The sequence below is a fragment of the Mus musculus genome, chromosome 16 (genome assembly GCF_000001635.26).
Source record: "Mus musculus strain C57BL/6J chromosome 16, GRCm38.p6 C57BL/6J".
NCBI classification, from domain to species: domain Eukaryota; kingdom Metazoa; phylum Chordata; class Mammalia; order Rodentia; family Muridae; genus Mus; species Mus musculus.
The window spans coordinates 57,014,691-57,081,574 of record NC_000082.6 but is presented as its reverse complement, the minus strand read 5'-3'; the positions used below and the strand labels follow the sequence as shown (position 1 = coordinate 57,081,574).

The following is a 66,884-nucleotide window of genomic DNA, read 5'->3' as shown; positions in this document are numbered from 1 at the left end:
TTGTTAGAGGTAGAATTATATTTGTGTGGCTATCTTCTTTTGGGTTTGTTGAAAGAAGACTATTTTCTTGCTTTTTCTAGGGTTTAGTTTCCCTCCTTGTGTAGGCGTTTTCCATCTATTATCCTTTGTAGGGCTGGATTTGTGGAAAGATACTATGTAAATTTGTTTTTGTCATGGAATATCTTGTTTTCTCCATCTATGGTAATTGAGAGTTTATAGTATAGTAGCCTGGGCTGGCATTTGTGTTCTCTTAGCGTCTGTATGAGATCTGTCCAGGATCTTCTAGCTTTCATAGTCTCTGGTGAGAAGTCTGGTGTAATTCTGATAGGTCTGCCTTTATATGTTACTTGACCTTTTCCCCTTACTGAGTTTCTTTCTTTGTTTAGTGCATTTGATGTTTTGATTATTATGTGATGAGAGGAATTTCTTTTCTGGTCCTGTCTATTTGGAGTTCTGTGGGCTTCTTGTATATTCACGGGCATCTCTTCCTTTAGGTTAGGGAAGTTTTCTTTTATAATTTTGTTGAAGATATTAAATGGCACTTTAAGTTTGGAATCTTCACTCTCTTCTATACCTATTATCCTTAGGTTGGTCTTCTCATTGTGTCCTGGCTTTCCTGGATGTTTTGGGTTTGGAGCTTTTTGTCTTTTGGTTTTTGTTGTTGTTGTTGTTTTTTTTTAATTTACTTTTGTGTCAATGTTTTCTATGGTATCTTCTGCACCTGAGATTCTCACTTCTATCTCTTGTATCCTGTTGGTGATGCTTGCATCTATGACTCCTGATCTCTTTCTTAGTTTTTCTAATCCCAGGTTTGTCTCCCTTTGTAATTTCTTTTCTTTTTTTAAAGATTTATTTTATTATATCTAAGTACACACTGTTGCTGTCTTCAGACACACCAGAACAGGGTATCAGATCTCATTATGGGTGGTTGTGAGCCACCATGTGGTTGCTGGGATTTGAACTTAGGACCTTTGGAAGAGCAGTCATTGCTCTTAACCACTGAGCCATCTCTCCAGCCCCCTCTGTGATTTCTTTATTATTTCTATTCCCAATTTTAGATCCTGAATGGTTTTGTTCATTTCCTTCACCTCTTTGATTGTGTTTTCCTGTAATTCTTTAAGGGAATTTTGTGTTTCTTCTTTAAAAGGGCTTCTAGCTGTTTTACCTGTGTTATCCTATATTTCTTGAAGGGAGTTATTTATGTCCTTCTTAAAGTCCTCTACATCATCGTGAGAAGTGATTTTAGATTTGAATCTTGCTTTTCCTGTGTGATGGTGTATCAAGAACTTGCTATGTTGGGAGAACTGGGTTCTGGTGATGCCAAGTAACCTTGGTTTCTGTTGCTTGCCTCCTGCCTGTGGTTCTCGCTAGTGGTACCTGTCCTCACTATATCGGCTGGAGCTAGTCCTTCCTGTGATCCTGGTTGTGTTAGAACTCCTCAGAGTCCAGCTGTCTCTGTGATCTTGGGACTCTGTTATCCTGAGATCCTGGGTGTGTCAGAGCTCCTGGGAGTAAAGCTGCCTCTGGGACTCTGAGATTCAGGTGTGAGCAAGACCCTGGGATCCTGGAATCCTGGGTCTGTTCGAGTGCCTGGGAGTGGAGCCTCCTCTGGGTGTTGTGGGATTGGCTGTAGAGTTCAGGCCCAAGGTCTGCTCAGGGCTCATGCTCAGACGGGAAGGAACTGGTGCCACTGGTTGTGCAGGATTCCTGTGTCCCTGGATCCCTCTGGTCCCAGATACTCCTGTTGGGGTTGTGACAGGTGTTGTGTCCTCCTCACCTCTGATCCTATGATCCTCGGAGTGTTAGAGTGCCTGGGATTGGAGTTTCCTCTGGGTGTTGTTGGACTGGGTTCAGAGTTCGGGTCCAAGGTCTGCTCAGGGCTTTGGCCCAGACTGGAAGGTGAAAGTGTGTTCTTACATCCACAAACACATATTTTTGATAATGTCATGTGTGTGTGTGTGTGTGTACGTACAGTGTATTATTTACCCTCCATTTCCTTCTCTAATTTCCTTCAAGTACAGTTAGCACTACTTATATACTGTTGGGTGTGTAGCCATCCACTGGAGCACGTTAGACCTACGAATAGATAGTTAGGCCTACTACTAGTGCTACCAGGTAGTAGTACTTATATTATATCTGTAGAGAAGACATTTCTTCTTTTTCTAGAAGCTATTAATTACCAGTATCCTCTCAGCTAGAGATGAGACATTTATGCTCAATCCCCTCACATTCCCTTTGAAACCCCTCTTTCCCCACAACTGATTCTCATTTTGTTTAGTTACAACTGTTTGTATGAACATAGGTACAGAATTATATTATTGGGACATACTCACATTACCAGTGGTCACAACACTGAAGACAATGACACAATCTCTGGCAACCATTAATTGCCAAAAGCTCCTCTACTAGGAGTGGGACCTCAAAAGCACATTTCATAATCTATGATGAACTACTAAAGGTCCCAACCTTGTACAGGTCTTGTGTAGGAAACTATAGCAGCTGTGTGCAAGATGATTGCAATGACCATGACATATCAGGAAGTTTTCCAAAGCTGTTATTCTTTCTCAAGCTCTGACAAGTCTTTCATCCCTCTCTTCTGTGGTTTCCTATGGGAATTAGCAGGACTGATATGTGTCTTATCAAGGAGATCACCAAATAGTTATTTCTTCTTAGGACTTTAATCAGTTAAAAATCTTTTCATTATTGTTGCCCCACAGAAGAAAGTGTCTCTGTTGAAAGCTGAGAGTACCAGTAGTTTAATGAATGTGAATATGAATCTGAAAGCCTGTCTATTTAGCAAAGGAGCAGGATAGACTTGTGCTTCATCTTCCTGTGGAGTTCCTATCCCCTTTGGGGACCTCGATCCTTCCTCCTATTCTTTCATAAGAGTCCCCCAGCTCCATCCATTGTTTGGCTGTGGGTGTCTGTATCTATCTGAGTCAGTTCCTAGGTGGAGTCTTTCAGAGGACATGATCCTTTCTATAAGTGTAACAATATCATTAATAGTGTTAAGAATTGGTGTTGCCCATGGGATGGGTCTCAAGTTGGGCTGGTTTTTTGTTGGCCATTCTTTCAGTCTCTGTTCTATCCCCTGTGCCTGTATTTTTTTGTAGACAGGATAAATTTTGGCTTGAAAGTTTTGTGGGTGTGTTGGTGTCTCTCTTGTTTTACTGGGGATCCTGCCTTGGCTACAGGAGGTGGCCTCTTCAGGTTCTATATCCCTAATGTAGTGAGTCACAGCTAAAATCACCCCCATTAATTCTTGGGTGCCTCCCTTTTCCCAGGGCTCAGTCTCATCCTGAAGAAGCTTCCACCTTAACACCCTCATCAGTTTCAGATTTCCATTCATTTTCATGGCCATCTAGCCATCTCTAATGTCCCTCCCCAAACCTAATCCTGACTCTCCCATCCCCTCTCCCTCCCAATTTCTTCCCTTCATCTGTTTCTTACAACTATTTTATTCCCTCTTCTAGGTAAGAGTCAAGCATCCTAGCTTGTGACTTCCTTCCTTTTTAGCTTCTTTGGGTCTGTGGAGTATATATCATGGCTATCCTGTACTTTATGGCTAATATCCACTTATAACTGAGTACATATTGTGCATGTCCTCTTGGGACTGGGTTACCTTTCTCAGGATGATATCCTCAAGTTCAACCCATTTGCCTACAAAATTCATGATGCCTTTGTTTTTAATAGCTGAAGTACTCCTTCATTGCTGGTGGAAGTGCAAACTTGTACAACCATTTTGGAAATCAATTTGGCAGTTTCTAAGAAAACTGGGAATAGTTCTACCTCAAGACTTAGCTATACCATTCCTGGGCATATATCCAAAAGTTGTTCCACCATCCCACAAAGACATTTGTTCAACTCTGTTCATAGCAGCTTTATTCATAATAGAAACTGGAAACAACTCAGATGTTCCTCAACTAAGAATAGATAAAAAAATGTGGTACATCTACACAATGAAATTACTAGACAACTCTTATAAGGGACAACAGTTAATTGGGACTGGCTTATAATTTCAGAAGTTCAGCCCATTAGCCTTATGGCATGAAGCATGGCAACATGCAGGTAGATGAGGTGCTGTAGAAGGAGCTGAGTGTTCTGCATTTTCATCTGACTTCAGTCAGGAAATGTCTGTTTCCCAGAAGGGTCTCAAAATCCACCTCCAAAGTGACACACTTCCTCCAACAAGGCCACACTTCTTCCATCAAGGCCACACCTACTCCAACAAGGCCACGTTTCCTAATAGTGCCACTTCTAGTGTCAAGTATATTCAAACCACCAGACTTGGGAAGCCGATGCATCAGGGTCATGAGTTCAATGCCAGCTATAGCTACATAGCAAGACTTCTTCCCCCCTAAAATTGAAAATGAGTGTTCTACATGTATGTATACATATACATTTATATATACTCACACACTTGTAGTAATATACAAAACCCAGTACTATAGCCAAACAAATCCACAATGCCTGGATTCTCAAAAGAGTAAAGCAGTTGTATTTAATATGCTGGTAAATGCACACATGGTTAAACTGACTCCTAGTGACTTGTCACTGGATCAGAAATTGATGTATCTTTTAGCCCCCATCTGAGAAGCTTCTGTTTACAGTGAATGATGATTTATGCAGAGACCCACAACTTGTCAAGGTACAGAGAATAAGAGACTGAAGAATTCTCAGCCCTAAAGTGAATATATATCTCTTATCTCCACTACTTCCAAGGTTTAGGGGTCACTCAGAAGAGGGGCTTGGAAAGAATATAAAGTTGAAAGGCAGTAGATAGCTACAAGTAAATGGTGTCTTTTGGACAGAACACAAGAACTGCACATATGAACTCATGGTGGTTCTGACACTATGCCTGAGACTAAGTCTAAATCACACAGCATGGAGAAAGGCATTTGTTGTGGATGGGCCTGGTGCTGTTTGTATTTTGATGCGAATTCTGCTTTCCTACGAGGGGCTGCAGACAAGGAGTGAGTCATGTACTCAGGTGAATTCTTGTGAACCAATCCCCTAATGAATAAAGGAGCCAATCACTGAGCAAGGAGGAGGGACTTCTGGGTTGGACAGAGGAAGAGAGGAAGCAGGCGAGAGTTAGAGCCTTTTTGGATAGGGCTAGTGTGAGGGCAAGATTGAGTGTCTCCTGGTTTCAATGGCAGCTCTGTCAGGATTCGCTCCTGGAGGATTTAGATTCAATTAGTCTTACAAGATTAGGATTTTAGTTGTGCCTTCTGAACTAAGTTTATGTGGTGTTTTTCTTCTCGAGGTGACTCGGCTGGGTGCCAGAGAGAAAGGTTTGGCGGCAAAGCATGGGTTTGCCTGATGTGCACCACCAAGGCCATGGGGGTACTAAAGCACGGGGCCAGCTGGGTGGAGAGGTTTTGCAGCTCTGACTCAGAGTCTCCATGAGATAACAACAGATCAACCATTCCTGCCAGTGCATGGCGGGTCAGCCCCACTGGGCAGAGTTGCTGGTGCCGGGCAGTAGTGTGGGAAGCTTGCCAGTCATGTTTTAAATGTTTCTTGCAACAGGCATTGGGTATACAATTCTAACCCTAACCATGGAGCTATTTGGCAGTCGTTAGCTGCTGTGAGAAGAAAAGACAGGCTTTTTTTTTTTTTTTTGAGTATACTGACCATACTCCAGTGGAAGATCACATATCCTAGAATATCTGGGCACCACATGTTGGCCTTGAATGATATAAACAGAAAACAAAACAAAACAAAACAAAACAGGACACAAAGTTAGGTCAGTAAGTAGAGAGTTTGGGCCTGGGAAGAGTTGTGGGAGAGCAATGAATATGATCAAAATACTTTGTACTAACTAGTAAAAAGTGAATGAAAACTAGTAAAAGTTGAAGTATACCACCCCAAATTGTTCTGGAGAAATACTTCCACATGGATTTTTAATCATTTCTTCAGTGCTTTCAGTATAATACTTTGTATATAACAAGCCAGAAATTTCCAAACCATTACCTGTGTTGATACTCCTTTAGTTTCTTAGGTGGTCATACTTTGATACTCATTACTATTTAAAAATATTTTTCATTATGTTTGGTCCCTCCATATTGAATTATAAGCTTCTTATAAGAAGATGAGCCAAGCTAAAATATTATCCAGTGATATGATGTGTTCTGATGGAATTCAGAAGATGGGACTATGAAGAGTGGATATATGAGGTGGTGCTATCTTTCAGAGGTTAATGAATGATGCCAAATTAAAATGCATGAAGGGCCACACCAGAGAGAAAAAAAAATCTCAGACAGGTTTACAAACTGGATAAGCCACAGTCCATAGTCAGAAGTTTCTGAATGCATGTGAGGTACATGAGGCATATGCTAGGAGTGGAGAGAACCAAGCTTATTGTAGGGGCTGAAGATCCCAGTCATGTTTATCCCCAGAGGCTGGAGGTGAGGTCAGAGGTTATGCAGAGCTCCACTACTGAGCTCTGCACTTTAGGCCAGCATGTCTCTGCTGGGAGTTTGACAGTTTTAATGTGCTCCATAGGTATGTTTATCTGGTCTGCCTCACCACCTCCACAACTCTCAGGGCCATCTGATACTCTAGTTCTGCATATCTTACCCACTTGTTGCCAGAGTGTTGCTGATTGATTCCCATCAGTCAGCTGGTACTAAGCATCCAGACGTCTGTTCCCACTCTGCCTATGTAGCAGCATGGGATTTCTTCATGCAATTTATCAAGCTTTTGAGTATGGGAAAAGAATTCGTTTCTTTAAAAATTTTGTCTGTATCAGTTTATGTTACAGATCTTATGTAAAATCATAACAGAATATCATTACCATTATTTTAACAAGTATTTACTTTCTTTGGGAGATATGGCTGGAAAAGTGTTTGGAGACATTTTCATTTGATTTTTCATGTGAAGAGAGGCTGATTCAAATCACTTTTTTTTTTTAAATCTAGGAAGAAGGTTGTCCCTCAATGGTCCTGGAATACTTTACCCTATTTTCAGGTGTGAGTATTAGAGGTTGGGTGACTGGATGTAGGAATATAAGGTAGATATCAGTCAGTATTATCCTGGACATCATTTTGGCTTCCAGGATCAGAGTAGCTTACAATATTTCATGACAACAACAAACACCAAAAGCCACATAGAAGATAAAATAAGTGAATTCATTTACTTTTTTGGTGTCAACACAAACTAAAGAGGATTCTGTTCTGTGTTTTCCAATGAGAAAGACACAGAGGAGTTCCAAAAAGGCAGGTGAGTTATTGGCATTTAAAGGTTGTGGAACAGGATAAAGTCAGTTTTCTTTAAGGACATGATCCCTGCCCTAGTAGATCAAACATACTCTGGGGCAGGACCCACACCCAGGAGATTTGGGCAACAGACACTGGGCTTAATAAACTAAAGTAGAAAAGAAGAAGAAGAAAGAATGTACAGGAGAAGGAGAAGAAGAAGGAGGAGAAGGAGGAGGAAGGGGAGGAGGAGGAGGAGGAGGAGGAGGAGGAAGAGGTTGTTGACTATATTGACTTCATATTTGTAGCTGTTTTCATTTGTGGTGGTGATGTGTGACAGGATGGCATGAGGAGATTGTGGAACTGCTTCTGGGAGATGATGATGGGAATGTTTTATACTGATTTGTATCTGAGATACGTTTTACCAACTAGAAGAACATTACCTCAACAACTTTCAACCATTGCAGCCCCGCTGAGTGCATTCTATTCTGTCTCAGTTGTATTTTTCACTTTTCCATGATCTTCTGTTTCCTATAATCTGTGTTTTAATATCTTTCAGGGTCCTTCTGTCAGCAATCCCTGAAGGTCCTTATTGGTACAGACATTTCACATAATTCTGAAGAAGCTCTGATGAGCAACTTTAGCTCTTTGTATCAGTGGATCTTATATTTAGCATAGAAATACAATTTATGTAATAATGTAAGAATTCTTCAGTTTTCCAAAAATCAAGAGAGCCTTTCCCCTGCCCCCATACTGCCTTTTTAAAGGGGTAGGTTTTGAAAAGTGTGTGATGGAATGAGGTCAACAGAGGGAATATTTTGAGGCATTATAAACGTGGCATTAATTTAATTCTTAAGAGAACAGAAGGTTGTGCCCACTCCTATGCTGTGTGAACTTGGACTCCTGTTTTACAGAAAATAGGATTGACTCTCATAGGAGGAATGAGCCTCATTAAGCCACTAGATGTTCCTTTCAGGGTTCCATCAGTCACTGATGATGTTGATTGATCTGGCATATTTCCATATTTGGGGCTAGAGTAGTCCAATATTCCTAATGATTTTTTTTTTTTTTAGCAAAACCTACAGGCTTGGAGCATACTATGTTTCTTTCGCCAAGATCTACCAGATTATCTCCTGGGTTGGCAAATGGTGTTTATAAGTATTCTCTTCTTCACCACCCTCAAAAGCTAAGACTTTTGTATTTTTCCTCCCCTGTGGTCCTAGGAATAGTTGAGCAGAATAAGCTGGCATTCTTTATTGTTGCAGTGTATATTATTTTAGAAGCAATCTGTAGAGGCCACTTCTGTGGATGTTAGAGAGAAATTAAGATGAGTTGAGTGTGCCATTGTCCTGGTGTTCTAAGCACAACTGAAGAGGCAGTGAGCTCCTGAACTAGAGATCCACACAAAAAGAACGGTTTACATCTTCACAGCGTGGGTTGGCACTGCTCTTTTGAAAAGAAGACATTTCTTGCCTTTCCTCTCCCCTCTGAGCATCGTACCCAGGCATCATGATGCTGGTGACCATAGGAAGCAGGTCTTTTGTGGCATCATTTTAAGAAAGACTCTGGTTTAGAGGAACATCTTTTTGTCCTTCCCATTGGGCTTGCCTTCCCTTTGAATCCATTATTAACTACACCTTAAAAGTTTATTTTGCACTGGATGCTGAGACGAAAAGATGGACCATCTAGAGACTGCCACACCCGGGGATCCATCCCATAATCAGCCTCGAAATGCTGACACCATTGCATACGCCAGCAAGATTTTGCTGAAAGAACCCTGATATAGCTGTCTCTTGTGAGGCTATGCCAGTGCCTGGCAAATACAGAAGTGGATGCTCACAGTCATCTATTGGATGGAACACAGGGCCCCCAATGGAGGAGCTAGAGAAAGCACCCAAGGAGCTAAAGGGGTCTGCAACCCTATAGGAGGATCAACAATATGAACTAACCAGTACCCCCGGAGCTGGTGTCTCTAGCTGCATATGTAGCAGAAAATGCCTAGTCGGCCATCATTGGGAAGAGAGGCCCCTTGGTCTTGCAAACTTAATCTGCCTCAGTACAGGAGAACACCAGGGCCAAGAAGTGGGAGTGGGTGGTTAGGGGAGTGGGTGGGGGGAGGGTATGGGGGACTTTTGAGATAGCATTTGAAATGTAAATGAAGAAAATACCTAATTAAAAAAAGTTTATTTTCTAATGCACTTCCTTCTCCCAGTGCTGGAGAGTGAAGCCAAGGCCCTGGACATGCTCGTTCACTGAGCTACAGCCAAAGCCCGGAACAGAAAGCATGGAACAGAAAGCATTTTCTAATATCTTGCTCTGTTTTTTGGTAATAAGACAAACATCCTTACATTTCATGAACGTATTTACTCTATTATTTACTCTATTAGGGCTTTTCTGTGTTTTGTTTTTGTTTTGCTTTGTTTTGTTGAGGTAGAGTCTCACTATGTAACCTGGGCTAAGATGGAATTCACTATATAAGCCAGTCTGGCTTCAACTGAACTCAGAAAGATCCTCCTGCCTCTGCCTCTGCCTCTGCCTCCCAGGTGCTGGGATTAAAGATCTGTGCCATAAAGCCTTTCTCCAGTAGAGCTCATTTCTAAGCAAAGGACAAACAGGTATTTTCACTGGCTGTTCAGCCCAAATGCTGAAGCCAGCATCCACAACTGTGGCTATTTCTTCCTAAGTTTGAGCTTTACAGGAAACTCAGGTGAGAGAGGTTTCTTCAGTATTTTTCTGCTCTGTTGTTTGATTTTGAAATGAGTGTGGATGCTTAGGCAACAGGTTGGCTCAAGTGACAGAAGTAAGGTTTTGGGAAGGCCAACTCTGCAACAGAGTCTTACACTCTAGACAGCAGAGTTGGCAGGTTAAACAATTGAGGTTATCTGAGCCCTGGATTAATGAGAATTTTTTTATGATTAATGGCATTAATTTGTGGGCCTGGACTTTTTGTAGCTTGGGCGGAGTTAAAACCTCCAGGGGAAAAGGCAAGAGTAAGAGAACAGCATAGCGCTCCTCTGGGCTGTTGCAAGGCTGATGCCTGCTAAGCTGACTTCTCTTTCCATGAGCAGTATCCGCAATTGCTTAAGTGTGGTAAGTAATATTTGGCAAAGGTGAAATGTGATAAGTTTTAGTATTGCATGCTAGTTGCCTTTGGCATACGCAAACAGGTGTATGGCTGTGTAAAGCTGTCTGTAAGACATCGAGTTTCAGCTTATTGTTTTCTTCTTCTTCATTCTAGGAAATTTCAGCTTTAAGTGAGGAACAAAACCAAAATTGTAGCTGCTTTTTTTTCTTCTCCCTGTTGTGTCAGTTCTAAAGCGTGTGATTTATTGGTACCAAGCAAGATGAATGGCTCGGGAGCAAGAGTCGGCCCATATCACCCAAAGGTTAGTTTTCTACTTATGGAATAACTTTGGTTTGATAATATAGGAAGAACAACCAAAAAATGCTTCCTGTAGCCTATCCCCCATCCCCCTTGAGATGAGTCTCATATAACTGAGCTAGCCTCAAGCTCACTATCTTGTGAGGCAAGCCTTGTACTCTTGCTTCTTCTGCCTTTTCCTTCCAAGCACTTAGATTATAGATCTGACTTGATTCTAGGCTGTGTATTTGAGACATAGTACAAGCCATCATTTCTGCTTTGTAAAATGGGTGGACTAACATCATTTTCTTAGGCTTTTATGAGATAAAGTTAGGTAAAGCTGCGTGTCATGCTGGGGATATATAGCTCAGTTGGTAGAACGCTCACCTAATATACACAAAGCTCTTTGGTGTACTCTCCAGCACTGAAAAAAAAATCCTAAGACAATTTGGCTCAAAGAGCAAAACTATATGTCCTCTCCCATGTGCAGAACCTATATGTGTCCTGTCCATCGATAAGTGGTTATAAATGTGGCTAAAGCCTAAAAATGTATAAAAGAGTCACAGAGAGTACCCAAAGAGGTTCTAGCAGAGGGGAGAGGACAAATGGACACATGTCACATGAAAGCAGAGAGTCCAAGATGCAAATGAGAGCAGGGATGGGAAAGCGAAGGGAGACACACTTAGCTGAAAACATCATCATCATATACAGTACTCCACACGGTAGCAAACATACAATGGCCGACACATGGTAGAACACAATAAAACTTGTTGAGTGGCACAGCCACATCCCCTGGAGACGGCGAGAGTCCTGAAGCCAGCACAGCTGCTGGACACCGTTCAGCAAAGCTGAGCTGCGGGCTGCAGTCCCGTCCTTCTCTCTCTCACTTTGGGGTTTTGGTCTCTGTGTGTTGTGTTACTGGGTACTTTCTTCACTATGGTTTATTTTGTGTCCTTTTCCTGAGAAAAATTATGTCTGAGTCCTTTTAGGAAAATCCTAAAATTATCTGGCCACTATTTGGAAGTCTTCTTTATGCGCTGGAGGTCATTAAGCTCAGGAAAGCTAGCTGGGAACATACTCTAGGACTCTTCCTGGGGTGTCTGCCCCTGAGCAAACTCAAACAGCATAATTGATGCAGAGTAAACAGAGACAATTGACAAAATCTGACTAGGTAGGGGAATAGGGTACAGATTCCAGGTCTCTTTTTATTATAGACTTAGGCCTCTCTAAAAATGTAGTATAGATAGGGAGTCATACAGGGTACACTGCAGTAAGTAAGGTAGATTGACTAAAACAAACTTTTCCTGCTTTATAGTGTAGATGATGAAACATAGAGTAAAAGAAGGTAGGAATGGGTACCTGCTGCTCATAAAAGCACTGGTTCAGATATTTTCTGTCTGGAATACTTTCAAACAGCAAATATTGCCAGCCTAAAAGTAGGCTGTCGTGTAATAAATGTGTTTGCTTTGGAGGAGACATTTTTTTAGATTCTTTAAATTGGAGTTAAAGGGCTGATAATAATAAGACTAATCTGTTCTGTTGTATTTTCTAATTGTGACTGAACTTGTAACCCTGGATATGTGATGAAAAAATCAAACCCATTTCTGTACCAGTTGGGTAATCGCCAGTCTCTCTTTGTTCTGTGGTTCTTGTAGAAACAGAGAAGCACCTGGTTGCTAGTCAGCCAGAGCAGCAGGAGTTGCCTGATTGCTAGCAAGTCAGAGATTTCCCTGACCTTTGTGCCTGGCTCCCTCCCCTAACTGACTCCTTATGGCCTCTGCAGGCCACTCTGTCAGCAAAAGCCCCCCAGACTTTCCTCTCTGTGCTGGGGAAGACCCTCTGGAAGGACCCCAGCAAGTTACCTTAAGTTTGCCAACTCTAAAAGCTGGGGTTTTCTGTTTTTATTCCTAAATTTATACTCCTCTTTAGTTGCCTGGGACTTTGGGATATTATCTTCTCAGACTGAAACACTAATTGTGAAAATTAACTGCTATTCTATGTCTCAATACAATGTCCTGGCAATGTCAATATGTTCTTTCTTCAAACCATTTTTTAAAAAGAAAATCTTTATTCTCTTTTTAATTATTTTAATTACTTGTTTTGAACAAATGCGTCTGATTCTTGTGTGTAATTGTGTTTTCAACCAATAAAGATGCAGAATTTCTGTTCATATTCAAACTGAAAGAAAACTGTATCCAAGTGATGACACTTCTGATTTTAAAGTTAAATTAATTTTAGGTAACTCATTATTTATATGTATCATAAAAGTGTCTAAGCTTGTAACCACATGTGCTGATGTGATAACAATTTGGCACCAGAGGCATGGTTGCACTCCTGATTTTTAGAACCCCAGACGCCTTCCTAGACTGCTTATTATGGGTTGTATCTGACTAAACCAAAGGAGAAACCAGCATAATTCTGTTTTTCTGGCACATACTCTATCTGCCATCATTTATCATCTATCCAACAGTTATGCAGCACTTAACTATATGCTAGACATACTTCCAAAACCCAGAGATTAATCAGTGAAGAAAAGTAGAATCTTGCTTCAAGGTTCAAGATTCCCAGTGGAGAATAAACACAACAACATGTATGTTCTATAACATGTTAAAAGGCAATGTCTCATATAAACAAGAAATCAGGAAAAAGATATTGTCTATCTAGGCATGTCCACAGAAATCACTGCAAGAATTTCATATTTAGAAAGCAGTGTCCAGATAGCCTTGGGAGAGAAAAGAAAGCAAGTGTTGCCAGCCAGAGGAGCTGCAAGCGCTAATGTGCAAAGTAGGAAGGAAGTTGGGCATCTTAAGAAAGAAGCAGGAAGGCTAGTGTCGATGTTGGAGAAGAGACTTTGAGCAAGGCATGTTGGAGAAGTACGTGTTGGGCTAACTTTCGAGGGGTCATGGGATCCCCTTTGAAGCCTTGGCAATGACTTACATGTCAACAGAGCAGCACCAGCTCCTGCGTTGAGAATATTCTGACAGAGGCAAAGATGAAATAGAGTCCACATGGGAGATCATTAAAAGAATCAAGGCTTTCCTAGGAGTGACATCAGTGGAGATAGTGAGAAGTCACCAAATCCTGGGCAGAGTTGGAGGTGAGCAGTTTTCAGATGGCTGGATGGGGGAAGGGAAGCAGATGAGGAGTCAAGGATGAGTGATGTTGGGAACTGTGCTCTAGACAGTTCTGAGCTTGAGAGCCACACTAGACAACAGAGTGAAGAAACCAGATGGCAAAGTCGAGGTGGGAGCCTAGCTAAGTTAGGTATTTGGGAGAAGTGGGCATGGGGGCGTGGCATTTCCAGCGTGAAGCATGGTGAGAACCCCATCTTTCACATTCATTTATTTTTGATGGTCTAAGGACTTTAGGCTCTCCTTCACCATAGAGCCCATTGAAACACGTATACAAACAGGCTGGCCCTGGCCTGCACTTATATATAAGGGCCTTTAATCTTGCCAGGTTTCTAGATCTGTGCCTGGCTTCTGTCATGTCCACTCTATCTTGGGCTTGGCAAAATGAAGTCTTTCTTGAAACTCCTAATTCCTTGGTGCTGTTCAGTCAGCTTCTAAAATACAATTCAATGCCTTACACCCTTTCCACACCAAAGAACACTTCTATGTATGTATTATTGATTTTGAGTACAGGGATTGTATGCGTTCTTTATTTTGATTATAGGGTTGTACTACCCAGGAAGCACTGGTCCTCCTTCCTTTCAAATTTTGCCGATTGTTTCTAGGGCTTAGAAGGATCTGCAGTTCCTATTGGCACATCATTATCCACTGTGGAGAGTCAAAGCCCTTGCCAAGACACTCTAGCCCAAGATATTGCACAGAGCATAATATTAATTAACTAACTTTACATTTCATCACAGTCTTCTCTCCTCCTCCCAGTCCTCCCCACCCCACTTCTTCACTCCATCTTCTCTTCTTCCCCTTCTCTTCAGAGAAAAGGAGCCTTGCATGGATATCAATCTGTCCTAAGACTAGGCACATTTTCTCTTATTGAGGCTACATGAGGCAGCTCAGTTGGAGCAAAGGGTTGTAAATGAAAGCAACAGAGTCACAAACAGTCCCTTCTTCTGCTGTTAGGAGACCCACACGAGGACTAAGCTAGACAACTGTAACATATGCAGAGGGCCTAGATCTGTCTTATGCAGGATCCCTGTTTGGCAATGCAGTCTCTGTGTGTCCCCACTGGCCCAGGTTAGTTAATTCTGTAGTTTTCTTGTGTTGACAAACCATACTCTTGAGACACAATCCAGAGTCCCTTTTATAACCCTCTTTCCTGATGATTGCCCAGGGTAAATATTCTCACCTAAGATGTGAATTAGGGTGAACTAATACTGTGGTCATGGTCATTGCTGGGTATAATCTACCTGTCCTTTGGCAGGGTGTATGTGCGTGCAGGCTTGTCATGCACAGGCTTGTAAGATCAGGCTTCTTGGCTGTGTGACCATTGCTGTAAGGCAGTGGTTCTCAATCTGTGGGACCATGATACCCTTGAAGGTCGAGTAACCCTTTCACAGGGGTTTTATGTCAAATATCATATGTATCAGATATTTACATCACAATAACAGTAGCAAAACTACACTTATGATATAGCAATGAAATAATTTTGTAATTTGGGGTCACTACAACATGAGGAACTGTATTAGTCTCAGTATTAGGAAGGCTGAAAACCATTGCTGTAAGCCTTTGTATTGTTTCTGACATGTTTCTAGTAACTTTCCTGTGTTCCCGACCACTGACGTATCTTCTGCATAGCCTATGATATTTCTTCCTATGAAATAGTTGAATGTGTTGTGGAGGTGCTAAGTTGATGCTTTTTGCTCATAAACCATGAACCACGCCATAAACCATAAGTGAGTCAGAGGTAGATATTGCAAGGGATTTTGGATTATGGATTATGCAGTACCAACTACTTTTTAGTAACTTTAAATTGTTCTATGAGCCAGGTATCATTCTCTCCATCTATTCATTTACTTATCAGGTATTCCAGTTCAGGAAATGCTGAACCATGTATGGTGGATACCCATCGGCTAGAAAGCTAAGATAGGAGGCTCACAAGTTTGATGTTAGTGTGGGCTACATAGTGAGACCAATCTCAGAAACAAATAAAATAACCAAAAAACACCCCAAAACAAACAAACAAACAAAAACCATATATAACAGTTGGGTCCCAGGCTCTAAAAGCAAAGGAGCCTCATATAGCTGTCCCTTGAGAGGCTCCATTCTAGGAGGCCATACTCTATTCAAAGAGAATAACAAGTAATGATGGATGCACAAGAAATAACACGGGAGTATCTTGGGATCATGAACAATCAGTTAACCTCACAGCTGGAGGGTGAAACAGAGGACGTGACCTGTCTTCTTTTCTTCTTCTATTTTCTCTTCCCTTCCAATATAGGATGTGTATTAAGTAGGTGAAATTAGAAAGGGCCATAGCACCCCATAGTGCATTCAACTATTTCATGGAAAAAATGCTTATCAGCTATACAGAAGATACAGAAGAGTCAGTGGTCAGGAACACAGGGAAGGGCTCTACGCAGTGGGAAACTGTGTAAAGCCAGAGAGATACACTAAGGAGCATATCATATTTGGGGAATGACACATGGATTACTTTGTTTTGTCCTATCAAGTGGAGAACAGAGAATGAGGCAGGGATCAGAACAGGAGCAGGAGGAGACCCCCACACTACCCTGCAATGGTCAAGCATTAGAAGGAGAGCCTCTATAAGGTTAAAGCAACTTCTTATTTATGAGGCCAGACTGTGTCACCACAAGACAGAGTGTGATCTGTAGTTGTTTTGAGTTAACTTGTGAACGGCTGCTGTGGTTGTGGAAGATGTGGAAGGTAGACGGCATTCTGACTCCTTCTTTCACTCCAAGGATAAGTTGTCTGTCAGTTTCAGGGCACAGATAAAGGTGTTCCTCATACCTATGGCACCAGGGTTGTTGTGAGAATGAGAAGGTGTAACTCTCTGAAAGAGCAGTAGTGTATCCTCTCTGCTCCCTACTCCTCTTTCTACTCCTCTTTCAAGTCTTTATTAAACAGGTAAAGGAAACCCATAAGATCTTCAAGTAGCCATTAACCCCATGTGGCTACCAAGTGAGTAGAAACTGAAGGAAAGGCCATCCACAGACTGCCCACCTGGGGATCCAGACACCAAACCCAGACACTATTGCTGCTGCCAAGAAGCACTTGTTGACAGGCACCTCATATAGCTGTCCCCTGAGAGACTCTGTCAGAGCCTGACCAACACCAAGTTTGAAGTGTGATAGCTCATCTGAGATGTGTTTTCAGTGTGAAATACACACACAAGTTTGTAACTAACATGGTTGCATCCCCAAACATTATTCTCATAGAATTCCTTCCTACAATCAGAATAGCCAAGCACTGTGTATCTGTGGAGGGTTTTTCTATAGAAAGTCAGAGTTAGATGTGCTTTTCGGTCTCTGGCAGGTGAGCATTTGTTTTTGTTTTGTTTTGTGTGTGTGTGTGTGTGTGTTTGGCTTTCATTCCCTACTCTGTGGTCGTGTTTTTCATAGTAGTTTGGAAATGTTAAATAAGTGGAAAAGAAAAAAAGAAAGAAAAATTGTTTTATGATAATATTTGGTTACAAAAATATTAAGCTTAATTCCGCAACTTATAGAAGTGATCTTCTTACATTTGATGACTGGTGAATTTAATTTTTATTCATTTCTTTATTGTGTGTGTGTGTTGTGTGTTTATGCCCACATTCATGCACATGGTGCATGTGTTTAGGGGTTAGAGGACAGCCTTTGGGAGTCTAAACTCTCCTTCTACCATGTCAGTTCCTAGGCCAGTCAGGTGACCATACTTGAATGCAAGAGGCATCTTGGTAACTGGGTTATGAAAATTTTAGTTTACGTTTTGTTTCTGCTGGGTACCGTGTTTCTGACTGCTGGGAATTCTGCGGTGAGAAGCAAAACTAACATAGCTGAGCTTGGCAGTCTTGCAAAGGAAGGTAAAAAACAGAAGGTAAAGAAAATCCGAAAGATTCCGTATTATAAAATATACCATAAAGATGAGTCTCTGTGGACATTAAATAGAATGATGTAATTTAAACTATCTTGAGAAGAATGTCTCCTGAGGACAGCTGGTGCTGAGCCTTGAGAGAGCCCTTCTATACAGAGTATCCAGGAAAGTTGAAACAGACTCACCCAACAGCCACTTGTCCTCAGCATTGGGAAAACCCATGGTGCTGACAGGTCCACGCAGGCTTCCTCACTCTTTGGAACTTGTGCTCTTGTGCAGAGGAGGGTGGATAAGGCCAGTGCCTTGGGGAGTAGGCAGGATCACTGACTATCAGTGAGTTTGCTCCCTTCTTCTCCCATCTCAGGCCATCAAAGATGACAATATCTTGAATTGCATATGTTCCTAGGGCTGGTCTGTTCTTCCTTTGAGCTTAATGTTAAGCTATCATTCTTTTTTTTTTTTTAACTTTTTTTTTTTGAAAAAATTTTAAATTTTTTAAAACATTTTTATAATTAGATATTTTCTTCATTTACAATGCAAATGCTATCCCAAAAGTCCCTTATATCCCCCCCCCCTCCGCCCCTGACCCTGCTCTCCGACCCACCCACTCCCACTTCTTGGCCCTGGCATTCCCCTGTACTGGGGCATATAATCTTTGCAAGATCAAGGGCTTCTCCTCTCAATGATGGCTGATTAGGCCAATCATCTTCTGCTACATATGCAACTAGAGACACGAGCTCTGGGGGGGGGGGGGTACTGGTTAGTTCATATTGTTGTCCCACCTATAGGGTTGCAGACCCCTTCAGCTCCTTGGGTACTTTCTCTAGCTCCTCCATTGGGGGCCCTGTGTTCCATCCTATAGCTGACTGTGAGCATCCACTTCTGTATTTGCCAGGCACTGGCAAAGCCTCACAGGAGACAGCTATATCAGGGTCTGGCAAAATCTTTCTGGTATATGCAGTTGTGTCTGCGTTTGGTGGTTGATTATGGTATGGATCCCCGATGGGGCAGTCTCTGCATAGTCCTTCTTTCCATCTCAGCTCCAAACTTTGTCTCTGTAACTCCTTACTTGGGTATTTTGTTCCTCATTCTAAGAAGGAATGAAGTATCCACACTTTGGTATTCCTTCTTCTTGAGTTTCATGTGTTTTGCAAATTGTATCTTGGGTATTCTAAGTTTCTGGGCTGATAATCCATTTATCAGTGAGTGCATATCATGTGAGTTCTTTTGTGATTGTGTTACCTCACTCAGGATGATATCTTCCAGATATATCCATTTGCTTAAGAATTTCATAAATTCATTGTTTTTAATAGCTGAGTGTTAAGCTATCATTCACGTGTGGCACTATGATGTTCTCAATATCCTGTTTTGACTCATACTTCTCATCTGAGAAATTAGCATCAAAAATAGCCTTCTAATTGTATCTTTGCCTTTAGGCCTTTTTCCCTTTCATATATTCTGGGCATGGCTGACAAGTTAGTACTGATGAAGTGCCATTTGGAACATGCAACTTCTCTGCTCATAAGCCTTTCTTAATACCTTCCTGACTGAGGAGCAGTTTGAGGGAATACAATGTGCTTCTCATTCTTTTGACTTTCCCTCCCCAGGTTATAGAGAAACACACCCTGCAACCAAGATTGTTAGCAGACATTCAGAAGACTTAAATCCCAACTTTAAATCTAGCCACCGTGGCAAATTTATGTTTTTATCCTGCATTGCTCAGACTTGTAGAAATGTCCTTTTCCCTCAAACCTGCCACTCTGTCTCTGGAATGTGTGAGAACATACTGACAAGAGCCTAGGCTGTGGAGTCATCAGACCAGATTCAAGTATGAGCTCTGCTATTAAATCCGCCCGAGGAACATGCCCAGGAATATATTGTTTCATCATCTCTGAATAGCAGGAGGCAAATAGAAATTTGTATTCCTTAAAGTTGGGCAGAGAAGACACTGCACATAAAACATTTTAAGTTTTTTTTTTTTTTTTTAGGTTAGAGAGTTTTATTATGATCCAATTTGTCAACCACTCATAAACATGTATTGCTTTCAGATCCCTTGGGAGTTGCCATGCCAATGCAGTCAAACAGAGTTCAAACCAAAAGTAAACCAGACAGACACAGAATGAAGGCAGAGAGTGCAGGGCTTTGAGCTTATCTTTCCCTCAAATTACTACAATAACTTTCTTTTTTTCCATTTTTTATTAGGTATTTAGCTCATTTACATTTCCAATGCTATACCAAAAGTCTCCCATACCCTCCCCCCCACTTCCCTACCCACCCACTCCCCCTTTTTGGCCCTGGCATTCCCCTGTACTGGGGCATATAAAGTTTGCAAGTCCAATGGGCCTCTCTTTGCAGTGATGGCCGACTAGGCCATCTTTTGATACATATGCAGCTAGAGACAAGAGCTCCGGGGTACTGCTTAGTTCATATTGTTGTTCCACCTATAGGGTTGCAGTTCCATTTAGTTCCTTGGGTGCTTTTTCTAGTTCCTCCATTGGGGGCCCTGTGGTCCATTCAATAGCTGACTGTGAGCATCCACTTCTGTGTTTGCTAGGCCCTGGCATAGTCTCACAAGAGACAGCTATATCTGGGTCCTTTCAGCAAAATCTTTCTAGTGTATGCAATGGTGTCAGCGTTTGGAAGCTGATCATGGGATGGATCTCTGGATATGGCAATAACTAGATGGTCCATCCTTTCGTCACACTTCCAAATTTTGTCTCTGTAACTCCTTCCATGGGTGTTTTGTTTCCTATTCTAAGAAGGGGCAAAGTGTCCACACTTTGATCTTCGTTCTCTTGAGTTTAATGTTTTTAGCAAATTATATCTTATATCTTGGGTATCCTAAGTTTCTGGGCTAATATCCACTTATCAGTGAGTACATATTGTGAGAGTTCCTTTGTGATTGGGTTACCTCACTCAGGATGATGCCCTCCACGTCCATCCATTTGCCTAGGAATTTCATAAATTCATTCTTTTTAATAGCTGAGTAGTACTCCATTGTGTAGATGTACCACATTTTCTGTATCCATTCCTCTGTTGAGGGGCATCTGGGTTCTTTCCAGCTTCTGGCTATTATACATAAGGCTGCTATGAACATAGTGGAGCATGTGTCCTTCTTATCAGATGGGGCATCTTCTGGATATATGCCCAGAAGAGGTATTGCTGGATCTTCCGGTAGTACTATGTCCAATTTTCTGAGGAACCGCCAGACTGATATCCAGAGTGGTTGTACAAGCTTGCAATCCCACCAACAATGGAGGAGTGTTCCCCTTTCTCCACATCCACGCCAGCATCTGCTGTCACCTGAATTTTTGATCTTAGCCATTCTGACTGGTGTGAGGTGGAATCTTAGGGTTGTTTTGATTTGCATTTCCCTGATGATTAAAGATGTTGAACATTTTTTCGGGTGCTTCTCTGCCATTTGGTATTCCTTGGGTGAGAAATCTTTGTTCAGTTCTGAGCCCCATTTTTTAATGGGGTTATTTGATTTTATGGAGTCTACCTTCTTGAGTTCTTTATATATATATTGGATATTAGTCCCCTGTTCGATTTGGGATAGGTAAAGATCCTTTCCCAATCTGTTGGTGGTCTTTTTGTCTTATTGACGGTGTCTTTTGCCTTGCAGAAGCTTTGCAATTTTATGAGGTCCCATTTATCGATTCTCGATCTTACAGCACAAGCCATTGCTGTTCTATTCAGGAATTTTTCCCCTGTACCCATATCTTCGAGGCTTTTCCCTACTTTCTCCTCTATAAGTTTCAGTGTCTCTGGTTTTATGTGGAGATCCTTAATCCACTTTCACTTGAGCTTTGTACAAGGAGATAAGAATGGATCAATTCACATTCTTCTACATGATAACAGCCAGTTGTGCCAGCACCATTTGTTGAAAAATGCTGTCTTTTTCCACTGGATGGTTTTAGCTCCCTTGTCAAAGATCAAGTGATCATAGGTGTGTGGGTTCATCTCTGGGTCTTCAATTCTGTTCCATTGGTCTACTTGTCTGTCATTATACCAGTACCATGCAGTTTTTATCACAAATGCTCTGTAGTACATCTGTAGGTCGGGCATGGTGATTCCACCAGAGGTTCTTTTATCCTTGAGAAGAGTTTTTGCTATCCTAGGTTTTTTGTTATTCCAGATGAATCTGCCTATTGCCCTTTCTAATTCGTTGAAGAATTGAGTTGGAATTTTGATGGGGATTGCATTGAATCTGTAGATTGCTTTTGGCAAGATAGCCATTTTTACTATATTGATCCTGCCGATCCATGAGCATGGGAGATCTTTCCATCGTCTGAGATCTTCTTTAATTTCTTTCTTCAGAGAGTTGAAGTTCTTGTCATAGAGATCTTTCACTTCCTTAGTTAGAGTCATGCCTAGGTATTTTATATTATTTGTGGCTATTGAGAAGGATGTTGTTTCCCTAATTTCTTTCTCAGCCTGTCTGTCCTTTGTGTAGAGAAAGGCCATTGACTTGTTTGAGTTAATTTTATATCCAGCTACTTCACTGAAGCTGTTTATCAGGCTTAGGAGTTCTCTGGTGGAATTTTTAGGGTCACTTATATATACTATCATATCATCTACAAAAAGTGATAATTTGACTTCTTCCTTTCCAATTTGTATCCCCTTGATCTCCTTTTGTTGTCTAATTGCTCTGGCTAGGACTTCAAGTACAATGTTGAAGAGGTAGGGCGAGAGTGGACAGCCTTGTCTGGTCCCTGATTTTAGTGGGATTGCTTCCAGCTTCTCACCATTTACTTTGATGCTGGCTACTGGTTTGCTGTAGATTCTCATCCACTCCTATTATCCGTAGGTTTGGTCTTCTCATTGTGTCCTGGATTTCCTGGATATTTTGAGTTAGGATCTTTTTGCATTTTCCATTTTCTTTGATTGTTGTGCCAATGTTCTCTATGGAATCTTCTGCACCTGAGATTCTCTCTTTCATCTCCTGTATTCTGTTGCTGATGCTCAAATCTATGGTTCCAGATTTCTTTCCTAGGGTTTCTATCTCCAGTGTTGCCTCACTTTGAGTTTTCTTTATTGTGTCTACTTCCCTTTTTAGGTCTAGTATGGTTTTGTTCATTTCCATCACCTGTTTGTATGTTTTTTCCTCTTTTTCTATAAGGACTTCTACCTGTTTGATTGTGTTTTTTTTGTTTTTCTTTAAGGACTTGTAACTCTTTAGCAGTTTTCTCCTGTATTTCTTTATGTGAGTTATTAAAGTCCTTTTTGATGTCCTCTACCATCATCATGAGATATGCTTTTAAATCTAGGTCTAGGTTTTCAGGTGTGTTGGGTTGCCCTGGACTGGGTGTCGTGGGAGTGCTGGGTTCTGATGATGGTGAGTGGTCTTGGTTCCTGGTTAGTAAGATTCCTACGTTTACCTTTCGCCATCTGGTGATCTCTGGAGTTAGTAGTTATAGTTGACTCTGTTTAGAGATTGTTCTTCTGGTGATTCTGTTACCGTCTATCAGCAGACCTGGGAGACAGATTCTCTCCTCTGAGTTTCAGTGCTCAGAGCACTCTCTGCTGGCAAGCTCTCTTACAGGGAAGGTGTGCAGATATCTTGTGTTTGGACCTCCTCCTGGCCGAAGAAGAAGGCCCAAAACAGGACCTTTCTCAGAAGCTGTGTTGCTTTGGCAGGTCCCAGAAGCTGTCAGCTTCTGTGGTGCAGACTCTCACCTGTGCAGACTAAATTCCTAAGTTCTGCAGAGTCCCGGCACCAAGATGGCGACCGCTGCTGCTGAGGCTGAGGCCGCCTCCCGAGCCAGGCGGACACCTGTCCTCTGGTCCGGACCACATTTTAAGTTTTAAGTGCTGAGTTCGAAGTGAATTCTTAGTCCTTAAGCTCTCTTTACACAAGAGTCAAACTGCACATTGATTAATAGATGTGTGCCTGGAATCTTCTGGCTTTTTTTTTTTCTGCACCCCTGGGCTTAGTTATTTCCTTAATTTTAAAAAACCTTTTGTTATTCTCATACAGTATATCTCAACCACAGTTTTTCCTCCTTCCACTCCTCCCAAGCCCACCCCCCACCTCTTCCAGATCAGGTTCTCCTCTGTCTCCCTTCAAAATAGGAGAAGAGGAAGAAAAATGAGCAGACCTCCCAGGGATGGCCACTGAACATGACCTAATAAGATAAAATAAGACTGGGCACAAATTCTCATGTCATGCCTACATATGACAAGCCAGTAGGAAGAAAGGGCCCCAAGCACAGGCAAAATATCCAGAGATACCCGCTTTCCCATTGTTGGAAGTTCCCACAGGAGCACCAAGTTACACAGCTATAAGGCATATGCAGAGGACCTAGCTTTGACCCATACAGGATCCAGGCTTGTCAAGTCAGTCTCTGTGAGGCCCTGTGAGACCTCCTTAGTTGATTATGTGGATCACATTCTTGTGCTGTCCTTGGTCGTTGGCCCCTCTGCCTTCTAAAAATCTTCCTCCTCCTCTTCTGCAGGGTTCTTCTGGCTATTCCTAGTGTTTGGTTGTGGATCTGTATTTTTGTTCCTATTGGTTGCTGAATGAAGCTTCTCTAATGACAATTGGGCTAGGCACTAGTTTATGAGTATAGCAGAATATAATTAAGAATTTTATTAAGATTTTTTTAAATGCCAATTGTTTTTAGTTCTGTTTTGGGTCTCAGAGCTGTCCTGCCTTTAGTTCCTAATCATCCAGGCGGTGTCAGACAGGGCTCCATCTCCAGGCATGGGCCAAAGTTGGACCAATCTTGGGAAGGCCACTCCCAAAAGTTCTGAACCACAATTGCCCCAGTATGTCTTGCAATCAGGACAGATTGGCGATAGAAGGTTTTATGGGTGGGTCAAAGTCCCAGACCCACTGATATGCACCTTGCCTGGTTATAGAAGATGGCCGGTTCAGGTTCCATATCCTCCATTACTTGGAGACTTTGCTAGCGTCACTTTCACAGATTCCAGGGAGTTTCCACTGCAGTAAATTTAAAAAAAATTTTTTAAAATTTTTTATTTTTCATTTTTATTAGATATTTTCTTCATTTACATTTCAAATGCTATCCTGAAAGTCCCCTATACCCTCTCCCTGCCCTGCTCCCCAACCCACCCACTCTTGCTTCCTGGCCCTGGCACTCCCCTGCACTGGGATATATAATCTTCATAAGACCAAGATCTTCTCTCCTCCCATTGATGGCCAACTAGGCCATTCTCTGCTACATATGCAACTAGAGACACAGTTCTGGGGGGTACTGGTTAGTTCATATTGTTGATCCTCTATAAGGGTTGTCAACCTCTTTAGCTCCTTGGGTACTTTCTCTAGCTCCTTCTTTAGGGGCCCTATGTTCCATCCACTAGATGACTATGAGCATCCACTTCTATATTTGCCAGGCACTGGCATAGCCTCACAAGAGATAGCTATATCAGGTTCCTGTCAGCAAATTCTTTCTGGCATATGCAATAGTGTCTGGATTTGTTGGTTGTATATGGGATGGATCCCTGGGTGGGGCAGTCTCTGCATGGTCCTTCCTTCTGTCTCAGCTCTGAACTTTGTCTCTGTAACTCCTTCTATGGGTATTTTGTTCTCTATTCTAAGAAAGAACAAAGTATCCACACTTTGGTCTTTCTTCTTCTTGAGTTTCCTGTGTTTTGCAAATTGTATCTTGGGTAGCCTAAGTTTCTGGGTTAATATCCAATTATCAGTGAGTGCATATCAAGTGACTTCTTTTGTGACTGGGTTACCTCACTCAAGATGATACTCTCTAGATCCATACATTTGCCTAAGAATTTCATAAATTCATTGTTTTTATTGCTGAGTAGTACTCCATTGTGTCAATGTACCACATTTTCTGTATCCATTCCTCTGTCGAGGGACATCTGGGTTCTTTCCAGCTTCTGGAAATAAGTAAGACTGCTATGAACATAGTAGAGCATGTGTACCTAAGACATGTTGGAACATCTTCTGGGTATATGCCCAGGAAAGGTATTGCTGGATCTTCCAGTAGTACTATGTCCAATTTTCTGAGGAACTGCCAGACTGATTTCCAGAGTGGTTGTACCAGCTTGCAATCTCACCAACAATAGAGGAGTTGTCTTTCTCCACATCCTTGCTAGCATGTGCTGCCATCTGAAGTTTTGATCTTAGCCATTCTGATTGGTGTAGAATCTCAGGATTGTTTTGATTTGCATTTCCCTGATGATTATGGATGCTGAACATTTTTTCAGGTGCTTCTCAGCCATTCAATATTTCTCAGTTGAGAATTCTTTGTTTAGCTCTGTACCCCATTTTTAATAGGGTTATTTGATTTTCTGGAGTCCATCTTCTTGAGTTCTCTCTATATATTGGCTGTTAGTCCCCTATCTGATTTAGGATTGGTAAAGATCCTTTCTCAACCTGTTGGTGGCCTTTTTGTCTTATAGACTGTGTCTTTTGCCTTACAGAAGCTTTGCAATTTTACGAGGTTCCATTTGTCAATTCTCGATCTTACAGCACAAGCCATTGCTGTTCTATTCAGGAATTTTTCCCCTGTGCCCATATCTTCGAGGCTTTTCCCCACTTTCTCCTCTATAAGTTTCAGTGTCTCTGGTTTTATGTGGAGTTCCTTGATCCACTTTCACTTGAGCTTTGTACAAGGAGATAAGAATGGATCAATTCGCATTCTTCTACATGATAACTGCCAGTTGTGCCAGCACCATTTGTTGAAAATGCTGACTTTTTTCCACTGGATGGTTTTAGCTTTCTTGTCCAAGATTGAGTGACCATAGGTGTGTAGGTTCATTTCTGGGTCTTCATTTCTATCCCATCAATCTACCTGTCTGTCACTGTACCAGTACCTTGAAGTTTTTAATCACAATTGCTCTGTAGTACAGCTTGAGGTCATGCATGGTGATTCCCCCAGAGGTTCTTTTATCAATGAGAATATTTTTGCTATCCTAGGACTTTTGTTATTCCAGATGAATTTGCCGATTGCCCTTTTTAACTCTGTGAATAATTGAGTTGGAATGTTGATGGGGATTGCATTGTATCTGTAGATTGCTTTTGGCAAGATAGCCATTTTGACTATCTTAATCCTGCCAATCCATGAGCATAGAAGATCTTTCAATCTTCTGAGAGCTTCTTCAATTTCTTTCTTCAGAGAGTTGAAGTTCTTATCATACAGATCTTTCACTTCCTTAGTTAGAGTCAAACCAAGGTATTTTATATTATTTGTGACTATTGTGAAGGGTGTTGTTTCCCTAATTTCTTTCTCAGCCTGTTTATCCTTTGTGTAGAGAAAGGCCACTGATTTGTTAGAGTTAATTTTATATCCAGCTACTTCACTGAAGCTGTTTATCAGGTTTAGGAGTTCCCTGGTGGAATTTTTAGGGTCACTTATATATATTATCATATCATTAGCAAATAGTGATATTTTGACTTCTTCCTTTTCAATTTGTATCGCCTTGATCTCCTTTTGTTGTGTAATTGTTGTGGCTAGGACTTCAAGTACTATATTGAATAGGTAGATAGAAAATGGGTAGCTTTGTCTAGTCCCTGATGTTAGTGGCATTGCTTCGAGTTTCTCTCCATTTAGTTTGATATTGGCTACTGGTTTGCAGTATATTGCTTTTACTATGTTAAGGTATGGGCCTTGAATTCCTGATCTTTCCAAGACTTTTTCATGAATGATGGTTGGATTTTGTCAAATGCTTTCGCAGCATCTAACTAGATGATCGTGTAGTTTTTGTCTTTGAGTTTGTTTATATAGTGGATTAGGTTGAGGGATTTCCGTATATTAAACCATCCCTGCATCCCTGAGATGAAGCCTACTTGATCATGATGGATTATCATTTTGATGTGTTCTTAGATTCGGTTAGGGAGAATTTTATTGAGTATTTTTGCATCAATATTCATGAGGGAGGTTGGTCTGAAGTTCCCTTTGTTTTGTCTTTGTGTGGTTTAGGTGTAAGTGTAATTGTGGCTTCATAGAATGAATTGGATAGTGTACCTTCTGTTTCTATTTTGTGGAATAATTTGAAGAGTTTTGGAATTAGGTCTTCTTTAAAGGTTTAATAGAATTTTCCACTAAACCCACCTGGTCCTGGGCTTTTTCTGGTTGGGAGACTCTGAATGACTGCTTCTATTTCTTTAGGGGATATGGGACTGTTTAGGTCATTAATCTGATCCTGATTTAACTTTGGTACCTGGTATCTGTCTAGGAAGTTGTCCATTTCATCCAGGTTTTCCAGTTTTGTTGAGTATAGCCCTTTGTAGTACTATCTGATGATGCTTTGGGTTTCCTCATGTTCTGTTGTTATGTCTCCCATTTCATTTCTAATTTTGTTTATTAGGATACTGTCCCTGTGCCCTCTAGTTAGTCTAGTTAGTCTAGTTAGTCTGGTTCATCTATCTTTTTGATTTTCTCAAAGAACCAGCTCCTGGTTTGGTTGATTCTTTGAATAGTTCTTTTTGTTTCCACTTGGTTGATTTCAGCCCTGAGTTTGATTATTTCCTGCCTTCTACTTCTCTTGGGTGAATTTGCTTCCTTTTGTTCTAGAGCTTTTAGGTGTGCTGTCAAGCTGCTAGTTTATGCTCTCTCTAGTTTCTTTTGGGGGACACTCAGAACTATGTGTTTTCCTCTTAGAACTGCTTTCATTGTGTCCCATAAGTTTGGGTATGTTGTGGCTTTAGTTTCATTAAACTCTAAACAGTCTTTAATTTCTTTCTTAATTTCTTCCTTGACCAAGGTATCATTGAGTAGAGTGTTGTCAGCTTCCACGTGAATGTTGGCTTTCTATTATTTATTTTGTTATTGAAGATCAGCCTTTCCCCGTGGTGATCTGATAGGATGCATGGGATATTTTCAATATTTTTATATCTGTTGAGGCCTGTTTTGTGACCAATTATATGGTCAATTTTGGACATGGTACCATGAGGTACTGGGAAGAAGGTGTATCCTTTTGTTTTAGGATAAAATGTTCTGTAGATATCTGTTAAGTCCATTTGTTCCATAACTTCTGTTAGTTTCTATGTGTCTCTCTTTAGTTTCTGTTTCCAGGATCTGTCCAGTGATGAGAGTGGAGTGTTGATGTTTCCCACTATTATTGTGTGAGTTGCAATGTGTGCTTTGAGCTTTACTAAACTTTCTTTAATGAATGTGGCTGCCCTTGCATTTGGAGCATAGATATTCAGGATTGAGAGTTCATCTTTGAACAGTTTACCCCTGATGAGTATGAAGTGTCCGTCCTTGTCTTTTTTGATAACTTTGGGTTGGAAGTCAATTTTATTCAGTATTAGAATGGCTACTCCAGCTTGTTTCTTTGGACCATTTTCTTGGAAAAATTTTTTCCAGCCTTTTATTCTGAGGTAGTGTCTGTCTTTTTCCCTGAGGTAGATTTCCTGTAAGCAGCAAAATGTTGGGTCCTGTTTGTGTAGCCAGTCTGTAAGTCTATGTCTTTTTATTGGGGAATTGAGTCCATTGATTTTAAAAGATATTAAGGAAAAGTAATTGTTGCTTCCTGTTATTTTTGTTGTTAAAGTTGGGATTCTGTTCTTGTGGCTGTCTTCTTTTAGGTTTTTTTGAGGGATTACTTTCTTGCTTTTTCTAGGGCATAATTTCTGTCTTTGTGTTGGTGTTTTCTCTTTATTATCCTTTGAAGGGCTATGAGTTTTCCTCTTAGCACTTCTTTCTTTCTTTCTCTCTCTTTCTTTCTTTCTTTCTTTCTTTCTTTCTTTCTTTCTTTCTTTCTTTCTGTCTGTCTGTCTGTCTGTCTGTCTGTCTGTCTTTCATTTTATGTTTTTTTTAAATTTGATATTTTCTTTATTTACATTTCAAATGTTATCCCCTTCCCTACTTTCCCCTCCAAAATCCACTCACTCCAGCTTCCTGGCCCTGGTATTACCCTATACTGGGGCATAGAACCATCACAGGACCAAGGGCCTCTCCTCCCAGTGATGACCGACTAGGCCATCTTCTGCTACATATGCAGCTAGACCCATGAATCCCACCATGTGTTTTCTTTGGTTGGTGGTTTAGTCCCAGGGAGCTCAGGGTATACTGGTTAGTTCATATTGTTGTTCCTTCTATGGGGCTGCAAACCCCTTCAGCTTCTTGGATCCTTTCTTTAGCTCCTTTACTGGGGACTCTGTGCTCTGTCCAATGGATGACTGTGAGCATCCACTTCTGTATTTTTCAGGCACTGGCAGAGCCTCTTAGGAGACAGCTTTGTGTCCCATTGTGTCCCATAAGTTTGGATATGTTATATCTTCATTTTCATTAAATTCTAAATAGTCTTTAATTTCTTTCTTTATTTCCTCCTTGACCAAGTTATCATTGAGTAGAGTGTTGTTCAGCTTCCATGTGTATGTGTGCGTTTTGTTGTTTTATTCAGCTTCCATGTGTATGTGTGCGTTTTGTTGCTTTAGCTCTTACAGCTTTTTTTTTTAAACAGTGCTCCATGAGACTTAGGTGCAGGGATTGTGTTGTGGATGCATCAGTTAGGGGTGGGCACCCCACGAACACCCAGTCGTTCTTTGCATTTTGATAAATTGCCAATTTCTGTTGTCTCCATCTGCTGCCAAAAAAATCCCTTTTATTTTGGTGAGGGGTGAGTGCTACACTTATCTGGTGATATAAAGATAGTTGTTTAGAATGAAGGTGGTGGATGGCCCAGGCATTTAAGGATTTCAGTAACTGCACTCAATGAGCTATTTTAAAACAGGAACATGCGATTACCAAGTGGATATAAGAGTGGCTGGAAGGAGTTTAAGGGGGTTTAGGAATGAATATAATGAAATGAATTTATACATAAATAATAAATAAATTAAAATGATATTAAAATATAAAACCCTTAACATTAAGAATCAATACATATTGCTAAATATACTTATTTATTCAAATAAATTAAGACAGTTTTAGTCATACCAGGGCTTGAACATGAGTGTTAACAGCAGTTTTTATTCATAACTGCCAAACTTGGAAGGGATCATTCATTTATCTATAAAACATATTATCTATACTTATATTATATATGTGTATGATATAACATATTACTTATTGATTCATCTATTGGTGAATATTAATATTACTTGTGTTTCATTTCCCACTCTTGATGTAGCAATGCAATTCTTCACGTATACATAAGAGAGTAAGACATGTATAACAAATTTCTAGCGCGTGTATTACAAACAGAATTGTTGTGCTGTGAGGTATATGAACTCTAAACTATCCCACTACTTGTCAGATTACTTTTGAAAGAAGTTGTGCCAATTTATATTTAATATTAACAGGGAATAACTTCTCCATTTATTAAGAACTACCGATCAGAGAAGCCAAAAGACAGATCTCAAGCCATTCCTCAGAGTTTGGACAAGAACCTACAGTCAGTTCTGTGAGATATACTAGGTCTGACTGTTAGATGGTTTGTATCATTTAAGGGTACATTAAAAGGAAAATCTGGGGTCTTAAATGGAGGAATTATACTGGAGTATTTAGGTCAGCTTCCTGGTTTCTCCCAGTGCTTCCCTTAGCACCACAGAGGAGTAACCCACAGGGGCTGCCCGGAACTGGGGGAATCCTCCTTTTCTGATCACAGGATATTCTGAAATCCTCTTTCCTCATTGTGTTTAGCTCTTACCTAGTATTAGGTTCATAGAATGATTTTAGAATGTGTCATCATTGTTCTGTTGATGTCCCAATAGATTTGAACAAAGGGCTGCACACAAAATAGATAATCATGCTGTTCAAGACCAATTCTTTGACCAACGAAAGGTTATTTCTTTGGAAATCTGAAGCAGTATGTTTCCAATCTTCTGTGTTGCGGTCAGGCCATGCGAAAGTTGCCAATGCAGAAGAGAGGGCTGAGGAAGAGAGAGCTGAGGGAAACACATAGACTTCAGTGACTCAACCTTCAGTGATGTGCTAATTGCTTAGTCAGCTAGCTAGAACTGAAACCACAGCCCCAGTCCACCTACATGAAGGGCTTAAAAAGTGTGTGGAAGAATAGACAAATGTTAGATGGATGCAAATAGCCCCTCTCACACACTTGGTCCTTGATACTTTGAAATCATGTACATGAAAAAAAAAAGCATAGACAACTTTGTATCATTTCAAATTCTAAACAAACAGATCAAGTTTCATATGACTTTCCTTTATACTTAAAAATCAAGTGGTTGACGAACTGCATACCGTCTTTTAAAGAAATCTTTGTTGAGTTTTATATTAAAACTGACAAAATTTTGCCTAATACTTGTGAGATCTGGGGAGATCATTTAACTCCTGAAAACTCATACCTCAATTGAAAATGCAATAGTAATCCCTTTGGCTAGAGATGGCATTTAAAACATCCCCCACAATGTGCATGATCAAGTGTGAGAGCGAATTTTAACTTTCTATGGGCATAGCTGATACTATAATATGATCTACTATGTGCTAATAACCATCAGGAGCCACTCTGCTGTTTGGGGGATGAGAAATGATTTGGTGATGTTCCACAAGTGAAATGTCTTATCATCTGTATATTCTTCTCTTTGTAGGTCCCAGGGGATGCTGGAGGTCACATTCTTCCTGGAGTCTTTTTAGTTACCATAGGTCTCTGGTGGAGTACAAAAAGTATTTTGAAGTATATTTGTAAACAGCAAAAAAGGTCTTCCTCCCTTATTACCCCCCAATTTTTATCTCGAGCAGAAATTTTGGAGGGAATTGTGATTATTGTCATGGTATTAGTAGGTAAGCTGACTTACTGGGTTGTATTTTCTCAATTTTGTTGTTTTCATATGCATAAAAAGATTTTGTTACAAAAATTAAGGAACTCCAAAGCTGACTGTCTTATTCAAAAATATTTATTAAATATTCTAATTACAATTTCCATGTAATATAATTTGGTAGAAAGATGGCATTTTATGTTTATACAAAGGTTTATTCTTTTAGTTAAATTATTATTATTATTTTACTTATTCACTTTACATGCCACCCACTGTACCCCGCCCTGCCCGGTCACCCCTTCTCATAATCCTTTCCCCATCCTCTCTCCCCTTCTCCTCTGAGCAGGTGTCCCCCACTGGGTATTCCCCCACCCTGGCACTTAAAGTCTCTGTGAGGCTAGGTGCTTCCTCTCCCACTGAGGCCAGACAAGGCTAACCAACTTTGGGATACAGGCAGCAGCTCTTGGGATAGCCCTGTTCTACTTGTTTGGGATATACATGTAGACCAAACTGCACATCTACTACATATGTGCAAAGAGTATGTTTCATGTATGTTCTTTCATTGGTGGTTCAGACTCTGAGAGCTCCAAGGGTCTAGGTTGGTTGATTCTGTTTTCCTATAGACCTCCTATCCCCACTGGGGCCCACAATCCTTTTTCCAATTCTTCCATAAGAGTCCCCAAGCTCCATCCACTGTTTGACTGTGGGTATCTGTATCTGTCTGAGTCAGCTACAGGGTGGTGCCTCTCAGAGGATATCATGTTTCTGTCTGCAAGCATAACAGAGTATCACTAATAGTATTAGGGAATTAGTGCTTGCCAGTGGGATGGGTCTCAAGTTGGACTGGTTTTTGGTTGGCCATTCCTTCAGTCTCTGTTCCATCCTTCATGCTTGAATTTCTTGTAGACAGGGTAATTTTTTTCTTGAAATTTTTTGGGTGGGTTGGTGTCTCTATAAGTTTACTGGAGTTCCTGCCCAGATACAAGTTAGCCTCTTCAAGTTCCATAGCCCAGTAGTGTAGTGAGTCACAGCTAAAGTCATACCCATTGATTCTTGGGTGCCTCCCTTATCCCAGGGCTCTGTTTCTTCCTGGAGATGCCCCCCACCTCCTCACCCCTGTCAGTTGCAGATTTCCACTCCTTTTCATGGCCTTTTAGCCATCTCTCCTGTTCTTCCCCACACCTGATCCTGAACCCCCCGTCCCCCTTCCCATTCCCATCCCTCCCAGATGCCTTCCTCTATCTGCCTCTTATGACTATTTTATTCCCCTTTCTAAGTGAGATTCAAGTGTCCTTGATATAAGGCCTATTTCTTAATAAATCAATTGTAGTATTTATTTTACCTAATTTAATCATGGTGAATTTTCTTTGTAAAATTGTTTGGATCCTCTGAAATTATTTTATAGCAATTTTTCTGGTCTCTGAAAGAATATGCCCTATTAGAAACTATTTTGCAAGTGATAAAAAGATAATCAAGTGGTTGTTTAAAAGCTTCAGTAAATCGTTGCTGAGAGATTATGGAGGGGAGTCAAGGCTGAGGAAGGCCTTGTTTTATGATCTCACCCTTTTATTTTTTTCTAATTTCTTGAATTAGAGAAAATAATTGGGCCACATAATTTATGAGGTCTTCTCATTGCTTTGGGAATTCCCTAAAAAATGGTCTGTTTTTAGTTTCATTGTAACCTGTCTGTTGTAAAAGAGAAAACCTTCTATTTTCCATTACATTTTAAAATATGATTCACACTGTCTCCAAAGAGAATAACTTATCTGCAAACTTATATATGTTAGTAAGCAAGCCATCTCTGAGAAAGTTCAAGTGCTTGTATAGCTGATTATACCATATGCTATATTGGTTGGGGCTTCTTGCTTATCTTCAGCTGGAGGAAGCTAAATCTTAATTTTGGATTTGAACTCAGGAACCAGGGCCAGTCTTTTACCTAATGGCTATCCAAAGGTCTAGTAGCTAAGTAATGAACAGTCACCTTCTATAGGACAGTATCATAAACCTTGGACATTAGGTTAGAATAGACACCCGAAGCAAAGTCATGAGCATTGATTTAGACTAAAATGTGTTATCTTAGTGAGCATTTGATCCTCTAAGGAAGTCTAAGGTGTCTCTACACAGCTGTTAGTGAACCACCAAGAGGGGAAGTATTGTTTTAAGAGGGCACAGCAGAACTCAGCAATGCTCATATCTTCCTGCCTGTGCATGCCAGGTAAAAAATCATGTAGAATGTTGCCAAAACTGTGACATGATTTTTTTTTTCAGCAATGGTTGGCCAATTTTATTGGATTGTAAATATAAAACCATCACCGCATAAAGAAATGCAGGAGGCCCAACTGCGGAACTGGCAACACATCATCATGTACGTGGTCCTTGCAATGCTGGGTGTGACCAAGATCTTATGTTTCACCATTAGATCACTGCCAGTCTCTTTGATCACATTAATGTTGTCAAATATCTTCTTTGTGGAAGGTTAGTATGTGGGAGGAGGTTTGTTTGCCTCCCCCCTTTCTTTCTGTACTTGTCTCTAATAGTAAGTACATGGGCAATAATACGTCTTATATAATAAAATATTTTTCTTTTCTTAGTATTGGTTGACAGGGCAAAGTATCCCAGCCTTATTAAGATATTTGGGTATGCTCTGTAGGATGCCAGGGGCTTTTCTTGTCTCCTGACTCATCCTGCAATATTGGGCATATACAACCATTTAATGTCATTCACTAGTGTTTCACATTTGCCCTGAAGAATCACTAATATCTTTGTTATTCCTTTGCTTTCTTAGCAATTATCTTTTTAAAAAATATTTTCAACAATGAAAGAAGATTAAACCCAGAGTAATGAAGGCATGAATCCTCAAATGGGGTAGCCAGCTGTTAACATATTCTGCCGCCAAACCACTAGCTTTTAAATCGCTGATATAGTAAAACTTTGCTAGTATGTGCAAAGTAGATTCTGTAAAATTCAATCATTTAGAATTGGAAGTCCTAATTTTGAGAGATTAATGCAAGAGAAATCATATGTTTTGTTCATTTCCTTTCTAAAACTACTGTGGTGGGCAAGGAAGAGGTCTTCAATGAAGACGTGAGAATGTAGATTGATTGTGAATCTCTGAAAGCTACAAATGGCTAGGAGGCAGCTGCCCCTTTCCTTTCAGCTGAAGAAAATAGTTCTTGCCTGCTGCCTTTTGAGGACAAGGACCAGAAAAAAAAATAAATTGCAACAACTAATAGCTTGGTTCTCATATCTTTAACGAACACCCTTTTCTTCTAGCTTAATAAGAAACACTAAGTTGAAAGTGGAATATGTTTATGGAATGAAATATCACAGATGCTACTTGCTGCTAATATTGTCACACTTCTCAAGATGTGATATATGGGGGTGTTTACTTTCTCTCAGGGGATTGAATTTAAGGCAAGTCTGGCTTCAGCTTAATCATCTGCGTATTCACTGAATTGTAGCTCTCTGCTCTGTTGTATTTATTATCCATCAGCCTGCATAATAATGCTTTTAAAATCAGTTAGTTGAAAATGTCATGTTAAATGAGAAAAGAAAGGTTAGAGAAGGAAACAGAGGATTGAGTTTCAATAATTCCATCCTAAAGAGGCAGTGGTAACTGAAAAAGAAAAAGCCAAGATGCATTGCCGTGAGATAGATTGCCGTGAGATAGATTGCCGTGAGATTGCCGATTGCCGTGAGATAGATTGCCGTGAGATAGATTGCCGTGAGATAGATTGCCGTGAGATAGATTGCCGTGAGATTGCCGATTGCCGTGAGATAGATTGCCGTGAGATAGATTGCCGTGAGATAGATTGCCGTGAGATTGCTGTGAGATTGCCGTGAGATTGCCGTGAGAGAGACTTACCACTGTATAGGTGTGTAAAATTCTGTGGCTAGGGAGGGAAGGAGGGCATGAGAAAGAAGTGGTGAGTTGATTCTCTTTTGTTTTTATTCAAAAAAAAAAAAACTCAAATTTCCCCCTACCCTTCTAGCTTTCCTCATTCACAACCACCCTAAAAGCCTGATAGTGGTGGACAGCTATGTGCATCAACTGCTGAAGTTCAGTGCGTTATTGGCTGGTCTGGCTGCCTTTATAGAATTCCTCCTCACAAAGAACAATGTGGTTATGGAGCTCCTGAGGTCAAGTCTCACCATGCTACAGGGGGCTTGTTTTGTTCAGGTGAGTTGACATCTTTGGATTTATCTTGTTTCTACTTGTGGCTTCTCTCCTTAGTGGCTGAGATATTTTCCTCTAGGCTCCGGAGACATAATGCCTATAGTGGAACTGTTGGTCTTTAGGCCCTTATATCTTTAAGGGAGATAACCTTTTATTCCTAGTAGGGACACTGGTAGAGCAACTGAGCAGGAAGTAGGATGTGCCAGTTATCATGCATCTGACTATCCACTACATAGAAACCCTGAGTTGATGAAATTAGTCATTAACAATTCTTGATCATAAGACAGCATATTGCCTAGTTAGTAGTGAGCTCCAGAAATATATGGAAGGCAAGAAATCGAGGAGTCAGTTACCTATTGAGAAACAAGTATTTGTTTGCCATTGTATTGAAAAATAAGTTTTTGAGACAGTATCTCATTATGTATGCCAGGTTGACCTTGAACTCAGAATCCTAGAATCCAAGGCCTCAGCATCCTTAGTGCTGGAATTTAGGTGTATGCCATGTCTATCTTTTACTGGATTCTTATGAACATCCAATTTTTCTAATTTATGATAATGTAGCATTTAGGTATTTTCATTTCCAACGTATTAGTAGGAAGATCAAGAAGATTAAGCTATTTTGCAAGGCTCATACAATAATGAAACTAGGCACTTCTCTGTTAAATTATTTTCTTTATAAGCTTAGTTTAAGAGGCACACATCCATGTTAATGGAGACAATGCCACCACATACAGGATATTATGGGTACTCAAACAGGAATCTTGGATGAATAGGGTCCAAGAGGTGGCTATGCTTGACACATGGTAGAAACAATGAATATGTACCCTCACTCAAACCAGCATCTTTGCCTCATCCATTTGCCATTCTATTAATATATGTGGGGCCTGGAAAAATGTTAAATGCTGAGGATGAAAACAGTGTTATGCATCTTTCTGTGTTGAATGCAATATATACCATATCAAAACTTCAGCCATCAGACTACGGAGAAAGCCCAGTAGCCTCTTACCTCTACCTCAGGTCACTTACTGCCTCTAGGGTAGTTTTTCAACCTTTTTAATGCTGTGACTCCTTAAAGCTATTCCTTGTGTTGTGATGACCTCCAACCATAATTTTTCTTTACTTGCTACTTCATACCTGTAATTTTACTACTGCAATGCATTGTAATATAAATGTCTGTTATGCAGATCGCACAAAGGTCAGTTGACCACCAAGGGGTTGTTGTGACCCACAGGTTGAGAACCAATGTGGTTTACATTGCTACTAGGGCTTACATTGTGGTTTACAAAGCTACTAAAAACCAACTAACCAACCAACCAACCAACCAAACAAACAAACAACCAAACAACCAAACAACCAAACAACCAACCAGCCAGCAACACAAACAGACTGAAGCAGGATCTAAGTCTAAATTTATCTTATCTTAACCCTTAGGCTTCTCTATTTGATGATGTCAACTCTCTGACCTCAATATTTTATTAAAAGCAGAATTATAATCAGTGATTGATTATATACATATTTTATGATGTCTGATAAATTGTGCTTTGGTATACACTTAAAGATGCAAAGAATATTTGGGATGGAAGCAGTGCATTGCTTAAATAGGCCATCCTAGGGGTTTTTAGTTACCAGAAAGGACGCCGCTTTCTTATAACTCGTGTGAAATACAAATACTTGAAATAGCATTGTCAGGTAAGGGAAAGGGGCAGTGTCATGACCAACAGAATAGGAACTATGTGGTCTAGGGGTACCATAGTAACATATCTTCATAGGTCTAGAGGTACCATAGTAACATACCTTCATGGGTCCAACTCCATTTTTAGCTGTGATCATTCAAACTGCTGAGATTCCCCAGACTAACCTGGCTGTTCAGTGCACATCCCTTCCACATTGACCATCATGGCAAGAATATATATTGATGGAGAATGTGCAGCAGAAGGAAGAAGCCAGGCAGTCTTACTTTGGAATACTGTCTGGGTCATTCAGAAATTTTGACTGGTGTCACAATTATTGAACTTTCTGAGTTCCAGACTTCCTTTTATAATAGGAGGGATAATGAGACCTCCTTATTGAAGTTACTTTTTAAGACTAACGATTACTTCAGACAGCTCATGCATACATAAGGATAAACTGCCTGGCACATGGCATATATTACTTGGTCATATATATGAGATAATAAAAGTTGGAGTTCTCATTCCAACCAAAGGGAATCTATACACCGGGGCAAGTGATTTAAGAAAAAAAAATCTTAGTCTCTACTGATTAACTCAGAATATTTGAAATTTAAGGAAGAAATGAAATTAAGTCTTTACTCAATATAGACTAAGTGCATATTTTTCTATAAAATTTCATTATTTGTAAAATGAAGATTACAGATTAAAGGTGATAATACATTACAAAGAGGCCATTGCAAGGAATTTGAAAGCACTGCCATAAATACATGGCCAGCTTGCCATAGCATTTATATAGTTATCCATGATATAATCCAGATTTGTTATATTTCATTTTGCTCTAGAGACCTGAAATCTACCAGTCTACTATCTGCCATTTTATTGGGATAAAGTTTATATGACACACAACTTTAAAGGATTAAATTCAGCAGCCTTTATTCTATTCCAAATGCCATACATTACTACCTCTAATGCTCTCCCAAACATTCCCATGCCTACAAAGAAAGCCCTGTGCTCAGTTAGCAGATATTTCCCTTTGTCTTTGCTCCCAGGCTTTGCCAACCACTAATTTCCTAACCCACATATAATGGATATTTTTCTTTAAAAGTGGACAAAGCACGATCTACTGCTTCTGCTCATTTTTACTCAATATATCTTCAAGTATTATCCATGTTATTAAATATGTTAATAATTCACTTTTTCATCTTTGGATAATTATCATGCTGCTATGAACTTTTGTGTACACATTATTTTTATTGAATTCTTGGAGACATCCCTAATAGTAGATTGCCTGGTTACATGGCAATTCAAAATTTGACTCTCAGAGAAACTGTCAACCTTTTTCTAGTTTCATTTTACACATTTATGGATTCCAATTCCCCTGCATCTTCACCAACATTTCCAATATTTTATTTATTATTACGATTGCCCTTCTAGTAAGTGGTTTCCCATTGCCATTTGATTTACCTTTCTCTAATTCCCAATTATCATAACTTTTCTTATTTTTTGCTACTTTGTGGGCTCTTCTGTCTCATAACCTTCTCTGGCTCAAACGTCTCCTCACTCAATAGTCTCCTATTGTTTCTCTGCTCAATCTCTTTTCTGCACTGTCTTCTATTCTTTCTTCCTGCATCAAGTATCTTCTTTAATTCTACTCTCTGAGCCTAATCTTCCACCACCTGAACCCTACTCTCACCCTACTCCAATGCTACTCCTCTCTTTCAGCCTCTGCTAGCTTTTTATATCCTCTTATGATCTCAAAAGTCCAAGAAGCAATCGACACTGAAGGTCATAGGGTCCAATTGTTCTAACAGCTATATATTCCCAAAGGGACAGTTAACAACAACTGAGGATCTTTTAAAGGGCCAGGCAAGCAAAATAAATCACACTACAAATGATGTTGTTCACCTTCTGCATGACTATTGACCATTTTCATATTAAAGAACAATTTTCTCTATACATGAGAACTTCATTTATGTATACAATGAATTATGACCATATAATTCATCATAATATTCTCTCATTTCATCTCTCTTAGTCTCTGAATCCTTCCCTAACCCATCTCTCCCAACTTCACATCTTTTCTTTCTTGAAATCTAATTCAAATTAGTGCTTCCCATATGTACACAGTGTGGGATCATCCATAACATGGGGAATACATAACAGGCCACATCCTCTAAAGAGAATGACTCTTTCTTCTCCAATATCTATCAACTTTTAATAGCTCATCAGGAAATGTCAGGGCCTGGAGAGAACCTTTCTCATCTATAACAGAGCTATCCTTGGCTTTATTTTGTGGCTAGTTTGAGACATATAACTACTTCTTCCTTGAATTTTATGAGTGGGACAGCCATGTTATCATATTCAGAAGACAGCATTTCACAACAATCCTCCCTCTCCTTTGGCTCTTATACCCCTTCTGCTTAATCTTCTAAGATGTTCCCTGAGCCTTGGAACTGATACTAATCAGGGCAATAATAAGGATGACCCTTTTAGGGATTAATACTCTTTCAAGAGAGTTTAGAAAGATGACTAGGTAGATGCTGTCTATGTTACTAAACTAGGTAGAAAGGCATGATTTATCTGTGCTGTCTCATATGCTGGCAATCATCTAGTTGTCAAACACTTGTAATAACTGTTTGGTAATGTGTCTGGTTATTTTATGTGTGATTTTGTTTTGTTTTAAAACACAGATTGGCTTTATTCTGTATCCCAAAGATATGGAGCATGCATGGGACCTGAATGATGTCAACAATACTATAATTCTTTCCATATACTTTGGTGTTTATTATGCATCAACCTATGTCATCATTGGAGTAAATTATGTTCTTGTTAGCTGGTAAGTTAATGACTTGCACTCATCAAATATGATCATCAAGTTTCTACTGAATAGTAAATCTTAAAATTTAAATCCTTACCACAAATGGGTTTCTTCTATTACTGTTCTATAAGAAAAAATAGTATAGCAGAAAATTCTCTGGAAGCACAGAAATTGCCAGAAAAATAGTAAATGCTGACTCAAACTTGGAATAGGTATCTCTGATGTTCCTCTGACATATACATCATCCTGCAGCACATTTACCTGAGCCTTCCTGGCAGTATATTTGAATGTCCTCTAGAACAGTTCCCTCTGATGGAAAAAGGCCCAAGTTTTTGTCTTGGAGAGGGAGAAGAAACAGGAAGTCTGCCATCTTAAATATTAAGTATATTCATCTACTAAAGTCCCTCTTCCCTGTCTGTCTACTTTCTAGGGATCTATTTGATTCCTAATCCCTTCATGGTGACAGGCCCAAAGTTCATCAGACCATGGAAGGCAGAAAATTGAAATCAAGATATAGGTGCTTAGAGAATTTTCTCATAAAATGAGAATGATTTTGGTTATTTCATTTACCATATTTGTTTACATATTGTTTTCTGTGGTTTATGGAAATTATGTTCTACTTATGTGGCCACTGTACACGATGCCCTTATGATAGTTATATATAGGGAAAAAAGGTGCATGGTTCACACTGATATTTTCCTTTGGATCATAGAAGTAGAGAGCTTGCTCAAATTTGGCCACTAAGAAGCTTCATACCTTTGAGTGTTGGGACATTGTAAGCACCATTTCCTCCAAACCTCGATCTGAGTTTATTTCAAAGTACTAACATTGGGCATAGGATGGGGGCACTTCTATCTACTTTAAAAACAGATTTATTCTTTGAGAATTTTATACATGTATATAATGCATTTTCACCATCCACTTTCATTTTTTCATCTCTAATTCTTCTAAGACCTCTCCAGACACCCCCTTTTCTCAACTTCATGACCCCTTCTTTTAAAAACGCACTCACTGTGTTTAATGATTGGTTCTCATATACCCATAGATTCTAAGACTGGACATCTACTGGAAAGGAACTTGACACCTCTCTGAACTTCTCAATTTGTTGTATATGTGGGTGTCACCTGTAAACAGCCAGTGCCCTGCTTATAAAAGTACTTCTTTGAAGGTACAAGGAAGAGTTGAAAGTCAGCCTACACTTGACCTGGCATTAAAGTTAACTTGGGCTAGCTATAATAAAGTTAATGGCTGTATGTACTTTCTTCAGTTAGCAGCCATCTTCTTGTAATTCATAGGATGTTGTGGAAACTCCACTGATAGAGATTTTATCTAGGCTTTCCACAGATTGTAGATTCTCCTGTTTGTGTTAGAAATTATCTAAATAATGTCCTAATACAATAATTTTGAAAGCCCATAACTTATCTGCTTGCTTTTACCTTACTTTAATCTATACAAATTTTAAATAGCTCAAAAGCAAATAGAAATTATTTTCCTTTTGGAGTTGTATCCACAGTTACACAAATAATCTGGAGTTTGCTTCATTATAGATTTACATTGCTTTAAGGTTTGATTTTTCATGCCATCTAACCATGGATAGCTTTCTTTTTCCCTCAGGTTCATTAAGTGGAAACTTAGCAAGCTTTATCCATCAGAAATTCAATTTCTGAAAGATTATGAACAGCAAGAAGACTCAGAAGATGGTATGTGATTTTTGTCCCCAATTACTTCAGTTCTCCTAGAGAAAAAGTTGACCACATCTCTCTAAAGGATAAGAGGAATGATTGCTGGGGTGCATTGTAACAACGCTATGAGACACTGTGAAAGGAGCATCAATGAAAGCAGTGCCTGTAAGAGGAGAAAGCTACCGCAGCATTGAAAGCCACGATTGCCCCTACACTGTTAAAGCAGGTGAATGATTAACACATGAAAAACCTGCTTGTTATACGAGAAGCCATCATCCATGCAGGGTAAAGATCTTCTGGTGTAGTCCCTGTGAGGAAAATCTTACCCCCAATATATAAATAAGCCCAATAAACTTGTTGGTTCTTCAGGATCGACTTTAGTGGAACCATGCTTTGGTTTCTTTGGTTTATTTCTGGTGTCTCATCTGATATAATTTATATCTTCCCAGGGGACGAATTATCACAACATCTATTCTCTAAATACACACACTCAAACAAGATACAAGCTGGGGAGTTCTTATAAGAACAACATTTGGTTCTGTCTAAGACTGTCATCAGACCCAGGGATCTGGGAGACTCTGAGTTGGCAAGAAAAGAATTAATAGCAGGCTGATAGGAAACACAAACAAACAAACAAACAAACATTGACTGCAGGTAAAGACAGAAAAACTAAGTTTTGTCAAAAAAGTTATTTTTGCCCAATTACTTCAGTTCTCCAAGAGGAAAAGCTGATCAGAACTCTTTGAAGGATAAGAGGGTTGTTCCCTGGGGTGTATGGTTACAAATAGAATAGAAAATACAGAACTAATAGAAAATTTATTGCATTTAGAGATCTATAAACCCTCCAAAGACAGGGTTCATGTTAATTTATGACAGATGAGATCGGGTATGGTAAAAGTGGTATATCTGTAGAACATGTACACTTATGAAATAGGTAGTCCTAATAGAGCTTAGACTTGTTATATCATTATTTTTCTATGACTATTTTTTCTTACATACTGTCTTACAACTTGGAGAAAAAAAACTAGGTAAGTAAAAATGATCACTGAACAAAAGCATACTGAAAAACAGTAGAAATCAGGCAAATTCAGAAAGTAGCTTCCATGATTCCCATAGGAAAATGATCTCTTTTCATGGTTTGCTACCTGGCATGGACTCTCTCCTCTACTTTTCAGTTTACCATTTTAGTCAAGAATGCTTTCATCTCCCACTGTGCCTTTGCATCCAGGTTCTCATGACCTCTCTGCCATCCCCTTGGGGGACCCTGACACCAGAGCAGGGTCTCAGCTTAGTTGTATTGCTCTCACTTGGGATTCTGAGATAGCCTTTATTTCTTCTTGGATTGCCCTCACTCAGGGGTTCTGAGATAGCCCTCATTTCTTCAGCTAGGTGCTGGCCACTGACCTTCTTTGACTAGACCTAATACAGGTCACTTACAGTGAATTGACTCACTATAATATCATTTAAGTGTTAAGTTTGCTATCCTAGATGCATTTTACATACCACTCTCACATCTGTGACTTGTGAGAAAGCATGATTTCCACCTGTATGTGTGACTTTCTTCACTTCTAGTCTCCTGTGTTCTGCTTCTTGTACTCAAGAAGAGGCGAGCCCAGTGTGTTTGGTTTCACAATATGAAGGTGGTGGAATACCATGGTGTCCTGGGTCAGAATGAAAGATTATTCTTTTCCCATAGAATTCTGTTTAGCTGAACTTTTTTTTTTTATTCTTGATTGTCAAAAAGTGGCACTAAGTGACTTTGTTAGATGTATCAGTGTGAAAAATGTCAAGAGTCTGATGGTAAACATCATAATTTACCATGTTGAAAAGACTTATAGAAATATTTTTCTTTTAAGCCACGATGAAGTTGTTCCTGTCTTGGATATGTCCCGCCAGGTAACTTAAGATGGACAACTTACTGGTGCAGTTGGGCTATTCTTAAAACTACTGTTTGTTTTAAATCTTTCACTGCCTCAATTATTTGTACAAGAAAGGGGATAACATTTGAAATGTAAATAAAGAAAATATCTAATCAAAATATATAAGAAGACAAGCTAAATTCAAGTGTTTGACCTTTTGTCCTTAATTTACAGTTATCGTGGTGATGAAATAACTATGGAGTGACTGTGCATTTAGTCAACACCATCAGAATATCAAAGAAAGAAAGAGAGAGAGAAAGAGAGAGAGGGAGAGAGAGAGAGGGAGGAGGGAGAGAGAGAGAGAGAGTCACAAGATTAACAGTTTCATGAAGTTTTACTTTTGTATGAAATGCTTGCTTGGATGGCTGAGGCATCTGTGAGATGCCTGTTATAAAATCAAATTTTGCACTTAGGATGAATTAAAATGGCTCCCACTAACCTATAACTTTGTGGTTTTGTCTTTTTTTTTTTTAATTTTATTTTTTCTTCCTTTTTTTCTTTATTTTTTAGTAGATATTTTCTTTATATACATTTTAAAAGTTCCTTATACTCCCTTCCTCCCCGCCCGGCTCCCCTACCCACCCTCTCCCGATTCTTGGCCCTGGCATTCCCCTGTACTGGGGCATATAAAGTTTGCATGACCAAGGGGCCTCTCTTCCCAATGATGGCCGACTAGGTCATCTTCTGCTACATATGCAGCTAGAGACATGAGCTCTGGGGGTACTGGTTAGTTGATATTGTTGTTCCACCTATAGGGTTGCAGACCCCTTCAGCTCCTTGGGTGCTTTCTCTAGCTTCTCCATTAGGGGCCCTGTGTTCCATCTTATAGATGATTGTGAGCATCCACTTCTGTATTTGCCAGGCACTGGCATAGCCTCATACGAGACAGCTATACCAGGGTCCCTTCAGCAAAATCTTTCTGGCATATGCAATAGTGTCTGGGTTTGGTGGCTGATTATGGGATGGATCCCTGGGTGGGGTAGTCTCTGGATAGTCCATCCTTTGATCTTAGCTCCAAACTTTGTCTCTGTAACTACTTTCATGGGTATTTTGTTCCCTATTCTAAGGAGGAATGAAGTATCCAACCATTGGTCTTCTCTCTTCTTGATTTTTTTTTGTGTTTTACAAATTGTATCTTGGGAGTTCTATGTTTCTGGGCTAATATCCACTTATCAGTGAGTGCATATCTAGTGACTTCTTTTGTGATTGGGTTACCTCACGAAGGATGATATCTTCAAGATACATACATTTGTCCAAGAATTTCATAAATCCATTGTTTTTAATAGCTGAGTAGTACTCCATTGTGTAAATGTACCACATTTTCTGTATCCATTCTTCTGTTGAGGGACATCTGGGTTTTTTTCCAGCTTCTGGCTATTATAAATAAGACTGTATGAACATAGTGGAGCATGTGTTCTTATTACCAGTTGGAACTTCTGGGTATATGCCCAGGAGAGGTATTGCTGGATCTTCCGGTAGTATTATGTCCAATTTTCTGAGGAACCTCCAGACTAACTTCCAGAGCGGTTGTACAAGCTTGCAATCCTACCAGCAGTGGAGGAGTGTTCCTCCTTCTCCACATCCTTGCCAGCATCTGCTGTCACGTGAATTTTTGATCTTAGCCATTCTGACTGGTGTGAGGTAGAATCTCAAGGTTGTTTTGATTTGCATTTCCCTTTGAGTATTTTTGCATCGATATTCATGAGGGAAATTGGTCTGAAGTTCTCTTTCTTTGTTGGATCTTTGTGTGGTTTAGGTATCAGAGTAATTGTGGCTTCATAGAATGAATTGGGTAGAGTATCTTCTGTTTCTATTTTGTGGAATAGTTTGAGAAGAGTTGGAATTAGGTCTTCTTTGAAGGTTTGATAGAACTCTGCACTAAACCCATCTGTTCCTGGGCTTTTTTTTTTGGTTGGGAGACTATTGATGACTGTTTCTATTTCTTTAGGGGAAATTGGACTGTTTAGATTGTTAATCTGATCCTGATTTAACTTTGGTACCTGGTATCTGTCTAGGAAGTTGTCCATTTCATCCAGGTTTTCCAGTTTTGTTGAGTATAGCCTTTTGTAGTAGGATCTGATGATGTTTTGGATTTCCTCAGGTTCTGTTGTTATCTCTACTTTTTCATTTTTGATTTTGTTAATTAGGATGCTGTCCCTGTGCCCCCTAGTTAGTCTGGCTAAGGGTTTATCTATCTTGTTGATTTTCTCAAAGAACCAGCTCCTGGTTTGGTTGATTCTTTAAATAGTTCTTTTTATTTCCACTTGGTTGATTTTAGCCCTGAGTTTGATTATTTCCTGGCTTCTACTCCTCTTGGGTATATATGCTTCCTTTAGTTCTAGAGCTTCTAGTTTGTTGTCAGGCTGCTAGTGCATGCTCTCTCTTTATTTTCTTTTTGGAGGCACTAAGACCTATGAGTTTTCCTCTTAGGACTGCCTTCATTGTGTCCCATAAGTTTGGGTATGTTGTGGCTTCATTTTCATTAAACTCTAAAAAGTCTTTAATTTCTTTCTTTGTTTCTTCCTTGACCAAGGAATCATTGAGTAGAGTGTTAAGTTTCCATGTGAATGTTGGCTTTCTATTATTTATGTTGGTATTGAAGATCAGTGTTAGTCTGTGGTGATCAGATAGGATTCATGGGATAATTTCAATATTTTTGTATCTGTTGAGGCCTGTTTTTTTGACCAATTATATGGTCAATTTTGGAGGAAGTACCATGTGGCACTGAGAAGAAGGTATATCCTTTTGTTTTAGGATAAAATGTTCTGTAGATATATGTTAAATCCATTTGTTTCATAACTTCTGTTAGTGTCCATGTGTCTCTGTTTAGTTTCTGTTTCCAGGATCTGTCCATTGGTGACAGTGGGGTGTTTAAGTGAGTTATTAAAGCCCTTCTTGATGTCCTCTACCAGCATCATGAGATATAATTTTAAATATGAGTCCTGCTTTTTGGGTGTGTTGGGGTATCCAGGACTGGCTGAGGTTGGAGTGCTGGGTTCTGATGATGGTGAGTGGCCTTGGTTTCTGTTAGTGCGATTCTTATGTTTGCCTTTAGCCATCTGGTAATCTGTGGTGTCAGTTGCTATAGTTTTCTCTGGTTGGAGCTCGCTCCTCCTGTGATTCTGTTAGCCTCTGTCAGCAGACCTGGTAGTCTAACTCTCTCCTGAGTCTCAGTGGTCAGAGTACTCTCTGTAGGCAAGCTCTCCTCTTGCAGGAAAGGTGCACATATATCTGTTGTTCGGACCTGCCTCCTGGCTGAAGATGAAGGCCCAAAACAGGGCCTGTCCCAGAAGCTACATAGCTTCTGTAGTCTGCACTCTCCCCTTCGCAGACTAGTCTCTGAGGGATCTGGTACCCAAGATGGCTCCCCCACCTACTCAGGCAGAACCCTCCAGGATGGACACCTCTCCTCTGGTGGGGAAGGTGCTTAGATGTCTGGAGCTGGAAAGGGGTCTGTCCCAGGAGCTGTGTAGCTTCTGTAGTCTGCACTCTCATTTGAACAGACTAGTCTCTGAGGGATCCGGGACTCAAGATGGCTCCCCCACCTGCTCCGGCAGAGCCAGTTTTTATACTTTTTAGAGGCACAGGTTACATCAGCAAGGTTGACAGTTTGTGTGTCAACTTGACAGAAGATGGAGTTATCACAGAGAAAGTAGTCTCGTCTGAGGAAATGCTTCCATGAAATCCTGCTGTAACGCATTTTCTCAATTAATGATGAAGGGGGAAGGGCCCCTTGTGGGTGGTGCCATCCCTGGGCTGGTAGTCTTGGGTTCTATAAGAACACATGCTGAGCAAGGCAGGGAAAGCAAGCCAGTAAGAAACATCCCTCCTTAGCCTCCTCATCATCCCGTTTCCTGACCTGCTTGAGTTCCAGTCCTGACTTCCTTTGGTGATGAACAGCAACATGGAAATGTAAGCTGAATAAACCCTTTCCTCCCTAATTACTACTTGGTTATGATGTTTTGTGCAAGAATAGAAAACCTGACTAGGACAGTGGTTAACCAAGGGGAGGAGTTAAACCAAGACTCGAACCAGGCCTGACTCTGTTCTCTTTTTGTCTTCTGCTTGGCTAGCCTTGCTTTGTCTTCACCTTGGCCATTGGATCTTTAACAACCCCAGAATGGTCTATATAAAAGCATCGTTTCTCAGCTTAGGCAGCACATAGACCTTCTTGTTGGAGGAAAAGTAAGTCTAATTCCCACCTACTCTGTAGTACTACTTCTGATATTGAAGTCAATGATTCTTGAAGGTGACTGGTGGAATTTTCTATTCACTCTATATCTAAATCAATGGATGCCCTCAGAGTGTCATAATTTTTTCCTTGTAAGACCAAAGCAAAGGTCCCTGTGGCAGTCCCAGAGGCTCCCAACCACAAGAGAAGGGAGCCAGTGACTGCCATACCAGGATGGGCACAGGAGGGCTGCATAGGATGGGGAAAGGAACCAGAATCCAAATTTACCACCAGGCAGTAATGATCAAGGTCGAGTGATCTTGAGCAGATTGTCTGTCTTCTGTACCATCCAACAAAGGTCCCCGGGAAATGGGGCATCTATAGATTTCACAAAGAAAGCATGCACATAGGCTTCAATGTCTTCCACCCTAATGGCTGTGGGAGTGATTATCAGCATCAGGAAGGGTCCCTTCAACCAGAGTTCCAGCGACTGTGCCCGATGCCTCTGGACATAGACCCAGTCACCAGTCTGGAAGCAGTGAGGGGTCTCTGGCATCCCTGGAGCATATAAGGCAGACAGTTTGGGCCAAATCTCATGTTGTATTGATGGAATGGCTTGGAGCCTCAAGAAGAGGTTCCTATCAGTGAGTTGGAATACCTCCGGAAGGGGGACAGTGGACACCAAGGCTCTGGTGAGGGCAATTAGCTCCCCTTTCTGCATCAATGTGCTGGGGGGGGGGCAGGGAGAGGATAGAGGTTTAGCCCAGATGACATTTTTGCCATCTACCATGGTAGCATCTCTGACCTTCATGGAGAAAACTGTGCCTGTCTGTAAACCAGGTAATCACTCTAGAAAGGCAGCAGGTAACCCATCTGATCCCTGTCTAACCTCACTTACCACTTACCTTGGTCAAATCTGTGGGCTACCAGGCAGCTGCCTTGAGATCTGTCAACAGAGCCTGGTGGTAGACCTTAAGGTGTTCCCTACCTTTGGCTGAATTAAAGTCCCAAATCAGGTTGGATTAAAGGGAATCCTGCTTGAATGACTGCTGAGTTTTCGGAAGGAGTCCCTGTGTCCTAGGGTACATTTTTTCAGGTCTCAATGAGAATCCATTCTCTCTCCTCAGTGGTGAAGAGGGCCCTCATAAGTTGTTGTGTGTCATCCAAGATGGACTGATGGGTAAATAAAACAGTCTAAAAAGATTAATAAGTCCCTTGGGGTTAACTGAAAAGGGGAGGGGTGGACCTTCCAGTTGTACAAGTCAGCCAAAGAGAAGGGCCAATATTGCATGGTCTGATTGCCATCCTCATCTATGGGCCTGTAGGCTCAGAGGGGGAGGCTCACTGTTGTATTGGGTGAAATGGTCCATTTGCTCGGGTCCCATGGCCAGTCCCAGTTCTGAGGGTCCCTCTCCACACCCCCTCCTTGTTGCGGCTGGAGGAAGTGGGGAATAAAGGGATGCTGGATGAGGGCTCAAGGGAGATCCTTGAGGATGGGCCATGGGAACTGGAGCCATAGTATTGGGGTAAGGGGTGGAGGATCCACCAGTAGCAGATCCACTGTGGAAGGGTCCTGGAGGATGTTCTTCTTTAAAGACTTGTCGGTCTCTACAGTGTTCTCCTTCATGGCCAGGATCTGCGAGAGTCTCAGAGACAAAAAGGCTTTTATCCAAGAGTGGTGGTGTCCTCCACTAGATCCTTCAAGGTAACTACATGGGGCAGTTGGTCTGGGTGCCTGAGTGATCCTGGCCTAAAGATTCTTCACTCTACTGCTTTGATCACCTGCAAGTCGAAGGTCCTTATGGGTGGCCACCCTACTCTGAAGGTGGGCCATTTGGAGGAATAGAGAGTAACTAACTTTCCCTTGTTTACAACTACTGACAAGTTTTCTTCTCTTTCCCTAACTTCCCTCCGGTGGTTAACTAGGATGTTTAATGGGGTACATTTGTCTGGCCCATGTCCAAAAATAACATCAGTCTAAAATAAAGTCCAAGAACACAGAGAAAGACAATCAACACAGAGCCAATTCACCCCTGCCATGGGCATAGAAACCAGGTTATAGCGAGACTTGGTTGGCTCCTGCTAATACTGCATCTTGCCCTTTCCAAAAGGAACAGAGTCCTCCTGCCTCCCTCCAGGGGGCCTGAAGCATCCTCCAGACTCCCCACAGTCACCGTCACACTGTTAAGGAACACGTCTGCCCACTGCAGTTGACTGCACCAGACCAGAGGCTTTATAGGAACACCCTGCTCATGAGTCAAAAGTGAAAGCAAAAGACAGAGAGACAAACACTTATGAGTAGGTGCCTGTTGTTCAGCTTGGTCTTTTCCCTTCAGTCAGCCTAGTCGGTGGTTGCTGAGTGGGGGGGGGGGGGGGGCGACCTTGAATCCCGGGATGAGCCCCCAAATGTAAGACCCCTGACCCTCGGTCAGGTACTGTCTTAGATTTATTTTCTGGTGTGTTGGGGCTGACTAGTCCTTCAAGGTAAGTGACTAGAAGGTGACCCCAAATGGCTATTATAAGCAGTTTTTATACTTTTTAGGGGTACAGGTTACATCAGCAAGTTACAGTCCAATCTTATTGGCTAAACATATTGACCTTTAAATCTATTGGCTAGCAAGCATGGGCAGATCATAACACCCATTTGAACTCTATCTGGGACTTTCCAGAGGGTCACATGACTATCAGTTAGTACATTATTCAGTGTTTCTGAGAAGTTTTACTCAAGAATGTTCCTGTGGGTAAAGAATGGAACTTGGCCTAGCCTTGACCCCAGGTGGGAGTGGGGAGCTGTAAGGAGGGTATGGGACTGGAAAAGGCCTTAGGGATCCCTCAGTACCAACTTATAATGAGATTGCAGGATGTTAGCCCAAATCCCATTGCTTTTCTAGCCACTGTAAGGCAATTACCTCCAAATGAGAGGAACCCACGAGGTTACAATGAATTTGGATGGGAATTCTAAATTCAAGGAGATTTATAGAGTCAATGGTAGCATGTGGAATACACTCACTCTATGTGAAACAAATACTAAATAACTGAACCACGTCAAATGTTATAATTCCAGAAAATGAGAAAGATTTAGTGACAGCTATATTGGAAGCTGGCCCTCAGCTAAAATGGCTAACTGGGGGAATGAAGAGGATACAGCTCTGGAGCAGTGTAATAGGACTAGAAGTACTAACAGTATCAAGGATCAGTTGTTAGGAGAAGGTGAATATGCTGAGTTATGAATGCAGATTCTGATTGATAATGCCAGCTTAGAGCATGGCATGCAGTAGCTTTAAATGCTTGGGATAAAGTTAAACAACAGGAAAAATTATTTGAATTATTTACCAAGATAACCAAGGGCTCAAATTAGTCTTTTACTGATTTTTAACAAAGGTCAACTTCAGCTGTAAATAGAGAAATATTATATCCCGATGCAAGAGAAGTATTAATTGAATCTTTAGATTTTGAGAAAGCTAACACTAAATGCAAAAAGTATGTTAGACTTGAAAGGTCAGATCTGTGCCTGTTTATAAATGGATTAAAACTACTGTGGATTTTGGATCTAGTGGTTTCAATATTGCTATGATAGGACAGGCAGTTGCTGAAAGTATAAGAGCTCAAAGTGTCTGATGCTCTGCGCTGTGGAAGACCAAGTAATTTCCTTAAAGACTATAGGCGAACAGTTTCTAAGAATAATATTTTTTCTAATGATAATCCAGATAGAAAGCTTCCTGGAACATATAAAAGATAAGGAAAGGGCAAGACGCAGGGCTTATGACTGCAGATCATACAGAGATATAAGAAGCCATTTCTTACAATGAAGAAACTGCCTAAGGGGCTTTGCTTTGGCCCCACCAAAAATCAACATGAGAAGTTGTTCCCTGTCAGCCAATGAGAGATTGTTTTAGAGAGCAAATTTAGAGAGAAAGCTCAATGCCTGATATGACAGACGGTACTTATCTAAGCTTAACTACTCCAATGGATAGAACAATGGAGTTTAAAAGTACAAGGGAACAAATATTGTGGCAAATTGCTATAAATGATCAGAGACTGTGATGGTTTGTATATTCTTGGACCAGGGAGTGGCACCATCTGGAGGTGTGGCCTTGTTGGAATAGGTGTGACCTCATTGGACTAGGTGTGTCACTGTGGGAGTGGGCTTAAGATCCTCACCCTAGTTGCCTGGAAGTCAGTCTTCCACTAGCAGCCTTTGGATGAAGATGTAGAACTCTCAGCTCTGCCTGTGCCATGCCTGCATGGATATTGCCATGCTCCCACCTTGATGATAATGAACTGAATCTCTGAACCTGCAAGCCAGTCCCAATTAAATGTTGTTTTTATAAGACTTGCCCCTCTCCCCCAAAAAAAAGACTTGCCTTGGTCATGGTGTCTGTTCACAGCAGTAAAACTCTAAGACAAGTTGGTACTGGGAGTGGAGTATTGCTGTGATAGCCCTGACCATGCTTTTACTTGAAAGAATGTGGGTTTTAGGACTTTGAATTTGGAAAGCAATGGAATGTTTTAAATGGGGCTTAATGGGTCATCCTACTAGGAATATGGAAGATTTTGTTGCTGGGAGTAATTTGAACTGTGTTGACCTGGCCCAAAAGATTTCAAAGGAGAAGAATTTCAGAATATGGCATAAAGACTGTTTTCATAGTATTTTGGTGAAGAATGTGGCAACTTTTTGCCCTTGCCTGGAAAGTCTGCCTGAGGCTAAGGTGAAGAGACTCAAATTAAACAAATTGACAAAGGAAGTTTCAAAACAGCCCAGCAGAGACTTTGTTCTTTGGTTAAGTCTTATGAAGAGAAGTTTGATCAAGCATAGCAAGCTTAGAAAGGAAAAATATAAAATATATGGTTTGAGTATTAAAGGAGTACCAGGAAGTGAAATGGAGCAAAATCCTGTGTTCTAGGAGATAACAGATTAAGGGAGTGGGACTTTGGGGTAAGATTCTACCCAGCTTAATTAGATCCAGGCATGGTGGTACACACCTTTAATCTCAGGAGACAGGCATGCTGATCTCTGTGTTCAAGGTCAATCTGCAGAGCAAGATCCAGGATAGCCAAGCTTAGGCAGTGACAAGGGGGTCATGTTCTAGTTTCTGCAAGCAGCAGAACTCGGCAGCTTCAGCCATGTGACTTTGACTCTAGAGTTAAGAATGGAAGGAACTACTGGGACAATTGATGCTGGTTAGCTGGAGCTAAGAAATTAGCAATGATTAAGAAGAGACCAGCATCACTGAGTTGAAATCTGGGAATTGTTTTCTGGGAGCACAAAGAAGCTGTGTTCCAGAGATAGCCAAGGTTGTACTTCATGCTGCGGCTGGACTTGGTAATGTGAAAGTGTCACCCAGGTGGTACTGGTTTTGAAGGCATGAAGGTGTCATGAAGAACAGCCGAGGCTTGGCACTGTGAGAGGTCATGGAAGGCCATTGGAGAAGGTGTAGCCTCAGTTGTAGTTGATGGCCCGGGACTGTAGGGACCATGCAAAGGATTTGAGGCTTGGCACCATGAAGACAGCCTATGAGAGGTGAAGCCTAGTTGGAGTGGAACACCCCAGTGTATTGGAGATGTCAGTACCATGGGATGATCACCAAGAACAGTAGCCATAGTGGAGTGGATCAACCTGAGCTTAGTGTGCTACATTGAAATTGCCTTGGAGACTCAAAGATGTTCAAGATGCCAGAGTCATGGAATACATGCTGAGGAAAGCTGCTAACAGGGAGTGGAACCAGCCTAGGAGAAAGCAGTTTGTTGTAGTCAACAAAGATGAAAAAGGAATGAAGATGCTGAATTTGGAGTTTGCCTTGCTGGTTTCCTGTCTTTCTTTGGGGATTACAGCTAATTGATTGGATGAATCTCAGAAGAGACATTTTGGACTTTTAACATTGTTGAGACTGCTATAGACAATGAGGACTTTTGCTATGTTTAAGTATGGCCCCCCCATAGACTCATGTTTTTGAACAAGTTTATGGGGGCCAGGGAGTGGAATGAGATGGTTTGTATATTCTTGGACCAAGGAGTGGCACCATCTGGAGGTGTGACCTTGTTGGAATAGGTGTGACCTCGTTGGACTAGGTGTGTCACTGTGGGGGTGGGCTTAAGATCCTCACCCTAGTTGCCTGGAAGTCAGTCTTCCACTAGCAGTCTTTGGATGAAGATGTAGAACTCTCAGCTCTGCCTGTGCCATGCCTGCATGGATACTGCCATGCTCCCACCTTGATGATAATGGACTGAATCTCTGAACCTGTAAGCCAGTCCCAATTAAATGTTGTTTTTATAAGACTTGCCTTGGTCATGGTGTCTGTTCACAGCAGTAAAAGTCTAACTAAGACAGAGACCAAACTTGAAATTACAATTACATGGAATTAAGATTGAAGGCCAAGTGGATACCTGGAAAGATGGAACAATAATTTCACAAGATTTTGGTATCCTACTTGACTACTTTGAAAAGTATCTACCCAGCTCCTAGGGATTGGGGCATTGTCTCAGGTAAAACAAAAATCTAAAATAGATTAAATGTATAGGACCAGAAGGTCTGATAGGGAGATGAAGGCTGTAAGTGACAGATATAGCCATAAATTTATGGAGAAGAGATCTACATATTTCAACAATGAGGAACAGATTAGCATCCTTCAACTTCATGGACAAGCCATAAAATAGAAGATGTGTCCAATAAAGATATTAAAAATTGTTATGAAAAACAGTTACAGACCAGCCAGGCTGTCCAAAGGCAGGACACAGCAGGTGTTGGCCCTCCAAATTTATAAGGAGGGTCAACTGCCCACCTGTTTGCGTGGAGCAATTGTTCTTAAGTAGGGAAAAGTTACAGGCCCTTGAAAAGCTGGTTCAAGAACCACTAGAGGCTCAACAAATAGAAGAGTCCACCAGCCCATGGAATTCTCCTAGTTTATCATTAGAGAAAAATCTGGAAAATGGAGTATTATAAATGGTTTACAAGCAAATAGTAAGGTGTTTATAATGATTAAATATTTAATTATTAATTATAAGGAACTCTTTGGTTGAGAATCCCTTTAAATTCTTTGTTACCTAAGACATGGCTTAATATAGTGATTGATTTAAAAGATTGTGTTTTTCAACATCCCTATATTCAACCATAGACAGCCTATTAAAAGATACCAGTGAAAGGTCTTATCACAAGGAGTGTTAAACAGTCCCACATTGTGTCAATATTTTGTACAACAACCATTGGAAATAAAACAGTTATTTCTGTATTGCCTTGTTAAGGATTTAAAATTGCTCCTGAAAAAAATACAGGGAAGAAAGTCTAGCAATAATCTAGAGTATAAGATAGGTCCACAGAAAATTCATCCACAAAAATGTACAGATCAGAAGAGAGAGATTACAAACTCCTAATGATTTTCAAAAATTGCCAGGAGATATTAACTGGCTATGCTCCACCACTGGATTAAGTATTTAAGAGATAAGTAATTTATTTCAAACTTTACAAGGTGATTTGGATTTAAATAATCCAAGATAATTATCAGCTAAATTTGAGAGATAATTGGCTCTAGTAGAAAAGAGATGATAGGATGCACATGTCAATTACTTGAATTTAAAGCACTGATTGGATGCCCCTCAACAGAGGAATGGATACAGAAAATGTGGTACATCTACACAATGGAGTACTACTCAGCTATTAAAAAGAATGAATTTATGAAATTCCTAGCCAAATGGATGGACCTGGAGGGCATCATCCTGAGTGAGGTAACACATTCACAAAGAAACTCACACAATATGTATTCACTGATAAGTGGATATTAGCCCCAAACCTAGGATACCCAAGATATAAGATATAATTTGCTAAACACATGAAACTCAAGGAGAATGAAGACTGAAGTGTGGACACTATGCCCCTCCTTAGATTTGGGAACAAAACACCCATGGAAGGAGTTACAGAGACGGAGTTTGGAGCTGAGATGAAAGGATGGACCATGTAGAGACTGCCATAGCCAGGGATCCACCCCATAATCAGCATCCAAACGCTGACACCATTGCATACACTAGCAAGATTTTATTGAAAGGACGCAGATGTAGCTGTCTCTTGTGAGACTATGCCGGGGCCCAGCAAACACAGAAGTGGATGCTCACAGTCAGCTAATGGATGGATCATAGGGCTCCCAATGGAGGAGCTAGAGAAAGTAGCCAAGGAGCTAAAGGGATCTGCAACCCTATAGGTGGAACAACATTATGAGCTAACCAGTACCCCGGAGCTCTTGACTCTAGCTGCATATATATCAAAAGATGGCCTAGTCGGCCATCACTGGAAAGAGAGGCCCATTGGACTTGCAAACTTTATATGCCCCAGTACAGGGGAATACCAGGGCCAAAAAGGGGGAGTGGGTGGGCAGGGGAGTGGGGGTGGGTGGATATGGGGGACTTTTGGTATAGCATTGGAAATGTAAATGAGTTAAATACCTAATAAAAAATGGAAAAAAAAAAAAAAAGCACTGATTGTATCTTAGTCATTTTGCCTTCTTTTAATTCTCCCACAGGTATTCTTATGCAGAGTGAAGATAATATCTTAGACTGGATATTTTTGGCGCATAAACAGAGTAAAAAATTAAAAACTTTTCAGAAAAGGTTTCAGATTTGGTTGTGAACAGAAGAATAAGACTTCACTAATTATCACACCCAGACCCAGCAGAGATTATAGTGCCTTATACAAATAATAAAATTACTTCATAATGTGTAACCAATGAAGACTGGCAAAGTGTCTGCACTAATTTCTGGGGAGAAATCAACAACAAATACCCCCAAAGCAAAGTGATTTCAGTATATATGATATCATATAATATATCATTGGGTTGGATTCTTCCTCATACAGTAAGAGGAAAACCAATTTATAAATCTTGTATCTTCCATACAGATGTCAATAAATTTAGGAACATCAGGTTATAAGTCAGGAAATAAGTAACTCAAAGCCCATATACTTCCATTCAAATATCAGATCTTCATGTTATTCTCATGGTTTTATTAGATTTTCCAGAATCTCTTAATATAGTTACCGACTCTCAATTTACAAAAAGAGTTATTTTACATATAGAAACTTCTGAGTATCTTCCAGATAATTCAGAATTTACTTTATTATTTATGCAACTACAACAGCTAATTCTAAACTGAGATTATCTATTATAAATCATATTTGATCTCATGCAGATTTGCCATGACCATTGGCACTAGGAAATATAACCTGGCATCAAGTCAAAGAAATTAAAAAAATTTGTCCTACTTGTTCTTTCTAAAATCAAACTCCATTACCTGCTGGAAGTAAAGCTAAAGGCACCCATACAGAAATGAAATTTGGCAAGTAGATGTGTTTCATTTTTCAGAGTTTGGAAAATTAAAGTATTTTCATCATACAATTAATGTGTCTTCAGGATTCCAATGACTTCTGCCTTGAGTTCTGAAAAGGCTGATTCTGTAATTACACATTTATTACAAGTGATGGATATCATGGGAATACCCACACAGTTTTAAAGCTGAAAATTCTCTGGCATATTATAACACAAATTATGATTACAGGTATATCTCAAAACCCTGCAGGTCAAGAAATTGTGGAAAGATCTAATCACACTTTAAAGGAGATGCTCATGAAGCAGGGGATGTGAGATCTCTCAAAGATAGATTACATAATGCTTCAGAAGGGGAATATGAGATCTCCCAGAGATAGATTACATAATGCTTCATTACCTTTAAGTTTTTAAAATGTCAGTGAGACAGGTAGCACAGCTGCTGACAAACACTAGATTTCAGAAAAGACTACTGAATTAAACTATCCTACATATGTTAAAGATGTTTTAACCTCAGAATAGAAGTCAGGAAATGTATTGTGTTGGGGAAAAGGCTACGAACAAAACACAGTGGATTCCTTCAAAATTAATAAAGATTAAATTTGATCATGGGAGACCTGAAAATCTCAGCTGATGACATAAAGAGGAAACCCAAAAGAACAAGAAAATAAGTGACACAAAAGCTGATTTCCCTATGTAGGAACAGTGTGGGAGACTGAGACATGGATGTCTCTGTAGTAGACAATGAATCTTTGTGGCTACCTGGTCCTCATGACTTACTATTATTTGTCACCCTTTCATATAGCATAGATAGGGATATATAACACTAAGTTTGGTTATGCAGTCCAAACTGACTTACAGATGCCTTTTACCTGATCAGACATTGAGCATCATTAGCTGATTTGTGCACACCACACATCCCATACTTTCTAAGACTCAAAGGCATAAGTCTCCTCCTGTTTTACAGATGTGGGTCTCTCGTCTCCCTGGAGTAATTGGCCACTGGCCCACAGGGACAAAGGAATCAGAGTTGAACAGGGTTTTGGACCACCCCTGAGTATGAATGGACATGATGACACATTCAAGGATCAGCTTTGGGGAGACAGATCAATTTTACTCAGGGCAAATGAAGGGTTATAGTTTGGGGGAAGGAGGTAGGAATATCCAGAGTGGACAAGGGTCATTGACTGAAGGCTAAGGTTCTGAGATGCCTGAGTAGCAATCAGAGGCACTCCAACAATCTCAGGTGCTTTTGATCAGGTTCATATTGGGGGAAGGGAAGCTGAACCTGCAATCTAACCAAGGCTACATGGCATTCCACAGGTAGAGGGTAGAGGGGTTTCAAACTCCCCAGACAAGTTCAGAGAAGCTCTGCTGGTAAAGGGAGTCTGCCATTTTGCTTTGAGCTCAGAAGGCTATCTGGACAATGGTAGCCTTCGACCTTAATAAGGAGGGTTTCTCCACATACAGACACTTGTTAACTGCTTTTTCTACAGTGTGAATTTCAACAAAATGGTAATGATAAATATACATCCTTCTGAAAACTAAAAATTTCATATAAACCTCAGGAAATCAAAGAAGTCATAAGACCTGAATTCATCTGCCACAAGTCAAATGGATTCCAGATAATTACAGTCTAAGCTTCACACCTGTCTGTTCCTGAGAATGGAATTCCTCACTGTTCTTGGGATTCTGCCCCTTCCCTAACTGCTAGGCAATTTTAATATCTGCCCCTAGTCTATATTTGTTTCAGTAGATTTTCTCTTGGCTGACAGACTCTATCCAGGGATTATCTGCAGATAACAAACTGCTGAGCTCTGGGCATTGCTGAAAGTTGATAGAAACCAGTCACGCCAATGTGATTATTCTCTGTCTCTTCAGCTAGATCAGCTAATCAGATGCTACTGGTAAATTTCCCATTACCCAGCCTTTGGCTAGCCTTTTGGCCTTCCTGGGCCCTGGTAACAATGCCCTAATGTCAGGTGGAGGTAGTTAGAAAGGAGAGTATTCCATTTATTGCTCTACCTAAGAGGCTGAAATGCTAAGTCAAAAGGAAACTCCCTAATATAAGGGACTAGTGACTACCTGTAAGCTAATTGACATACAAGAAAATACTAACATAGATTTATTAACTAAAAAATTCTACAACATGATAGGGCATGCTTTATGTAACACAAATCTTCCATAAGTTCTAGAGAACTCTGACTAACACACTCTGAATATTCACATTATGTTCTCTCCTTGTCTGAATGGTTAGTTCCCCTATGTGCAGCAAGGTGTTCATATATGCCAACATGCACATACTTGAGTTATAGCACTTCTTAAGCCTAGAGCGATTTTTTACACAATTTTTATGAGTCCCATTACACTTCAGCATCTGTGTAGTTTGACATTAAATTTATCATAGTTTTAAAAAAACTAAATGATATTTTAAAAACAAGAATTCCGATAAGGCATTATTTTAGCTCTTAGATAAGGATCCACCTGTAACGATTGGGAAATCAAGGTATCAGATCACACTGTGTCTGTAATCAGGAGGAAACCAAGGAGAAGATAGTGATAACACCTTGTTTTTAGGTATTCTAGGACCCCAGCTCATAGAATGACACTGCCTACTTTTAGGTAGGGTCTTCCTATCTCAGTTAAACTAATCTTGATAGCCCCTCACAATCATGCACCAGAGATTCTAGCTCCTGTCAAGTTTATAATAAATATCCATCAAAGTTAAAGGCCTCACTCTGCAGCCTATTTAGCTGCATGCCTTTAACTCAATTGCTCAGCCAGAACTTAGGCTTTTGGTTATAAAATTTCAGTAGTCATATCTAAACAGGGCCTTCTATATTTTGTATGCTGCAGACATAAGGTTCCAATCAACATTACCACCTCCTTGTTGTACATACAGTTTTTTTTCTCTTTGCTATAAATATAATGTGATAAAGAACCTACCCATCTTAAATGCTTACCTTTTCATTTCAGACTAACTCAGAAACACCGACAATTAAAACAGTGCAATAAATGGGAACTGCAGAAGATCAAAGTGCATTGGGAGTTCTGGAAGACTCCCCACAATTCAAAGTTAAAGTGCAGCTGAAATGATTAGTGTCAATGAAAGGTGTGATCACGATTTCAATTATTAGTACAATTATTGCCAAGTTGCCAAACTGGCTTGCTAGTTACCTACTACGATTAGCCATCTGATGTGACCACAGCTATGGTTGAAATGTTCTCTACAGTGCTTATAAATATAATATTCAACATGGCAGTCAAGAGTAGTTAATCTATATGAAGTTAGTGACTACCATACTAGAAACATCTCACCGAGTGGGTTTTCCACATTCTTACAATGCAATAGGTATGCCCGAGCACTGTGTTATATAATCTTCTGATGAAAGTAGTTCTCCATTCTCTAGACCTCACCCTTCTTACTCAGTGTATCTTGACCCAGTCTTTGTCCTTGGGTCTGTGACTAAATAAATTGCTGTCTGTGCCCCCAGTCACTCTGTGTCTCTGTTACACTTTGGCTCAGCCTATTTTTCTAAAATTTAATTTTTTTTGAGAATTTTAGACACTCGTATTTACATTATTTCTACCCCTCTCTTGCCAACCTCCTGAGTTTATTTCATGTTGTTCCTGTGTACATGTGTTTAGGGCTGAACACTTAGAATTTAGCTAACGCACCAGGCAGCTTGTCCCATGAGAAAACTGATTCTCTTTGCCTTTTTGCTGCCATAGATTGCCTGTAGCTATCATCTAGTGGTGAGGCCTTGTGAAATTTCCTGCCATCATTTGACATGTCACATGGTGTTATTATGCAGGTCTTGCTTAAGTAATCACTATTGAGATTTCATATGTGTAGCAGTTTTCTTGTCCTGTCTAGAATACATTATCTCATGGCTGGCCTCATGGTCTTTTGGATCTTAGTCTTTCTGCTTCCTCTTCCATGATCTCTCCTGTACTTTACATATAGGGATTGTACTGTAGATGTACCAGTTGGGGTTTGATATCCCATGGTCACTCATTCTTTATATGTTGAACAGTTTTTGATCTCTACAATAGTCTCCATCTATTTCAAAAAGATGCTTCTTTGCTGAGATGTGAGAGCTTCATTTATCTGTCAGTATAAGCATAAGTATTTATACCTCTGTTAGAAATTATGTTGGTTTAGGAAAATGGCAGAGATAGAGTCTCCTCTATGGCCTTGTGATCTCTCTAGCCCTGGGTAATTGGCTAGGAACACAGTACCAGGCATAAATATAGTACCAGTAGGTCTTGAAGGATACACATTGTAAGTCTTAAGTCCCCTTAAACAGCTACTGGTTACCTCCAAGGTAAAACATGCCACTAGTGTACCATTACTTGTATCTTGCTGGCTGAGTATAGTCATGATTATGGCTAGGTAGGATTGCCCTTCTCCCTCAGCCTCTTACATAGCACATTCAAATCCTGTGAGGGGAATCCCATTTCAATCTGTAGTTGCCTCCTGATGATTTAATTGGCTTTGAGTGTAACACACTCTGCTTTCTCATTGTCTGTTTTTCTTGGTCCTATTCCATTCCTCAGGAATATTCATGAAAATATTATGTGGTTGAGTAAAAAATATCCCTTCTTCCTCTATTGATCTTAGATGAAATCTAGTCTGTTTTCCTTAGGGTTTTGGCAATCTTTAGAGACAATACTAAACTGTACTTTATATCATTTCCCTTCTACAGACAAAGGACAGCTCGAGTTGAGACCCATCCTTTAGAAAGGTAGTGGATTCAGTGACAGGTATCCTTTAGCAACATATAGGCCAATGTGATTTTGATGGTAAAGTTCCATTGACCTCAATTTTATTTTGGTTTACCACTGCCTTTAGATTCCCTTGCTCAGTATATAAATTATAATTATCTCCTGATGACTTTAATTAGTCATAAGACTAAGATACATTTATCCTATTTGCAGATGATATGATAGTATATTTAAGTGACCCTAGAAATTCCACCAGAGAGCTCCTAAACCTGATAAACAGCTTCAGTGAAGTAGCTGGATATAAAATTAACTCAAACAAGTTAATGGCCTTTCTCTACACAAAGAATAAACAGGCTGAGAAAGAAATTAGGGAAACAACACCCTTCACAATAGTCACAAATAATATAAAATACCTTGGTTTGACTCTAACTAAGGAAGTGAAAGATCTGTATGATAAGAACTTCAACACTCTGAAGAAAGAAATCAAAGAAGATCTCAGAAGATGGAAAGATTTTTAGAGACAATACGGGCATAAATATAGTACCAGTAGGTCTTGAAGGATACACATTGTGAGTCTTAAGTCCCCTTAAACAGCTACTGGTTACCTCCAAGGTAAAACATGCTACAAGGTACAACATGGATTGGCAGGATCAATATAGTAAAAATGGCTCTCTTGCCAAAAGCAATCTACAGAAAAAATTCAATCCCCATCAAAATTCCAACTCAATTCTTCAACGAATCAGAAAGGGAAACTTGCAAATTCATCTGGAATAACAAAAAACTTAGGATAGCAAAAACACTTCTCAATGATAAAAGAACCTCTGATGGAATCACCATGCCTGACCTAAAGCTGAACATCAGAGCAATTGTGATAAAAACTGCATGGTATTGGTATATCGACAGACAGGTAGACCAATGGAATAGAATTGAAGACCCAGAAATGAACCCACACACCTATGGTCACTTGATCTTTGACAAGGGAGCTAAAACCATCCAGTGGGAAAAAATACAGCATTTTTAACAAATGGTGCTGGCACAACTGGTGGTTATCATGTAGAAGAATGCGAATTGATCCATTGTACTAAGGTTCTCCTTGTACTAAGGTCAAATCTAAGTGGATTAAGGAACTCCACATAAAACCAGAGACACTGAAACTTATAGAGGAGAAAGTGGGGAAAAGCCTTGAAGATATGGGCACAGGGGAAAAATTCCTGAATAGAACAGCAATGGCTTGTGCTGTAAGATCGAGAACCGACAAGTGGAACCTCATAAAATTACAAAGCTTCTGTAATGCAAAAGACACTGTCAATAAGACAAAAAGGCCACCAACAGATTGGGAAAGGATTGCTACCAATCCTAAATCAGATAGGGGACTAATATCCAATATATATAAAGAACTCAAGAAGGTGGACTCCAGAAAAATCAAATAACCCCATTAAAAAGTGGGGCTCAGAGCTAAACAAAGAATTCTCACCTGAGGAATACTGAATGGCTGAGAAGCACCTGAAAAAAATGTTCAACATCTTTAATCAGCAGGGAAATGCAAATCAAAACAACCCTGAGATTCCATCTCACACCAGTCAGAATGGCTAAGATCAAAAATTCAGGTGACAGCAGATGCTGGTAAGGATGTGGAGAAAGAGGAACACTCCTCCACTGCTGGTGGGATTGCAAGCTTGTACAACCACTCTGGAAATCAGTCTGGCGGTTCCTCAGAAAATTGGACATAGTACTACCGGAGGATCCAGCAATACCTCTCATGGGAATATATCCAGAAGATGTCCCACCCGGTAAGAAGGACACATGCTCCACTATGTTCATAGCAGCCTTATTTATAATAGCCAGAAGCTGGAAAGAACCCAGATGCCCCTCAACAGAGGAATGGATACAGAAAATGTGGTACATTTACACAATGGAGTACTATTCAGCTATTAAAAAGAATGAATTTATGAAATTCCTAGGCAAATGGATGGATCTGGAGTGAGGTAACCCAATTGTCACGTTCCACTCAACCAGCAAGAAAGATGCAACCACCGGTTCTTCTTAATGTAGTTTACTCAGGCAGCTACTTACTTCAAATCCCCCAGCCTCTCTAGTTACAAGTGTTTTTCTCCACTCCAGCCACAACCAAGCCCCCACCAATCACCACAGGTCACATCACCTCACCAGGCAGGCTTGCTCAGCCAATCAGGGATTAAGGGCGGGCCATCCACCAAACATGGGCTTGTTTACTACCTGGAACAAATTTCCATCCTGCTGACCAGGAAGTCCGGAATGGCTCCCTAAACCCAATCACAAAAGAACTCACATGATATGTAGTCACTGAAAAATGGATATTAGCCTTGAAACTTAGAATACCCAAGATAGAATTTGCAAAACACATGACACTCAAGAAGAACGAAGACCAAAGTGTGGACACTTTGCTCCTTAGAATTGGGAACAAAACACCCATGGAAGGAGTTACAGAGACCAAGTTTGGAGCTGAGACAAAAGGATGGACTATCTAGAGACTGCCGCACCCGGGGATCCATCCCATAATCAGCCTCCAAATGCAGACACCATTGCATACGCCAGCAAGATTTTGCTGAAAGGACCCTGATATAGTTGTCTCTTATGAGGCTATGCCGGTGCCTGGCAAACACAGAAGTGGATGCTCACAGTCAGCTATTGGATGGAACACAGGACCCCCAATGGAGGAGCTAGAGAAAGTACCCAAGGAGCTAAAGGGGTCTGTAACCCTATTGGTGGAACAACAATATGAACTAACCAGTACCCCCAGAGCTCATGTCTCTAGTTGCATATGAATCAGAAGATGGCCTAGTCGGCCATCATTGGGAAGAGAGGCCCCTTGGTTTTGCAAACTTTATATGCCCCAGTACAGGGGAATGCCAGGGCCAAGAAGTGGGAGTGGTTGGGTAGGGGAGCCAAGGGGGAGGGAGGGTATGGGAGACTTTCGCATTTGCAATGTAAATGAAGAAAATACCTAATAAAAATTCGGGAAAAAAAGCCCCATCATATGACCTGTTTTCTTATAAAATGACTTGAAATACACATATTTTCATGTACCTCCTCAGCTAACAGCAATGATTTCCCCCTTTTGCTACACATAATCTGGACTTTGTTGCATTATAGATACATATTGCTCTCAGGTTTTATGTTAGATGTTGTCAAACAAATGATGATTTCCATCTCCTTTAGTTTGGTTCAGTGAAAACTGAGCATGTTGTGCCCTTTAGAAACTGTGCTCCTGAAAGATGCTGAATAAGAACAAGAATCAGAAGAAATGGTGAAGGTTCTTGGTGATCCCTCCAGACCATTTAAATAAGACTTTTTCTGCTAGGCTTCAATTTTGTTTCCGTTTTGTTTTGTTTTGTTTTGCTCCTTTTTGTGAGCCGTTTATTTACTTAACAACTGTTTGACCATGACTCTGCACTACTTAGATTTCAAATTTGTAATACAGTTTAGTGTGAATGTTTTAATTTTAGCTTCACAAATAGTTTGGATGGTAGGTTAGTTTTGACATCATGACATTTTAATTTACGTCATATATTATGAAACATTTGTTTTATTTGCCTAGCAGATATGCTCTAAATTTATAGCCTCTCTGCCTTCTGTGATTCATTAATGATGGGTGTATGACTCTGTGTTAGGAAATGGAGACAAGGCTCAGCAGTCAAGAACAATGACTATTCTTACAGAGGTCTTGAGTTCAATTCTCAGCTCTCATATGGCAGCTCACTACTGTCTATAACTATAGATCCATAGAATTGATCTTTTTCTGATGGGCAAAAGTGCATAGAGACAAAACACCCATACACATAAGTAAATAAGTCTTTAGAAAATAAAAACCCTTAAATAATTGTTTTCATTATTGAAACATACCTGACCTTTATGCCACACCATTCTTTTTAAATAAATAAGAGAAAGAAAGTATAGAAATGGGTCAAGGTACATAAATTCCTTTCTATGAGTTCTTCCTATTGAGAAACTGAATTATTTTTTGGGAAGTATAGAATAGAAGTCATGAGGTATATAAACTTTCCAAGATAAAATTAAAAGACTGTAAAATCACCAAATCTAGAGAGAGGAGTTATGTTAGCTTTAAGCAGAAAGGGATTGCATCATACCCACCATGCCAGCTCCATTGTTAAAGTTCAACATACATCCTTTTATAGAATGTCTAAGTAAGAAGTTAGACCTTGCCCAGTC

At 40.3% G+C, this 66,884-nt stretch overlaps 1 protein-coding gene across 2 annotated transcripts; it reads left to right on the top strand.

The window, feature by feature from the left end:
- Positions 1–10,228: 10,228 nt before the first annotated feature.
- Positions 10,229–44,608, top strand: Tmem45a2 (transmembrane protein 45A2). 2 transcript variants are annotated; one of them, NM_183281.2, is made up of 7 exons: positions 10,229–10,289; positions 10,438–10,585; positions 32,038–32,230; positions 34,474–34,680; positions 36,198–36,385; positions 40,743–40,888; positions 42,485–44,608. In NM_183281.2, the coding sequence occupies exons 2-7, from the start codon at positions 10,544–10,546 to the stop codon at positions 42,576–42,578; spliced, it is 870 nt and encodes a 289-aa protein (NP_899104.2). In that variant the 5' UTR covers positions 10,229–10,289; positions 10,438–10,543; the 3' UTR covers positions 42,579–44,608. The 2 variants fall into 2 exon arrangements, with proteins under 2 accessions (NP_899104.2, NP_001345030.1); NM_001358101.1 differs by having other exon boundaries at positions 10,229–10,585.
- Positions 44,609–66,884: the final 22,276 nt, after the last annotated feature.

What these genes read in the sequence shown, in the direction of transcription:
- Tmem45a2 (NM_183281.2), top strand. Translation starts at nt 10,544, where the DNA reads ATGAATGGCTCGGGAGCAAGAGTCGGCCCATATCACCCAAAG. An exon ending in AAATATCTTCTTTGTGGAAG is followed by an intron (nt 34,681 to 36,197) that starts GTTAGTATGTGG and finishes CTACCCTTCTAG; the next exon opens with CTTTCCTCATTCACAACCAC. An exon ending in AATTATGTTCTTGTTAGCTG is followed by an intron (nt 40,889 to 42,484) that starts GTAAGTTAATGA and finishes TTTTTCCCTCAG; the next exon opens with GTTCATTAAGTGGAAACTTA.